Consider the following 55,193-nt stretch of genomic DNA (forward strand, 5'->3'; position numbering starts at 1 on the left):
TTAATATTAATTATTGTTTGTGTTGGTTAAAAATGTACATGTCAAAAATTCGTGATTTTCTTAGCAAATACCACCAACAACTATATACTCATCGATATCTTGTAATAAATAATATCTCCTTCATATTTTTTTCATATATTAAATATGACTCTTTAAATCATGCATGTCACGTAAGAATAACTATTATATATGATTGAAATATGAAGTGATTCTATTGTAAATTTTAACCCTCGATATTTTATTTTTATAAAACTCTTATTACATTTATGTATCTATTATTTATTAAATAACTTATTATATTTAGAGTGTGCATAAAATGTTGTATTATTCTATTATCAAAATATATTTATTTATATTTTTGGTTTACAATGAGCTCGGGATCGAACCCATGACCTATAACATACTACCCAAATTTCTCACCACTGGACCAAACCTAGTGGCTTAAAATATATTTACTTATATGTTTCGTCTTCACTTGTTTTCATCTATTATTTTGTATTTTTTTTCAATGTCTTATTTTCACACATGTATAAAAATAAGATATATTATTAGAAACACTCGAGTACTAAACATTGTTATTTTTCTAACTATTAATGTAAGCACTATTGAGTCATTCCTTTGCTCCAAAAAAAAATGTAAAGAATCGTTCTCTTAAATGAAAAAAAAAAGTCTTGTTGTCTGCGCGTATTGGGACTTCTTCCTCCCACACAGTTCTTAAGAAACACATATTTCATTCTAAGAGTAGACACATTAAGTAATTCGGTTTGTTGGTAATTTCAATTTTTCATCCAAATTTTTTTTCATATATCTTTCTTTTTGCATGTTAACACATGAGACATGACTGCTCTTCAAATCAAATTATATGAATTACACTCAGCTACATGTTATTTGATTTTACATAATAACATTGGCTTAACATGTTATTTTATATAATTCAGAAATTAGCTCAACCTAAATTTGAAGAACATTGGCTTAAAAATAGGTGTTATTTGTTATTTGTTGTTTCTATTAATTTTGTGAGCGCTGTTTTGTTTTCGGTGTGAACTAAAATGAATAATCATGCTGTGTTTATTTTAATTTGAAATTGGTACAAATAATTAATACAATGAAAGAGAATAATAATTAATGCCATATATCGGATTTCATTTTAACGTGGATCGAGATTTTATTTAAACCGACAATACTCTAGAATTAATTGAACATTTAAACACAGGAAAAATATTTGCAACCTAATCTTCTATGAATTGAAACCACAACATACATATCACCACAAGATAGTCCATGATAACGCCTCTTTCCATAGTCCAGGCATGAATTAAGTCCGATTGCACATTCAAACTAAGGAAAAACTAAAGTATTTTGGCTAAGCAGGATGAATATAACAAACCAAACATTCAAAATTACCGGCGGAGTTGCAGGGGAGCAGGAGGAGGTTTGGCTTTGAAGTGTGAAACAAAGCTAGCCTCCAAAGGCTTAGGTGGCATATGAACAAGGTGCTTAGGTGGCATCAAAAACTTATATAAGTTAAGATTTTATTTCAATAAACACATGTAAATCCAAGATTATAAATTGTTAGAAATTTTTCTTAACATAAAATTCAATTTCCAAAATGAACATAAAAAATTAAGATGAACGGGTAAGTTTTCATAATCTTCATTAAGTTCTACGCATATTTAGGTTTAATTGAAAATGAACAAATTTACAGAAGTTTAATTTAACAGAAAACAACACAAGAAACACGATTAAATTTTCATAATCTTCATTAAGTTCTACGCACATTTTCGTTTTAATCCTTGAAGTTTATTTTCACATTTTTTAGTCCCTAAAGTTTCATCACTCAATGTTTTTAGCCCATGCCGTCTATATGGGTTTAACGGAGGATGAAGTGACATTGACATGGCACTGCCACATGTATATATATATATATATATATATATATATATATATATATATATATATATATATATATATATATATATATATATATATATATATATATATATATATATATATATATATATATATATATATATATATATATATAGAGTCAGGATCCGTTGACACCAACTAGTTTGACACCAAATGTTACACCTCTCAATAACGTTTTAACCGATATAAATTTTATAAAATCCACCGTTGGATTGAAAGTTTACATCATATAGATCATTTGTGTAAAATTTCAGACAAATCCAAAATCATTTGATATGCTATTGAGACACATAAAGATTAACGGCATTTAAAAAAATACAAAAACCGTTAATTTTGATGTATCTCAATAACATATCAAATGATTTTGGATTTATTTGAAATTTTACACAAATGATCTATATGATGTAAACTTTCAATCCAACGGTGGATTTTATAAAATTTATATCGGTTAAAACGTTATTGAGAGGTGTAACATTTGGTGTCAAACTAGTTGGTGTCAACGGATCCTGACTCATATATATATATATATATTTACTTGCCACGTCACCAAAAAAAATCAGTTTTTTTTTTCAGATTTTTTTTGTCTTAGTTTTGACTATAACTCAAAACAAATCTTTTTTCAATTTAATTATTAACATTAACAAACTAAAAAAAACAAATCTTTAACAAACTATTTTTTTTTAAATTGGGATTGAGGTTGACAAAAAAAATTGAATTTTTTATTTTTTTTTTATAGCAAGGGTAAAGTCAAAATATCCTGATCTACTTTATATTGGTCTTGAAAAGGCAATGAATTCCACTCCTAGGTTTCTACTTTCACTAATATCCTAAACGAGACTGAATCAATCGAGAGTGTGACTGAGTTTGTTAAGAAGCGTCGAACTGCGACATCTTAGGATATGTACGCAATGTCATTGCTAGAATAAGTTTTGACAGAAGGCAGTTCAATGTTGTTAAAAATGTTTGAATTATGCTCCCTACTAATATCTAAATCAAACTCTCATTTTGATTTTAAGGGTATTAGAGCTCTCACCATTGACAAGGGCAATGCTCCAAAGGTAACTCTCTCACTCATTTTTTATGAATCTATCCTCTTTTGAATATTCATGCATGCTTCTTTATATTTTTATGTATCAGGATGAAAACATGTTTGATTAGTAATATGCATGAAAGATACATACACGGCAACGAAAAAAAGATAGGTGCCTATCAGAAGTATACAAACAGCTTCTTATCTATGCCATTCTGCAGCAAGTTACACTGCTCCAACAGCTTGCTTAACTTGTCAGCTTCTTTGTTTGGTTGCCTACTCATTAAAGCTTCACTTTTAGCATTGGTTGCCTACTCATGTGCTAGCTGCGGTCATGCTAGGCAGCTCATCAAGTCGAAGATTTCTTTCAGCATCCCTCGAGTTAGTAGTTTCATCATCAAAATTCATCTGTGGAAGACGTTGAAGAGCTTCGGGCCTAGGCCGCCCATCATTAGCAAGAAGAGGAAACTCGAAGAGGAAGACTGATCATTTCATCTAAAGATGTATCCGGATAATAAGACGGGGATAAACATGCTTCAGTGCCTACATTTTGAAGAGGAACGTTGTGATGACATTCTGAGATGTAAGCAGAGGAAACTTCACTACTAGATAAACCAATTAATCGCCAGTTAAAAATTCGACGAAAAATCATACCCCAATGTGGAACTACACGGTAGCTTGTGCCACACAACTCAAGTCTAGCACATCTTTGTGTTATGACATGCACCTCTTTTGCTGCCAATGAAACTCCCATCATATTACTAGTATGAGTCAGGTACTGGATCAAGAAACTCTCAAGCTGTGTCCTCGGTGATTCACCTGCCAGCCATTGCAGCCCTTCTCTTAACCGGGTATCACCGTAAAATCTATCCATGTGTTTTCTCTGCTCGTTTTCCCTGAGAAAAACAAGAAGCTACTAACACGCAATTTGTCGATGTCTTGAAGGCCCAGTTCATTGATTATAACAGAAGAGGAATCGTATGAGTCACAAAGGATCAGTAGAGGCAAACAAGCACCGGAGGGAATTGACATCAAAAGATTATGGAGATGAACTCTCTGATGGTTCCAAGAGATGCTCTCAGACACTAGAAACAAAATTTCACTTGCCCCTGATAATACCTCATCTCGACTACTGACTCCTATATCTCTAATTACAGAGAGGCAGCAGGTAGGATCAATGTCAGATTGACTAGGAATCCATTTCCTCCATATTACCAAGCCAGGAGATGAAATCATCACATCATCATCGCAAGAAGGAATTAACTTCGATGTTAACCACAAGCCTGCGGTCCCCATTTCACGTGCACTGCTCATCTGAGTGCATAAAATAATTTTCCAGCAAAAGCATTTAGCATCTGGATTTCTTCTGCCTAGTGTGTCAACAACTATATTAGAAACATTAAGTCTTGACCGTGAGTTTTCCTGTTTTCCATATCTTTCCCTCATCGTTGTATCAATATCAAACTTGTCAAAGTAACCAGTATTCTGCATCAAAAAAGGAAAACATAAAATAAATCAAGTCAACAATAGCTCGTCATAAAAACTTCCTAATACAGCAAATGAAAATTGCTAAATGATAAGTTATGTTAATAGCCGTGGAAGGATCATTGTATCCCACATGGGTACCAATCCAATGGTAAAGGAAGAGCAATTTCATTATTCCCCTCATATTATTTTTAAAAAGGAAGCTCCATTAGAAGCAATAATCTTTATTTCATCCAATCCGGCAATCCCCAATGCCTCTCAGTCTCACCTAGTAAAGAGCACTTTAAAATTCACAAAACTCTACCAAACGTACTTCTATACAATGACGAATTGGGGGGCCAATGGTAATGAGTTAAGTGCAGCATTTGATGCTAATTGCCTCTCTTCCCTTAACATCTTTAGTTTTGACACCCGTCTCCTCCATAACCTGACAGAGCAGACAAGGAAGAATAAAGTGGATTATTAAGTATATTAGCTTTAAAATAGCAATAAATAAAGATTATTACATGAGTAATTCATATGCCAAAGCCCTAAAATTGTGTAATGGAACAAGGCATGAAAACCTTAAGAACAACTTCAGCTTGGCCTAAGCAACTTATTCATCGTGACAATTTTCTCTAACTTCATGAATTTCATCTTCATATTCAGGGTGAACAAACACAGTGTTAAGTTCAAGAATTTCATCTTCATGTTTTTGGTGAATAAACTGAGAATCATCCTCGGATACAGTCTGGACACCAGGAGGTGGCAAAGAAAAACTATTAGCTAATGAACTTTCTGGTGGAATAGTTTTTGGTATATCCTCCAATGGCCTGACATCCACATTAGCACGTGAGTTTCTCCTTGGGGAAGCTTCAAAGGCCTTAAAATAATTTGTACTATTCAAACCGCCAATTCTTGTATGTTGCAGTTCAGGCATAATGTTATCAAAGGGGAAGCTCAATGGTGACGGAGTGCTGGCCATATCATAATTTCACTGTCATGAATATCAGGCATAATTTCACCTATGTTGTCAATCCCAGATCACAGAGCAGAGAGGCCAACTCCAAAACTGGGATTACGCTGCCCTAGACCGCTATTGACAACATGGTCCATGGATAAGTGAACTCCATAAATTTATTGCAACTGTTGCATAGCAGATTGAACATAAAATAAAATTAGTTTTACTCAGTCACCCTTCTAAAAGTTACGCACTTTTTTTTGACATTTTAAAGACAATTAGGCAAGAAAACTCAGGTCTTTAAGCATGAAAATAGTCATATATCATATATTGTGTAATTAGTTTGCCTCTGATCAACTTAAGCAATTTCCTAAACTTTCCTCGACTGGTTGAGTAAATGCATGCTCAGCCTATACATGGCAGGTCTAAGCTGCTTGTGGAAAAGTACAATCATAGGGTCTTTATTGAGCACAAAATAAAATTAAAACAATATCCCAAATTCCCAATACCTTTGCAAAGTGAGCATGCATTAGACATGCTTGAAGATAAGTTGCTTTCTTTGCAAGCCGAAAGAAGGCAATAAAATTACCCGTTCTGCGAGCTCTGCAAAATAAAATAAAAAAACAAAAAAAAGGTTAGACTGCAACCACAATAACAAAGTAACAATTAACAACTTCGACGGGAATCAAAACCTTGCTACATTGCGGGCAAATAGAACTTCTGGTGTGTGCCTTAATCTCTGGAGTCATCTTAGCAAGATCAAGGGAGAGCATAACTTACTCATTTCCTTAGAATGTGTATAACAATTAAAACACTAAAAGGTCAAAGCACTACAAAGGCTACTTACTTTATAACCAGGGTGCTTATCCAATTTAAGAAGAGCATAATAGCCTCGAAACTCGTTTTCTGTGGGAATATCCACTCCTTTCTTTCTGTGGTCGTCACGCATTTGGAACAATTTAACTGAAGCTTTGTTCATCTGTTCAATATTGAGGTGAGCATCAAAGCCCTCGAAAAATCCCTCTCCTTTAGTATATTCACATAATTTGTGCATTGCAATGATGTGTAATTTTACTAGGATAAAGCCCGTGCTTCGCACAGGTGGTCAATCGTAGGGCAACCATTATTCTAACAAAGTGATTTTTTTTTTTTGACACAAACAAACTTAACTTTTATCATTAATCAATTGGGTCTCAATACAAGGAGGAATCAAATAAAAATACAACACCTAGTCCAAGAATTGGCCGCCTTCGCTAACAAATGAGCAACCGAATTCGCTTGGCGTTTAACAAAATTCACCTCGAAGTTGGAATAAAAAGCTAAAATATTCTTAATACAAGAAATAATCAAATAAAATTCTGAACTTCCACTATTTCGCATGTGTACAGCATCCACTACTCTTTGTGCATCACTTTCAAATATAACACGTACCATGTTCATACTTGTAGCAGCCTGCATTGATTCTAACAAGGCTAGTGCTTCAGCTTCAATGATAGAATGAGTTCCATGATTCCATGTTGTACCTGCACGCACAAACATCCCGGCTTCATCTCTGATGCACCAGCGGCCACAGGTTGTTGTTGCGCTCTGATTGTGAAACCCGGTGTCCATGTTGCATTTTAACCACCCATTTCGCGGTGGCTGCCATTTGTGTTGCTGCTGAATTTGTTCCTCCGCCCTTAACAAAGTGATTTAAAACTCCAAATTTGTCACAATTGTCATTTATTTTTTGTGCAGTCATTAATCAGGAAGTGGTTCAAATCTCCAAAAACAAATCTCACTCATAGTGGTATAAAACTTTTTCATGAAAAATATACAAACGACAAAGTAATGTCTTTTATCATGGCATGAAACTTGGTTATCAATTCTTAATCACAAAAAAATTAATGCCAATAGAGAAGTTAAAACACTCATAACATAAACTCTTATCATATAAGTGCTTATATATAAACTATTCCTATAACAAAAAATAAAATAAAGTTTAACTGTTTTTATACAAGCTATAAGTTGTTACTTATTCAATCTCATTTGACATACAAGTACTATACAATACATATAACTATATCTTGCTTCTAATCTGAAGCCTCTTGAAAACAAAGCAAAAATATGCAGCCCATACAGATACACCATATGTCACACTACTAATTTTCAGAACAAAACAGAAAGTTAAAATTTACTCACTGCAGTTAAAATTTACTCACTGCTGCTGCTATCGCCCGTGAGCAAAAAAACAGGGTGCAGGAACATTAACCAGAAACCCAAAACCAGCTGGACAACATTGTTCGTGAATAAACAATGGCATATATCCTGACTAAACAGAAGGAAGTTGTTTTTCAAGTCTCACACGACATAAGTTTAAGTAAGCAAACTGATAATATTGACAATGAAATGCTATATAGTGATGAATTGTGCTATTCGTTTAAAGTGATGAATACCTCAATGATAAATAGTTATGAATACATTTTGACCACTTGAGGGTAGACAAAATATCTTAGTCCTACTACATAAGATATAATGTGATCCTAAAACCAAACAAATGAATAAAACATTTATAGTTCCATGAGTTATTATACACAACAACCATCGCAATACTTTTTGTGCATTGGTCCTATAGGAAGGTGGGGAATTTATCCTAGAATTCTATAGGAACAAATAAGATGCAATCAAAAAAATTGAAGTGGTACTCCTTTGATTACAAGCTATTGAACTTCCCTTTGTAATTATTTTACAAACAATAGGAATGTGTGGAAGTACATAATCCTTACAAAAACAGTTTGAGGGCACTTCTACTGGTGGCATGTCAGTGTCTCTAAAGCTTGGTGATTCAGGCCAAATTCCTGTGTAAATAGTGATTAGTGTTATCATTAAAACCCACTAATCTCCCCATTTATTAGCAAAATCTAAGTAAAAACATGTATTGCCTCAACTATTTTTTCCAGTGTGATATTTTCAAGCTTTTAAATTAGATCAATTGGAGAGTAAATGTAGTTTGTATCAGAAGAAAAACAGGGGATGAATAAAACATATTTATGTTCAAATTCAGTTTTACTCTTTATGCAGAAGATTTATTTAACCAAATGAGTTCTTTTAAAGTTTTAAGCAAAAATTTGATTACCATAATGATGTGATATAAAACATCATACTTTCCTTTAATTGCCATTCATAAAAGTAAGTAGATAAAGATACAGTTTCTACTACTAAATAAACAAATGAACTCCACACCAAGTTTGAACTAAAATGTTGATTTAAGTATGTGTCAGTGTCAGACCTTTGCACACAAACCTTATTATCCATATATGTTTATGAAACTTGTATATTGCCTTACTTATATCAGTAACCAAAAAACATAATATGACTCCTAATCACTCTAAATTATCCTATTTTCAAGCCACATATTTCATAACTAACTGACAAACCTAAACCTTTGCCAAATCCTAACTAATAGAATAAGTGAAAGTTTGCCAATTCCTAACTAATCACTCTATTGCTTGAAAGGCTGTGATTGGGAAAAAAATTAACATAAATCTCACCATGCAAAGACATAAAATAGGAACATCAGTACAGAAAATAAGAAAACCAAGCTGAAATAGGTCCAATATTTGTTTAACATAATTTTATTTGATCATGTTTATTAGTCAACTTTGCTGCAAGGCCTATAAAACCATGTATGTAGCTATAAACACATTGACTCATGTACTCCTAAATAAGGCAAACAACTGCACATAAATAAATATAGACAAAGTAACTGACATCACACCTCTATTCCAGCCTACAATTCATTTCCAGAAGCACCTGAAGACAATTTTTATTTAGCCTGAATTCAGTCCTTTATTGGTAATGGTACATTGATGATTATCATATGTCGTGTTATGTGATATTAGATGGTGGCATAGTATTTAATAAGGACTATAACAAACTAAAGTAACTTACATTAAGGGTTCTTGACAAAGCAATTTTTGATTGGCCATAGAAGTAGCGGATGCCACCCAATAAGTTTCCAACAGCAGCCTTACCAACAGAAATGGATTCTGAATCCACCTGAAAATCCACTAATATGATAAAGAATTTACTTCTACCAAGCATTGACTCAATCAATCATATGAAATTTGAGAGATTCATAATACATTAAAAGACTAAACAAGCATAATAATCATTGAATTAGAAAAACTGAAATAAAAGAATAAATAAGTTAAAGGATGAACTCAGTACCTTCTCAGCCAAATTGAAAATTTTCTCAATCTTTTCATCAAATATGATATATAAACTTACATATTGTAACGGATAAATAGATTCTAGGGACGAAACCGATAGAATCAAGTCTCAAAGTAGGAATTCTAATGAATTGAATAGAATTCGGTACAAGTGAGATTATGCAAAGATAAATTGAGAGTTGTTTTTAAGAGAAGAAGATAATGTTTCATTCATTCATTGATTTCTTTCAAACGAGGCACAAGACCTTTAAATACAACTCTCAGGGATAAAAATGTAAAATAACATAAAGTAAATTATTTAAAATAAACTACTTAATTCCTAATACTTATTTCCTGTTACAATACCCTCCCCTTCAAACATCCTTGTCCTCAAGGATGATAATTTCCAAGTACCATGCTTAGGAGGTAAAAACTTCCATTTGAGTAGAACTAAAGAAACATGAACACTTCCCCTTTGAATCATTTTCCTATGTAGAATAGCCACAACAAGATCAAAATTAGCAACAAACTTCTGACATCCATGCTTTGGAAGTCAATCCTTCAACTTGGATAAAACTTTAGGAGCACGAAAATTACCCTTGCAGATCATCTTCCTATGTAAAACAATTACCAACATTGTGTGTTGAAATATTAGCAAAAAATCCTTAGTTAAATTGTAGAAAGAAGCATAAAGTGGTGCTACACATAATTTCCAAGCAAGAGAATTGTAGACATGAGTCAACATGTTTTTCTCATTATCCAACTTATCCTCTTTCCAAAAGTTTGCTACTGCATAACTTTGCACCATCATATTAACAATCAGAGCAACATCTTCAACTAAATTTGCATGTCTGTAATCTGAAATGGTTGCAATATAGACAGCTTGGACTAGTGCACCAAATTTTGGCCATCTCACAGTGTTTAAAAAGGCTAGATGTGACACAGAAACAATTTCTCCAAAACCCCTAAAGGACTTATATTCTCCAAGTGCTTTTACCCAAGCTTCTTTCAACATATTTTCAAGTACAGTACCCTTCAAATTGTGTAACTCAAAGTGATTATTCAACAGAAAATGGTATGACAAAGTGACATCTTCATAGGCTTTTGACCAACCATCAATTGTTATAGCATAGTCCTTCATCATGCTATATATTTGAGTACTAAGAATATCCCCAGCAGGGTATTGTGTGATGCAACAAAGTTTTACTAGTGTGCTGCTTAGGAACCAAACATTCCTTATTGGGGGAATAAAGAAACTGCCATTGAGTGTTCCAAATTTTTGCAATAATAATAGAAAGAGTAAGACAATTGCATGGGGTTCCTCTACTAGCTCTGTTAAGGTGATGTTTCCATCACATGAAAAATATGAACAAATTTCTCTAAAGGATTTTCTCATTCCCCAAACAAAGAACAGTTTAGGCCAAAAACAAGAGAATGAAGTGATCTTAATGAACAACCAATCCTCCTCCAATAAATTGTTTTGTAATTCTCTTTCAGCCCACCTACCATTCATCAATAAGGATATAGTCATCGGAAACTTTACCACAAAAGGAGTTTGCCTTCCAAAATTTAAAAACTCCAAAGAACACAAAAGCAACATGTTGCATAAGGTGTAACAATCAGGCGCCATCCATATCAAATGTAGGCCTTTGGAAAAATCAAGAGAAACACCTTCAGACTGATAATTTGTGCACATGCTAAAGACGGCATTCCCAACACATATGTGACACTCTAGCATTTCATCCAACATTTGGAAGGAACCATCAATTTCATCAACTGAATTATGATAAACACAATTTAAAAACAAATTTGTTCCCCAACAATTAAGTAGATTAATCCACATTGTCCTGAAAAGCCTCTTTACGATTTCATCATAATACCCCCAAACAAAATTAGAAGCATAACCTTCAATAAGGAAATAGTAGTGAAAAACCTTGACTATGGCTTTTGTCCTCTGAAAATCTTGATCTGGTGTCATTGGCGGCGGTAATGTCAGAGTCTCCGTGGCATTAGAATTGTCGTTCGGTGGTGTGTGAAACAGCAACCTTTCAAATATGGCATGTTTAAGCTTTTCCCAGTCCAATATTGGGTCTGCAATTCTCAACTCCTTTACCCAAAACCATGGCAGTTTCATCGTACATGTTGGTGCGAGGCTTGCCGAAGACTGCAATGGACTTTCACACGTCGTCGAATCTCGGTGGCTTGTCTTTGGTAGTTCCGGCGGTGGAAGACTAGATAGCCATTGTGAATATTCAGAGTTGTGCCACTGTGGCTTTTCATCAAACAGTTGGCAGGAATTTTGAAACAATGAAAATGAATACACACATGCAGGTGCGATTGATACAAAATGCTTTGTGGTGGTAACCGGCAAAAACAAATTGAGTGATAGCATTGGAATGACAACCCTATCGGGTGGTTCCGGTGGCGGAATTATTGCCGGAATCGAAATAGGGAGAACACAGTGGGTGTCATGACGATTGCCTAGGATAGAAGAGTTGGTGTCGAGATGCTCCATCTTCGTGTTGGTTTCCAATCCAGCATCTGCGACCATTTTTGCTTGACCCTGCGATTTCTCTGCATTGTCATCGAATGGAGAATATGAGAGAAAAAGAACAGAATCGGCGAGGGGTTGAGATTTTTGCGAAACTGTGGTTAAGGCTAGGGTGCCACTATTAAGTTGCATAGCTTCCTCTTCATGTGGCCCTGTGTAAACCCTTGACCCATCAATTCTACTTAAATTCTGCGTGACAACTTCACTTTCTGGTTTCACTTCCTCGTGTTGTTCTTTGTGTGGTTCTTCGGTGTTGTTTGCTACAAGGCCATCCACCTGCTTCCAGAGAGCTTCATATTCCGATTCAGATTCTTCTTCTTCATCTTTCATTACTACCTGAATATTTTTATGATGCCACAATTGATGTTCAAAGTTAAGAGGTTTATCACATATGAAGCATAAACCCATTTCCATCTTGTCTTCCGCATCAAGTGCATTCAAAATTTTCACCAATTTGTATTTTGGACCCATAATGTCTGATGAATCGAAGGCTCAAGATACCAATTGTAACGGATAAATAGATTCTAGGGACGAAACCGATAGAATCAAGTCTCAAAGTAGGAATTCTAATGAATTGAATAGAATTCGGTACAAGTGAGATTATGCAAAGATAAATTGAGAGTTGTTTTTAAGAGAAGAAGATAATGTTTCATTCATTCATTGATTTCTTTCAAACGAGGCACAAGACCTTTAAATACAACTCTCAGGGATAAAAATGTAAAATAACATAAAGTAAATTATTTAAAATAAACTACTTAATTCCTAATACTTATTTCCTGTTACACATATATGTTTTATGATGATTTGGAATTGAATTATGTTGATGTTCAAATATGATATATAAACTTACATATATGTTTATGCAAATATTTGATCACATGTTTGACTTACCATTGGAGAAATATTTCAAAGGGAACTTTCCCCGTTCCTCTTCATCTACAAGTCAACCCCCGGCAGCATAATAAATTTTCCTACATGTTAATAATTGGTGTTTCTTCTTTTTTCATTCATTTATGATTTGTATTGGAAGCGAACATGGCTAACCGATATTCAAAATGAATGATTAAGACATTTAACACTCCATTATAATAGCAGAATCTGCTTATATATAAGATGTCAGTAAGAAAAGTTATTCACACCTGAAGAAATATCCTAGCAGAATGAGGGACATGGTTCTAAGTTCTAACTCTTCAAAAGCCTACTGTTAAAGTATTGAATTTGCGATATATTGAAAACAGAAAAGAAGGAAATCATTTTATTTCACTTAATGAACGAAATGGATACAAGTTTCTATTTATAGATGATGTAGAAACACCATAACTACTCTACTCCTACATACACAGTAACCTAACCACTTAGTTACTTACAATTGCTAAGTAGTAAGTAATTAGACTTATATCTAAGCTAATGTGAATGTAAATGAGAACTTTAACACCCTCTCTTTAACACCAAGAATACATGCATTTAAGGAAGGATTAGATTTACCTTGATGGTTAAACTGATGTATGACCATTAACCATAGAAGAGCCAACCTGATTAGTGCTTGCAGAACCAGAAGCTTGGTTAAGAGATGAATTATGCAAAAGAGACATCAGTTTATCGAACTGAGCTTGAGAAATTGAAGGATTAGGATTAGAGGTTGAAGCTGCAATTGTAACATCATCTCCTCCTTCAATTGCAGCATTAGCACGAGAAGATTTTCTCAGATGATGGGGAAGTCCATGTTTCTCATAACACTGATCAACAATGTGGTTACTCATGCCACAGTAGGTGCAAACACGAGAAGATTTCTGACTGGAAACACCTTTACCGAACCTGGCAGCATTGATGAGAGCTGAAGAGTCATCTAGATTAGAGAAATTCCCTTGGCATTCGTGCTGAATCACCATTGAAAAAACCTCTCTCATCGGTGGAAGTGGATCCATGAGTAAGATCTGAGACTTCACCATTGAAAATTGATCATTCTAACCGGTAAGAAAATGGGTATTCATTTATACTGCTACTAGCTGTCCTTCAATTGTTTGAAGAAATGCCAAAGTGCCACATAGCTGTTTGCAATGTTATTATCAGTAGGAGGTATATGGATAATAAACTTGAAGATGGTGTTTTTGATGTGTCTAAAGGGCTAAATTTGATATGTTTGGCACCAGATCACTACACTTTATTCAACATGTTGCTTTTGTGTTCCATAGAGTTTTTTAATTTTGAAAGGCATGCTGATTTTGTTGTGGTGGTGAAAAATTATGGATTTTGGTCAAGTGCGAATACCCTTCGGTCTAAAAATGGGGTTATAAGAGGCGTTTGTTTGAAATATCCCAAAAAATGTTGGTTGCATATTCACAGGTAATAGAACTGGTAATTACAATATTTCCAACTTGTTGACTTTTTACTCTATGGAACATTTGGATTATGGGAATTGGTTGTCTCAGGTTCTTTGAAAATCAAGAGGATGATCCAATCTCTCACATGCAAAACTAGGCCTAAGAGAATTGAAGTCTTGAATGCAGTGCTTTCAATTGTTACAGACGTTATGTCCCTTACATGCTCATCTACTGAACTAAGACTTGGCATCACAAAATTCATAGAAAATGGAAGAATTAGTTTAGCTGGAGTATCAACTTCTAATGTTGCAGACAAGTCATGGTTAATCTTCAAAGTAATTGGTGATATTGCCTCAGTTTCCTACGCACACACTGTCATCCTCCTTAAGATACATGACCCTGAGTCTTCTCCACTCTCTATTACCATAAAAAGACTCGTGATTGCTATCTTCGTTACCACATTCTTCTACTTCTGTTGTGCATGCTGTAGTTATGTAGCTTTTGCAAATATGTTGGTTGAATCTTGGTCAAAAGCACTTGGATAATATAAGGCAGTTTTTGTTGAAAGGAGGAAACTGGTTTTTGCTATTACTATCAGTGAGAAAGTGATGACATTTTCTGTTGGGATCAATGATGTAAAGCTCTCTAAGGATCTTGGCAGAATTGTGGATTGTGTGTCATTAACATTATATGTGTCCTTGTTGATCAACAAAGTTACATTCTCTGTTAATGTTGCAATGAATTTTGTGCAAGTCTTGTATGCATCTAAGAAAAATGCTAAAGATTTCCTCTCTGTGGTTATACCTGAATTTGAAAAATGCTTTGTGGAGAACATACTTTGCCTGAAAATGCTAAGTAATTCAATTCACATAAATGTTTTCAAATCAGCCTCTGCGGTTTACTTTGCAGCTTTCAAGGGTTATGTGCGAATGACAGGTAGTTTCAAAGTTGATTATGAAGAGGCACGGGAGTTGGTTTCATCTGCACTTGATTTAATGGTAAACCAAAGATTAAGTTCACACCCTCTTGCCTTGAAGCTAGTCACAACACTTCTTTATGCCATCTTACACTCTTATACTAAAGGATATCTAATCTTTCAACATGTGAGATGTGTGATTATTTTTCACAGGAGGATGATTCACGGGGGAAATATTCGAGATGCTAAAGTTTTAATCAAATTGAAAGATTTGCCTCTTAAACATGGAACTTGTGCTTGTCCATCCTTGAGGACAAGGATGTTTGAAGAGGAGGGTATTGTTACAGGATTTAAGTAGTATTAGCTTATTAGTTGATTTTAAATAAGGAAAATGCTAAACAGTGCCCTCGGGGCACTAGTTAAGGATACAAATATAGAAGTTTTATCTCGTAAATTGTGCATTCAATGTTTTAATGATGTGAAAAGTTATTCTCTCTCGTCATTAACTTTATCATTTGTTTCATTTTTTAGTATGCTTAACTAGTGCCCCAGGGGCACTGTTTAGCATGACCCTTTAAATAATTGTTTTACTTTGTCATTTTACTTATACTTATACATAACCTTGGTGTTGTGAATCAGATTTCAAGTATAGAAAAGAGAGGAAAAGAAAAAACCAAGAGCTAGGAATTAATTATAAATTGCATACGAATTACGATATATTGCTGATGCATTAGCTAAAGAAGAATCGAGTATGGAAGGCGGAAGAGTTGATGCGAGATTAATTGCCGAGAGAGTGAATTTTGATGTAGTTGGTTCTGGTGTGGAAATGATGGAGAGGATATGCAGAAAAGGGAGAAACTATTTGCATATGGATGATGAGAATTGATAATTCAAAGAGGTGTCTGACTTATGCAGTGTACCACAACATTGACCGAAAGTGTATAGCTTTCTTGATATGTTTTGTTCCTTGATCTCTTACCGTCCTATGTAACTTCTCAAGGTGATGTTTGATTGATCAGATTTCACGTACCGGTGAAGTTCATATATTAGATTGCTAGAGTGTTATAACCATTTATATTAACAAAACAAAAAAAGTTAATATAAAAGTTGCGAAAAAGTTAAGGAGGATAAAGGGTTGATAACCATTGGGGAAATATTTCAAAGGGAACTCAACTTTAAGCGGATTCAGGTTAAACTCAACTTTATAAGACTTGCTCAATTTTCACTCAAATACTTGGCTGTTTTGCAAGTGCAATATATTGCTGTTATGGAGTGCTATACTCACTACTATGAGAAATGATCGCGTCCCCATGCAGGAGTATACATAAAACATAACTAGAATTAGATATATTTGATCAAATAGTCACAGCTTTTACAAAAATTGCAGGAACTTTCAGAAGGTCGGACAATGTAAATAATGCATACCTCCGTATCTTTAACAGTTGCATCGTATGCGGTGATTGATGATTCATCCTGTTCTGTCATATCTAGAGTCACCAGTAGACAATTTAGCCACCTGAAATACATACAAATATAGTTGAAGGTTCATTCAGTTTTGCTTGATTAATAAAATAATTAATGAAATGATATTGGGCACTGTCATGAATAAAAAGGCACGTGAGAAAGGTGTGCACAAGAATGATGAGTCACATGGAACTGTAACCATGCATAAACAACCCCTGGATTTTGAGGGATTAGGACGTAGTATGAGAGAGAGAAAAGAGCCATCTGGAAGTTAAGGGAATGAATGGAATATAAGGGAATGTAGTGAATTGTATTAGGCATGATATATATATATATATATATATATATATATATATATATATATATATATATATATATATATATATATATATATATATATATATATATATATATATATATAGGCTTAATTAGTAAAATGGTCCCTTAAAGACATTTTTGGTTTCAGATTGGTCCCTTAAAGAAAAAAAGGTCCAAATAAGTCCCTTAAAGAAAAAAAAGTCCGAATAGGTCCCTTAAAGACATCTCCGTTAATCAGTTTGGTCCCTAAAAAGAGGTCTAAATAGGACCAAACTGATTAACGAAAATGTCTTTTAAGGGACCTATCCGGGCTTTTTTTTCTTTAAGGGACCTATTTGGACCTTTTTTTCTTTAAGGGACCAATCTGAAACCAAAAATATCTTTAAGGAACCATTTTATTAATTAAGCCTATATATATATATATATATGTGTGTGTGTGTGTCTGAACTTTTATCTTCTCCCTCTGACTACTTTCTCTCATTCTGAACCTTCTATTTTCTGCAAATTCTCTGTACTTGTCCTCTTATTTACACTGAAATTAAGAGTTGATACTTAATACTATAGTTACTTGCTTTTCCCCTCCATTTACTGTTTCATTCATTAAAATTGGTGCTTTCATCACATCATGGCAGACAACACACGCATGAAGGAAATTTGCACGAACAGATCGCATGGTTGGAAGCTTCTGGAAATGCTCAAATGACGCGAATGGAAGAGATCCAGAGGGCAAATGAGACTCGGTTCACTCAGCTCAACACTACCATGACTCAATTGCTGCAACACTTCAATTCCATCGTCTTCCCATGATGCAGTGAACTCAACTAAGGATCATCAGAAGCCTTCTTTTCAGGTGAGATCAGTGAAATTGGATTTTCCTCGGTTTGATGGTAAAAATGTTATGGATTGGATTTTTAAAGCTGAACAATTCTTTGATTATTATGCTACTTTGGATAGTGATCGTTTGATTATAGCTTCAGTACACTTAGATCATGATGTTGTACCTTGGTATCAAATGATTCAGAAAACTAACCCATTCCTGTCTTGGACAGCTCTTACTAGAGCTCTTGAACTTTATTTTGGCCTTTCAGCTTATGATTGCCCTCGTGCTACCTTGTTTAAATTACAACAATCTGCTTCTGTTAATGACTATTATATGCAATTCACTTCACTGGTAAATAGAGTAGATGGATTGAGCATTGATGCTATCCTAGATTGCTTTATCCGTGGTTTGCAAGAGGAAATTGGTAGAGATGTGCAAGCCATGGAGCCTAGAAACTTGAGTAAGGCAGTTGCTTTCGCTAAACTATTTGAATAAAAGTATGCAGCTACATCCGAAAACAAACCCTCCACTTTATGGAAGAGTTCAGGAGCCATTTGGGGCTGTTCGGTTTGTGCATAGCCAGAAATCATGGTACTCCATGAAAATACATCTCTTTCAGGCATCACATCAAAGGTTTTCCTTGCCTGATCAATCATTCCATTTTTTATGAATCCAGCGACAAGAGCATTCCATGATTCTAAGTGATCCTTTACACCGACTTCAAATTGCAAACACGCACGGTCCATCGTTCCACAAGCTGCATAAAAATAGATGATTGTAGTCTGTATAATCAAGCTATTTTGAATGAAAGTGTTCGAGTGTAGTCCAAGTTTCAAACAGAGCGTATGAATTTGGCGACCTTGAGAGATGAAGGAGAGAGAGGAACATGATTTGAGTGCGGAAACTAATGCAAGTTCGCATTCGGAATGGTTTTGGTGGTGTCTTGCATTGGTGAAAATGCGAATGAAGTGTTGTGGAGGGGTTGTTGTTTTGGTTGAAGTGGAAGATGAAATCCATCTTAGAGGAAAGGGAAGAAATTGATTATCACATTATCAAGGGAAAAAGTTATAAGAAAATTGATATCGAGTTTGTGAACTCTAGTGATTAGCTTGCAATATTCTCAGGAAATCTCCAATTTAGTAGACTGTGTTGATTATTGAGGATTCCATAATTACTTATTACTTATCAATTGTAAGCAACTAAGTGGTTAGGTTACTGTATATGTAGGAGTAGAGTAGTTATGGTGTTTCTGCATCATCTATAAATAGAACCTTGTATCGATATCGTTCATTAAGTGAAATAAAATGATTTCCTTCTTTTCTGTTTTCAATATCTCTCAACTTCAATACTATATTATATGCACTTTTACATTATAGAACCTGAAATTCTTTGTTAATGATAACTTTGATTAAATTTTCCGAGACACTCTTGTAAGTTTAATATTCTAGTACCTTCATGATGGGTCTTTCTATTATCGCCACAATGTCTAAATTCAAACTTACTTTATTCACATGCTTAGCAGATGAAAGTTACTCCCCTTTCTTAAAATTCAAACTAGTTGTTCGTGAATACTGTCTGTCATTTGAAGTTGAGAGGAAGCTAAAAACTTTGTATGATAAACCACAGTGGAATTTTTCGGTTTGCAGTGGTTCTACTGTAGTTCTTTGTATGATATACATTTATTTGTTGGTAGAATAATTCATGGTATCTTTATCAAGAACATGCATCTATTTGTACAAAGCTGTATCATATGATTATAAAGGCTAACAAAGATGTTGAATTCCTTGGTTTCAGATCAATACAACTTACAATAGCATCTATTTGAATCACTGTAGAAACGCTTGAAATTCGTCGTTTCACTTGTTTCTTTTTTTCCTAAGCTTGTTTGTGTTTGTTGCTTTCTCAGATGGCTGCTAGGTTCCATTTTCTGTCCGCCGTCGTTCCCGGAAGGACTTCTCTGATGGTGCTTGTTGATGCTAAGGTTTGTTGTTTATTTTACCAGTTACCATATGTTTTTGATCTGCTGGTAACAGTGAACAGATGCTGGTTGTGGATATAATTTTTATTATTTATTTGTTTTTTGGTTTGAATATGACCAGAAATCCCTGGAGTTGTTTTTGTTCCCTAATTCTAAGAGAAAGATAGAAGCAAGATAAAATGCACCGTAGGTGTTTGATAAAATGTTCATGAGAAAAATTTAGTTCCTATTTCATTATAATTTTGTAACCACTTTTTGGATATAATGAATTGAGGTTGCACTTTTAATAATTTGAAGTTCTATGAAAAGTAGTATAATGAATTGAACAATTGAGCATGCACAAATATTTAATTTACTTATAACCTGCAAATTTTAAAGAGAACTGGGCTATTCTCTACTAATATTTAGTTATCATTAATATTCTAAGCTGTGTGTAATTGTTTGTTCTTCTGTTCAATGTTAGGAGCCTCATTGTTCATTGAACTGAAATATAAAGAACAAGCTTTTGATGAAAAGATTGAGAAAATTTTCAATTTGGCTGAGAAGGTACTGAGTTCATCCGTTAACTTATTTATTCTTTTATTTCAGTTTTTCTAATTCAATGATTATTATGCTTGTTTAGTCTTTTAATGTATTATGAATCTCTCAAATTTCATATGATTGATTGAGTCAATGCTTGGTAGAAGTAAATTCTTTATCATATTAGTGGATTTTCAGGTGGATTCAGAATCCATTTCTGTTGGTAAGGCTGCTGTTGGAAACTTATTGGGTGGCATCCGCTACTTCTATGGCCAATCAAAAATTGCTTTGTCAAGAACCCTTAATGTAAGTTACTTTAGTTTGTTATAGTCCTTATTGAATACTATGCCACCATCTAATATCACATAACACGACATATGATAATCATCAATGTACCATTACCAATAAAGGACTGAATTCAAGCTAAATAAAAATTGTCTTCAGGTGCTTCTGGAAATGAATTGTAGGCTGGAATAGAGATGTGATGTCAGTAACTTTGTCTATATTTATTTATGTGCAGTTGTTTGCCTTATTAGATTAATATTCCTGATGCACTAATTTAGGAGTACATGAGTCAATGTGTTTATAGCTACAGACATGGTTTTATAGGCCTTGCAGCAAAGTTGACTAATAAACATGATCAAATAAAATTATGATAAACAAATATTGGACCTATTTCAGCTTGGTTTTCTTATTTTCTGTAATGATGTTCCTATTTTATGTCTTTGCATGGTGAGATTTATGTTAATTTTTTTTCCCAATCACAGCCTTTCAAGCAATAGAGTGATTAGTAAGGAATTGGCAAACTTTCACTTATTCTATTAGTTAGGATTTGGCAAAGGTTTAGGTTTGTCAGTTAGTTATGAAATATGGGGCTTGAAAATAGGATAATTTAGAGTGATTATTTAGGAGTCATATTATGTTTTTTGGTTACTGATATAAGTAAGGCAATATACAAGTTTCATAAACATATATGGATAATAAGGTTTGTGTGCAAAGGTCTGACACTGACACATACTTAAATCAACATTTTAGTTCAAACTTGGTGTGGAGTTCATTTGTTTATTTAGTAGTAGAAACTGTATCTTTATCTACTTACTTTTATGAATGGCAATTAAAGGAAAGTATGATGTTTTATATCACATCATTATGGTAATCAAATTTTTGCTTAAAACTTTAAAAGACCACATTTGGTTAAATAAATCTTCTGCATAAAGAATAAAACTGAATTTGAACATAAATATGTTTTATTCATCCCCTGTTTTGCTTGTGATACAAACTACATTTACTCTCCAATTGATCTAATTTAAAAGCTTGAAAATATCACACTGGAAAAAATAGTTGAGGCAATACATGTTTTTACTTAGATTTTGCTAATAAATGGGGAGATTAGTGGGTTTTAATGAAAACACTAATCACTATTTACACAGGAATTTGGCCTGAATCACCAAGCTTTAGAGACACTGACATGCCACCAGTAGAAGTGCCCTCAAACTGTTTTTGTGAGGATTATGTACTTCCACACATTCCTATTGTTTGTAAAATAATTACAAAGGGAAGTTCAATAGCTTGTAATCAAAGGAGTACCACTTCAATTTTTTTGAATGCATCTTATTTGTTCCTATAGAATTCTAGGATAAATTCGCCACCTTCCTATAGGACCAATGCACAAAAACTATTGCGATGGTTGTTGTGTATAATAACTCATGGAACTAGAAATGTTTTATTCATTTGTTTGGTTTTAGGATCACATTATATCTTATGTAGTAGGACTAAGATATTTTGTCTACCCTCAAATGGTCAAAATATATTCATCACTATTTATCATTGAGTTATTCATCACTTTAAACGAATAGCACAATTCATCACTATATAGCATTTCATTGTCAATATTATCAGTTTGCTTACTTAAACTTATGTCGTGTGAGACTTGAAAATCAACTTCCTTCTGTTTGGTCAGGATATATGCCATTGTTTATTCACGAACAATGTTGTCCAGCAGGTTTTGGGTTTCTGGTTAATGTTCCTGCGCCGTGTTTTTTTGCTCACGGGCGATAGCAGCAGCAGTGAGTAAATTTTAACTGCAGTGAGTAAATTTTAACTTTCTGTTTTGTTCTGAAAATTAGTAGTGTGACATATGGTGTATCTGTATGGGCTGCATATTTTTGCTTTGTTTTCAAGAGGCTTCAGATTAGAAGCAAGATATAGTTATATGTATAGTACTTGTATGTCAAACGAGATTGAATAAGTAACAACTTATAGCTTGTATAAAAACAGTTAAACTTTATTTTATTTTTTGTTATAGGAATAGTTTATATATAAGCACTTATATGATAAGAGTTTATGTTATGAGTGTTTAATTAAGTTATTTATCCAAACAAAGCCTTATTTCATATATATCTTATGCATATATTACATGCTTCTGATATCAAGGTTCTTGTTATGCAGGTTTTGATACCAATAGAGAAGTTAAAAGAGGTGAATGAAAGCATTGTTAAAAGAGGTGAATGAAAGCATGAATGTGAACAAGTTAGAACAGAAGTCTATAGAAGTAGTGACTAAGGATGACTCCGAATTTTGGTTCATGGGATTTTCAAGGTTTGAGAAAGCTATTAGGAATCTCAATTTAGCCATTTCCATGGCTAATAAATCCTAAAAGGGAAAATTGAACACCAGTGTTAAGTCTCCATTTTGTAGATTTTTTTGCAAGCTAAGATTATAGGTGAAGTTTTGTAAGGTGAATACTGAATAGGATGTTAAGCAATCTTAGTCTTTTAACTTAATGGTTGTTGCATATACTTTGTCCATTATTTTTGTTTGATTAAAAACCGATAACTATGGTTGTTGCATATACTTCATTCCTATTTTTTTGTGATTAAGAATTGATAACCAAGTTTCATGCCATGATAAAAGACATCACTTTGTCGTTTGTATATTTTTCATGAAAAAGTTTTATACCACTATGAGTGAGATTTGTTTTTGGAGATTTGAACCACTTCCTGATTAATGACTGCACAAAAAATAAATGAAAATTGTGACAAATTTGGAGTTTTAAATCACTTTGTTAAGGGTGGAGGAACAAATTCAGCAGCACCACAAATGGCAGCCACCGCGAAATGTTAAAATGAAACATGGACACCAGGTTTCACAATCAGAGCGCAACAACAACCTGTGGCTGGTGCATCAGAGATGAAGCCGGGATGTTTGAGCGTGCAGGTACAGCATGGAATCATGGAACTTGATGAAATACAAATGTAAGTATTTTCGTTATATCGTATCCACAGGGACTAGTGTGATATCAATTGTACATACACAAATTCCATGATTCTAAGTGCGGGTTTGTTTTGATTTGGTTTCGTAACATAAAATTGCGATAAAAGTGCGTGATAAACTTTTAAGATAAAAACTTGTTGGAATTGGCTTTCATCAAATCATTCACATGTATCAGTTAACTATTGATATATATATATTTCATTTACCAATCAATATCGTCACGTATTACTCGTTGATCATATCCGTGTCCGGAATATGTCTTGAAATCTATTGTATCTATTAACTTTCCGATGTCTCGAATCATTAATCGATAAAATAGCATTAAGCTCTAATACTTTACGTGACTATTAAATCTCAAAATCTATGTCTAAACTTTGAACTTTAACAAGTGATTATCCTATCTTTGATTCAAATAACATATGTCTATATCATTTAAATCTTTTAATAACAGCATGAAAACAAGGACATCACTAATAATGATTGATAAATAAAACACATATAGCAAGGTTAAACTAAATTCATGATCATAATTTAATTACATCCAATCCCAACAAAAGAGATTTAGCTATGAATAGCCATGATAAACTTACAAAAGAGTGAAGATGAGAAGGATTGAAAAACCATTGGGCTTGATTTCTCAAGTTGTGTGGAATCCACCTTCAAAGCCTCACTAACAGGATATATCTATGAAAATAGTGTTTTTCTATCTGATATTATCTAACTTGATATTTTACAAAATGATCTGAAATGCTATTTATAGACTTCTGGAAAAGACCTATTCGCTACGCGAATCCTTGTTCGCTACGCGAAGAAGTTGCTTAGTTGAAGAGGTTTGCTGACACGTGTATTTAGCTGTGACTCATCCTATGCTCGCTAGGTGTTCGCTGCAGCGAGCTTATTCGCTGCATGCTCGCTGGGTGTTCGCCAAGTACCTTGGACTCCCTGCCTTCGTTCGCTTTGTGTTCGCTGTGGCTTCGCTGTAGCGAGTTTGTTCGCTGCAGGTTCGCTGGGTGTTCGCCAAGTACTATGAACTCTCTGCCTTCGTTCGCTGCATGCTCGCTGCAGCGAATGCTTCAAAATTTTGTTTCTTTTCTTTAATATCAGCATGAACCTAACAAAATGGTTGGATTTGATAATTCTTGCACAATTTCTTAGTACACACTATATTTACATCAAAAGTGATTTATATTCCAAGGATTTGTATTCAATAAGTGCCTTTTAAACATGCATTTTAACCAATATTTAGCACTTATCAAATCTCCCCAACTTAGGACTTTGTTTGTCCTCAAACAAAAGGTATTTTAACAAGCTCAATATTCATTCAAAAGAGTGGGTTTGTAATCAATCAAAGTTTTCAAAATCTCAGAGCACAAGTAAAGCAATGTCATCTCAAAGACTAGTTCTCAAAACATTCAAAGAAAATAAAGCATGATCATGAAATGATTCCTATGCCTAAGCAAAATTCTCAACATTCTTATCAAACAATCAAGACTCAAGTGTTATCTCAAATTTCTCACAATTATTTCTCTCAAGGGTAAGTGTTTAACTCAATCCAAGCAATGTGCATGCAACAATTCAATTCAAACATTTATCCAAGCAAAATCACAAAACATGCTATCAGTTGTGGATCACTAAGGACTTCATCAAGCTTGTAATGGGGCTGGGCTACAAAAATTCATTGTTTTTCTATGGATTCAAAAAGCCTCAAGGATAAGAGAGCACAAAATCTGCAAAATTCATCTCATGATTCATTCACTCCCTTTCTTTTTCCCCCTATTTCCATTTGTGGTGATTCTTTTGTTTTGACACTTTTCACAAAATTCTGTTTTCTTTTCTCATTTCCTTTTGACTTTCAATTGTGTCAAGCAACTCTTTTATTTTTTTACATATATACATTTTTTTTTTTTTTCCATCACCATAACACTACCTTTTTTCAACCAATTTATTTATCTATTTTTCAACCTACTTCTCCCCAACTTTATCATATAACCCTTATAAAAATACACTTGCTCTCCTATCCTAAGACAAGGGTAGAGTAGTTGTTTTTCTTTTCTTCTGGTTTCAGGGTTTATAAAACAAACAATTTTCAAAATTTAAGGCTCAAATGGGGACACAAAAGATCACTATCTCACAGGGTAGGTTAAATTTGGCTAAGTGGTTATCACTCAAAAAGAAACAAGGCCTTGATCATATCCACAACATCAAACACATTAGTGACAGCAAGATTAAGCTAAAATCAAATGAGCATACACAATTGCCGGCACTCTCATATTTATGTAAACAATGGAAAGTTCACACATTCTCACCTGGCTAGATTGGATAACACAAGTTTCAATCATGTTCAACAAAAATAGTGAGAATCATCTTAGGACAAGTAACACATTTCAAAAACATGTTAAGTTTCTAAGCCTATTTTGAACACTAATCAAAGAAGATTGACAAATATCTCTACAAATTGACTATCATGCTCAACACATTGATTTATCACAAACCTATCTTTCGATTTCAAACATATGTGAGCTTGTTCTTCAAAATGCTATTCACAATATTTCACATTACTAGACTATCATACTACTATATTAAATTACTAATTATCATGCATTAAACTTCAAACATTCATCATATGTTCACAACAAAACACAAAACAAGTGACACACATTCATGCTTCCACATGTTCCACATAGTCAATACAAAAGATAAACTACTAAAACTTAAACATTAAATGACTGAAAGCTTTTAAAGTTCACTCATTTTGGCGTGCTTTTCAGCCATCTCCTTGCTTTCTTCACTCGGATTCAGAACCGGCCTCCGAACCAGATTCGGAGCCAGCATCACTTTCATCTCCTTCTTGCATAGATGCATCAGAACCAGCTTCTCCTTCACTTGCATTGTCTCCTTCATTAGCAGCTTCAGCATCTGCTGCATTACCCCCTCCGAGAAAAGTAGGCCTGACCTCAGGCCATGCAACATAGGCTTCGAAATCTTGTGGTGTCATCACCGACTGCCCGGTGTGCTGATTATAGAAAGATTGCTGCATTGCACTCATGGCTCTATACCCTGCATCATTCTGATCATACAAATAAGTAAAATGGTTATAAAAATTCTGATCATGAACAGCAGAGGTGGAGGCCTGGGGTGGTGGTGGTTGTTGTGCAGCTCTTCTCCTCTTCGGTTTGCAGTACCGATCCACATAATCATCATCAATCTTCCCAATCTCCTCACGTCCAATTTCAGGAATGTGTATCCTATTAGCTGCACACAATCCCATAATTAAGCACGGGAAACCCAAAGGACTGTCGGATCTCACAGCAGTGGACTTAAGGTTTTTGTCAGGGTGGCCACACAAGGTAATCTCTTTCATCCAACCAGAGATGATACCGGCCAAATCCACTTCAAGGCCTTCATTTATGTAATGAATGAGGCCAAGTATATTCATGACAGCATCAGAAGTGTGAGAATTAGGTTGGATGTTATATAAAACAAGTAGGAAAAGGAGTAGGGTGAAGGTGCGCATATCATCTCTAAGGGCCCTCAAAGGTCTGTTGGTTGTGCCATATACGAAGTCATGGTTAGGCCTAAGAAGTTTTCTTCGCATGGTGTCAATGTCCCAAGTCTTGCGGGCTCTTTGCTTCTGAAAATCACACAAGGTTTCATGGGCGGGTAGGGTGAAAGGGTTACCAAGATACTCATTGATGGCATTGCGGTCAAAACGGATGGTTTTTCCGCGTACCATAGTGGTAAAAGAGAATGGCTCACCCTCAGATGGGTAAGCATTTGCATAAAATTCTCTCACATAGGTAGTATTGAAATATTTTGGTGGGTCAATAATTCTACCCCAACGCCTATCATTGATGATTGTTGCAAACCTCTCATAGCTGCCATGCTCAAAAATCTCGAATTTCCTTTCATTCCAAATCTTTTTCTTTTCAAGTATTTGGTACCGCTCAAATTGCTCCGGTCCACGAAACCTGCTGGGGTCAAAGGCTGTGTGCGATGAACTTGCCCCAGTCTTTTGCTTCTTTCCGGTGCTAGCTGCGGGTCTTTTTGGTGCCATTCCTGAAATTACTTCGAAAAACCACATAAGTCTTTTGCTCAGATAATTAGATAATTTATATTACAGAGCATGAATGTCAACTTTTGAAAGTTCCTGTCGCAAATTGTTAGCGAAAATTTCCGGTTATGAAGTAACAATTAACACAAGGGTTTTGCAAGATGCACTTTAGCAGACAACAACTATACACACAGAGAGTTTAAATTTAGGGTTTAAAATTTCAATTTCTTGAAACAAATTTGTAGCATGTGTGAACAAATTTACACAAAAGAAATTCAAAAGCAACTTATTTATTCACAATTGTTCACAATTTTGTCAAGAAGAATTTCAACATGAAGAGATTTAAATTTGTGTACCCTAATTCATTGAAGAACATACATGGCTACCCACAATTTCATCAAAATTTTTAAACTATCTATACAATTATGCATCTTTCTACCCATAATATCATGCATCTTTCACTATGAACAAAAATGATAAAAATTGAAAATTGAAGTTAAAATTCTGCATACCTGAGTGATGGAGATGCACAAACTGAAAGTAGAAATGAATGGGGTAGTGGGTGTTGTCTTAGATTTGAGATGGTGAAGGATGGAGATGGTGGTTTTGAGAATTTTGTGAGAAGAGGGAGTTAGAAAAGTGGAATTAGGGTTGAAAAGGGGGAGATTCGTACTCCCCTCTGATTTTTGTGGGAGTGGGATGTGAGTTGGCATGTGAGGTGGCCAAAAATGGCCAGCTGTCACTTAATTATAAAACTGCAGAATTCGCACTGTTCGCTTAGCGAATGGATTATTCGCTTAGCGAACACATACCAGAAAAATTTTTCTGCATAATTGGCCTGCTGTGTCTGGCCAACTTGCTTCCTTCATAATAAAAGTGTTTAATGCATGCTAAAACTCATAAATACTTACAAAATTGGGTTGCCTCCCAACAAGCGCTTGTTTAACGTCATTAGCTCGACGTTCATTTTGGAGCTTCAAGGATCGGAAAGTGGGATTTTGGTAGTGCCACGATCAAATTCACCACCAAAATAGAGCTTCAATCTTTGACCATTCACAGTCCATGTGTCATTGGTAGCTGGATCTTCCAACACAACTGCACCATATGGTTTCACTTCACAGATTTTGAAAGGACCGGACCATTTGGATTTAAGCTTTCCCGGAAATAACTTCAATCTTGAGTTGAAAAGCAAAACCATTTGGCCTGGCCTGAATTCTTTGTTGACAAGCCGTTTATCATGATAGTTTTTGACCTTCTCTTTGTACAGCTTAGAAGATTCATAAGCTTGGCATCTCAATTCATCCAACTGTTGAAGCTGAACTTTTCTTTGCTCTCCGGCATATACCATCTGAAAAGGCGTAAGGCCTATTGGTGCTTTGAAAGCAGTTCGATATGCCCATAATGCCTCGTCTAACTTCAATGACCAATCTTTTCTTGATGCGGATACAGTTTTTTCCAGAATTTTCTTTATTTCACGATTCGAAACTTCTGCTTGTCCGTTGGTCTGAGGATGGTATGGTGATGCTACTTTGTGCTTGACTCCATAATGCTCAAGTGCTTTGGCTAGAGGAGAATTGCAAAAATGTGATCCTCCATCACTAATAAGCACACGAGGAGTTCCAAAACAAGTGAAAATGTTTCTTTTTAGAAATTTTATCACCGTTTTGCCATCGGCTTTTGGTGACGCAATTGCTTCCACCCACTTAGACACATAATCTACTGCTACAAGAATGTATTCATTTGAAAATGATGATGGAAAAGGGCCAACGAAATCAATACCCCAGCAATCAAATACTTCAACAACATGCATGTTTTGAAGTGGCATTTCATTGCGCCTTGAAATTCCACCAATTCTTTGACAGTTATCACATCTCCGAGCATGTTCATAAGTGTCTTTGAACAAACTCGGCCAAAAGAATCCTGACTGCAAAATTTTTGCTGCTGTTCTCTCTCCATTATAGTGACCTCCATATGGTGAGTTATGACAATGCCACATGATGCTTGTGGCTTCCTCTTTGGTAACACATCTCCTCAACAGGTTATCTGCTCCAATCTTAAACAAATAAGGATCATCCCAAACATATTGATTTGCTTCACGGAGGAACTTTTTCTTTTGGTGCCAACTGAAATCATCCGGTATTAATCCGGATGCTTTGAAATTAGCCATATCAGCAAACCATGGCCTTTCTTGCACCATAAGCAGTTTTTCATCGGGGAATTCTTCAAGAACCTCACGTTCATGTTTGGTCACCTCATTGTTTACAAGTCTTGATAAGTGATCAGCTACCAAGTTTTCTGTTCCCTTTTTATCTTTTATCTCAAGATCAAACTCTTGTAGTAAGAGCATCCACCGAATGAGTCTCGGCTTAGAATCAGCTTTTGTAATCAAATACTTGATAGCTGCATGGTCAGTGTACACAACAATCTTTGAACCAATTAAATAAGAACGAAATTTCTCAAGTGCATACACTATAGCAAGCAATTCTTTCTCGGTTGTTGCATAGTTAACTTGTGCATCATTTAATACTTTGCTTGCATAGTGTATAGCATGAAAAATTTTGTTCTTTCTTTGTCCAAGGACTGCACCAACTGCATAATCACTAGCATCACACATCAATTCAAATTCGAGTTTCCAATCGGGTGCTATGATTATGGGTGCAGTCACCAATCTTTCTTTTAATTCATCAAAAGCAATTAAACATTCATCATCAAATTTAAAAGACGTACCTTTGTTAAGTAAATTGCTTAATGGTTTGGCAATTTTGGAGAAATCCTTGATGAATCTTCGGTAGAAACCGGCATGACCTAGAAAACTTCTGATTCCTTTGACATTTACCGGAGGAGGGAGCTTTTCAATGACCTCCACCTTTGCTTTATCCACTTCAATACCCTTGGAAGAGATTTTGTGACCAAGAACAATACCTTCGGTCACCATGAAATGACACTTCTCCCAATTAAGAACCAGATTCGTTTCAACACACCGCTTCAGTACGGTGTCCAAATTCTTCAAGCAATGTTGGAATGACGGACCGAACACGGAGAAATCATCCATGAACACTTCGATGCATTTCTCGATCAAGTCAGAAAAAATTGCTTGCATACACCGTTGAAATGTTGCTGGTGCATTGCACAATCCGAAAGGCATTCTTCTATAAGCAAAAACACCGAAAGGACATGTGAAAGCTGTTTTTTCATGATCCTCGGGGTTGACTGAAATCTGATTGTACCCCGAATAACCATCCAAAAAGCAATAGAATTCTTGACCTGACAATCTTTCTAACATTTGATCCATGAATGGTAATGGAAAATGATCTTTTCTGGTTGCTTTGTTGAGTCTCCGGTAGTCTATACACATCCGCCAACCTGTGACTGTTCTTGATGGTATCAACTCATTCTTGTCATTTGTGATTACCGTCATCCCACCTTTCTTTGGGACCACCTGGACCGGACTAACCCAAGCACTGTCGGAAATCGGATAAATCATACCAGCTTCAAGTAATTTCACCACTTCTTTTCTTACAACCTCCTTCATTGTTGGATTCAAACGACGTTGGGGCTGTGCAACTGGTTTATAATCATCCTCCATCATGATACTATGCATACAATAAGATGGACTAATACCTTTTAAGTCGGATAATGCCCATCCTATTGCTTCTTTGTTGTTTTTCAGCACTTGAATCAGACTTTCTTCTTCACCTTTTGATAGAGAACTGCTGATTATTACAGGTTTTTGATTGTCATCCCCAAGGAAAACATACTTGAGGTGTGATGGTAATGTTTTCAGCTCAAGTTTTACTTCTACCGGCTTTCCATCCTCCTTCAACTCGTCAATCTCTACTTCAAGTTGAGGTAATTCTTCAAAAGCATCAAGTTGCTTCAAGAAGTCCTCAATCTCTTCTTCTTTCTCGGGGTCAAGTGCTTCGAAAGCATCTGTCAAGGCCTGTTCAAGAGATGAAGGTCTATGTGCTTGCTTTCTTACATCTAATATGGCTTCTTCAGTTGCATCAAGTTTGAAGCACATATTTTTCTCATGTGGATGCTTCATAGCTTCCCACAAATTAAAACTAACCTCCTCATCTTGAACTCGAACTTTCATCACCCCGTCATCAATATCAATCATCATACGAGCTGTTTTCATGAATGGCCTTCCAAGAATTAATGGAACATCATCATCTTCTTCAATGTCCATCACCACAAAGTCTATAGGGAACATAAACTTATCAACTTTTACAAGAACATCTTCAGCCATTCCCGATGGACGAGTGATGGATTTATCAGCAAGTTGCAACGTCATTCTTGTACGGGTGATGTCAAGACCACCAACCCGTTGAATCACCGATAAAGGAATAAGATTGATGCTTGACCCTAGATCAATAAGGGCTTTTCCAACATTCACATTACCAATGGTGACTGGCAACGTGACTCTCCCCGGATCTTTTTCTTTTGTCGGAAGGGTTCGTTGAATAATGGCACTACAGCTTGCATCAAGTTGAATGACTTCATCATCATTGTACTTCCTCTTTTTGGTAAGGATTTCTTTCATAAATTTTGCATATGTTGGCATCTGCTCTAAGGCTTCGGAAAATGGAATGTTGATTTGCAATCTTTTAAAGATATCCATAAACCTTGCATACTGCCTTTCTTTATCCTTCTTTGATGGAGCATGTGGATAAGGCAGATGTTGAGGTAGACTACTCTTTTCTTTTCTCAATTCAACCTCCTTCTCTCCCTTCTCTGCAATTTTTTCATTTTTTTCTGTTTTTTCATTTTTTTCTTTTTCAACTAATTCTTCCTTTTTATTCTTTTCTGCTTCATTCTCACTTTCTCCTTCCTCCTCTTCATCTGCTCGTCTCATAACCTCCTCTTCCTTCCTCAAATTATCACCTATTCCCTTGCCAACTTCCTTACCGCTTCTTGTTGTAATTGACTTGCATTGTTCTTTTGGATTCGGTTCGGTGTTGGCTGCAAATGATCCTCCTTGATTTTTGTTATTGGCCATTTCTTTTGCTATTTGACCAATCTGAGTCTCAAGATTTCTTAACACCGCATCATTGCCTCTTTGGTAGACTTGAGTTTCTTGCACAAACTGATTTTGTTGTTGATTCATCAAATTTTGTTGTTGATTTTGTTTGGTCTGCGTCTCTATGAATGATCTCAAAGCTTCTTCCAAACTTGCATTTTGAGTTTGTACTGGTGGTTGACTGTAGCTTTCATATTGTCTTTGCCTATTTGATGAGCCAACATCTTGTCTCCAACCTTGACCATAGTTTGAGCTGTTTCCCCTTTGATAGCCAGCATTATTCGGATACTGACTCTGTCTTTGTTGATTTGCCATGAAGTTCACCTCTTCATGAGATGGAGGACAATGACCAGTTGGATGATCTCCGGTGCATAATTCACAAGATGCTACTTGCTTTGCTTTCCCCGATCCTTCTTGAAGAGTCATCAACTTTGACATTTGTTTGGATAACTCCTCCACCGTGTTGGTAAGAAGCTTATTTTGAGCCAATACAGCATCTGATGGATCAAGTTCAAGAATTTCAGGCTTCCTTTGAGTTTTGCTGCGTTCACTTTGTCGATCACTAAGTGACATTTTTTCAATGATAGTCGTAGCATCTGCAGCACTTAATGATAAAAGAGAACCACCTGCTGTTGCATCTAAAAGAAGCTTTGAATCCTGCAGAAGACCATTTCTAAAAATATGAATTTGGGTTAGTTCATCAAATCCATGATTAGGGCATTTACGCAGCATTGCTTTGTATCGATCCCATGCTTCACATAGAGTTTCATTGGAGCCTTGAGAAAACACCGCGATTGATGTCTTTGACTCCATGAACTTGTGATGCGGAAAGAATCGATCAAGAAACTTTTCCTCCAATGTATTCCAATTGGTCATAACTTGAGCCGGTAAATCAAGGTACCAATCTTTGGCTTTTCCTATCAATGAATGTGGAAACATTCTCATGAACACCGCTTCCTCCTCCGCTTCAGGAGCACCAAGTGAACCGGCAATTTCATAGAATTTGACCAAATGATTGTATGGATCTTCATGTGATAAACCTGTAAAAGGGTTAGCATATAACAGTTGCAAGAGACCGGTTTTCATCTCCGTCTGTCTTGCACCTCTGGGAGGTCTTGCAAGATGAGCAAGCCTTCGTGGACTGTTGTGACATGGCCTCATACCGGCACCTTCGTTACGTGGCGGATCTTCAGCCATCTCTTCGGCTATTGAGGATGTTGAAGAAATAGAAGAAGAATTTTCTTCTTGCAGCCTCTTTTGTTTGGCTAATTGTTTCCTTTTCTTTCTTTGACTGTTATTCCTTCGAGCTGTTCTTTCGATTTCTGGATCAAACAGTAAATTCTCTGCAGAAATCTTTCCTCGCATAAACAGGACAACAACCTAACCAGACAAGTTAGCGTGCACAAAAGATAACGAATAGTAACTGAAATTAAAAAAAGTACAAAATTGCTTAAAACGATAGAAATTGCGATTAAACAACTAATATCAAACGCCAGTCCCCGGCAACGGCGCCATTTGATGAAATACAAATGTAAGTATTTTCGTTATATCGTATCCACAGGGACTAGTGTGATATCAATTGTACATACACAAATTCCATGATTCTAAGTGCGGGTTTGTTTTGATTTGGTTTCGTAACATAAAATTGCGATAAAAGTGCGTGATAAACTTTTAAGATAAAAACTTGTTGGAATTGGCTTTCATCAAATCATTCACATGTATCAGTTAACTATTGATATATATATTTCATTTACCAATCAATATCGTCACGTATTACTCGTTGATCATATCCGTGTCCGGAATATGTCTTGAAATCTATTGTATCTATTAACTTTCCGATGTCTCGAATCATTAATCGATAAAATAGCATTAAGCTCTAATACTTTACGTGACTATTAAATCTCAAAATCTATGTCTAAACTTTGAACTTTAACAAGTGATTATCCTATCTTTGATTCAAATAACATATGTCTATATCATTTAAATCTTTTAATAACAGCATGAAAACAAGGACATCACTAATAATGATTGATAAATAAAACACATATAGCAAGGTTAAACTAAATTCATGATCATAATTTAATTACATCCAATCCCAACAAAAGAGATTTAGCTATGAATAGCCATGATAAACTTACAAAAGAGTGAAGATGAGAAGGATTGAAAAACCATTGGGCTTGATTTCTCAAGTTGTGTGGAATCCACCTTCAAAGCCTCACTAACAGGATATATCTATGAAAATAGTGTTTTTCTATCTGATATTATCTAACTTGATATTTTACAAAATGATCTGAAATGCTATTTATAGACTTCTGGAAAAGACCTATTCGCTACGCGAATCCTTGTTTGCTACGCGAAGAAGTTGCTTAGTTGAAGAGGTTTGCTGACACGTGTATTTAGCTGTGACTCATCCTATGCTCGCTAGGTGTTCGCTGCAGCGAGCTTATTCGCTGCATGCTCGCTGGGTGTTCGCCAAGTACCTTGGACTCCCTGCCTTCGTTCGCTTTGTGTTCGCTGTGGCTTCGCTGTAGCGAGTTTGTTCGCTGCAGGTTCGCTGGGTGTTCGCCAAGTACTATGAACTCTCTGCCTTCGTTCGCTGCATGCTCGCTGCAGCGAATGCTTCAAAATTTTGTTTCTTTTCTTTAATATCAGCATGAACCTAACAAAATGGTTGGATTTGATAATTCTTGCACAATTTCTTAGTACACACTATATTTACATCAAAAGTGATTTATATTCCAAGGATTTGTATTCAATAAGTGCCTTTTAAACATGCATTTTAACCAATATTTAGCACTTATCAGAACTCATTCTATCATTGAAGCTGAAGCACTAGCCTTGTTAGAATCAATGCAGGCTGCTACAAGTATGAACATGGTACGTGTTATATTTGAAAGTCATGCACAGAGAGTAGTGGATGCTGTACACATGCGAAATGGTGGAAGTTCGGAATTTTATTTGACTATTTCTTGTATTAAGAATATGTTAGCTTTATATTCCAACTTCGAGGTGAATTTTGTTAAACGCCAAGCGAATTCGGTTGCTCATTTGTTAGCGAAGGCGGCCAATTCTTGGACTAGGTATTGTATTTTTATTTGATTCCTCCTTGTATTGAGACCCAATTGATTAATGATAAAAGTTAAGTTTGTTTGTGTCAAACAAAAAAAAAATCACTTTGTTAGAATAATGGTTGCCCTACGATTGACCACCCGTGCGAAGCACGGGCTTTATCCTAGTAAAATTACACATCATTGCAATGCACGAATTATGTGAATATACTAAAGGAGAGGGACTTTCCGAGGGCTTTGATGCTCACCTCAATATTGAACAGATGAACAAAGCTTCAGTTAAATTGTTCCAAATGCATGACGACCACAGAAAGAAAGGAGTGGATATTCCCACAGAAAACGAGTTTTGAGGCTATTATGCTCTTCTTAAATTGGATAAGCACCCTGGTTATAAAGTAAGTAGCCTTTGTAGTGCTTTGACCTTTTAGTGTTTTATTTGCTATACACATTCTAAGGAAATGAGTAAGTTATGCTAGGTTGAACCTGCAAAGCTCTCCCTTGATCTTGCTAAGATGACTCCAGAGATTAAGGCACACACCAGAAGTTCTATTTGCCCGCAATGTAGCAAGGTTTTGATTCCCGTAGAAGTTGTTGCTTGTTACTTTGTTATTGTGGTTGCAGTCTAACCTTTTTTTGTTTTTTTTATTTTGCAGAGCTCGCAGAACGGTTAATTTTATTGCCTTCTTTCGGCTTGCAAAGAAAGCAACTTATCTTCAAGCATGTCTAATGCATGCTCACTTTGCAAAGGTATTGGGAATTTGGGATATTGTTTTAATTTTATTTTGTGCTCAATAAAGACCCTATGATTGTAGTTTTCCACAAGCAGCTTAGACCTGCCATGTATAGGCTGAGCATGCATTTACTCAACCAGTCGAGGAAAGTTTAGGAAATTGCTTAAGTTGATCAGAGGCAAACTAATTACACAATATATGATATATGACTATTTTCATGCTTAAAGACTGGAGTTTTCTTGCCTAATTGTCTTTAAAATGTCAAAAAAAAAGTGCGTAACTTTTAGAAGGGTGACTGAGTAAAACTAATTTTATTTTATGTTCAATCTGCTATGCAACAGTTGAAATAAATTTATGGAGTTCACTTAGCCATGGACCATGTTGTCAATAGCGGTCTAGGGCAGCGTAATCCCAGTTTTGGAGTTGGCCTCTCTGCTCTGTGATCTGGGATTGACAACATAGGTGATGGTTTGATAATATGTGAATTAAGCTACAATGCTACGTCTAATTTGAAATTCCAACGTTTATGTTTTTTGCCACTTTAATCAGTTGCATACCCAAGCACTTTGAGTGTTGCATCTTTTCCCATTTTTATACGTGTTTTAGCATGTTTTTTCAACTTTTTCTTAACTGACCTTTGTCATTGTAATTAGGATGAGGACATGGACGGTCTTTTGGAGTATCATGGGTTCTTGGTAAAAGCATTTGGAGAACCATACATACATGGTGAAAGAAGGCCTGTTTCTCAACGCTGATACTGAATACCCCAAAAAGTGTTCCAAACTTGTGCACAAGAAAAGGTCTGAGAGGATAGTTGAGGATGTTTCACCCTCAATTCATGCTGAATTACTACCTCGTGAGACTATGAAAGAGATTCAGATGATTAAAGCATACAAGCATGAGCCCCAGACAGATTCAGCTTCTGAAAACAATAATTATGTCCAGAAGCTTGATGAGGAAATTCAAGAATCTAAAGCCATTTACTCTCCAAAGGATAATAAATCAGGAAAGGCATTTAAGGAAATGCAAGATATTCATGACAGTGAAATTATGATATGGCCAGCACTCCGTCACCATTGAGCTTCCCCTTTGATAACATTATGCCTGAACCGCAACATACAAGAATTGGCAGTTTGAAGAGTACAAATTATTTTAAGGCTTTTGAAGCTTCCCCAAGGAGAAACTCACGTGCTAATGTGGATGTCAGGCCATTGGAGGTTATACCAAAAATATTCCACCAGAAAGTTCATTAGCTAATAGTTTTTCTTTGCCACCTCCTGGTGTCCAGACTGTATCCGAGGATGATTCTCTGTTTACTCACCAAGAACATTAAGATGAAATTCTTGAACTTAACACTGTGTTTATTCACCCTGAATATGAAGATGAAATTCATGAAGTTAGAGAAAATTGTCACGATGAATAAGTTGCTTAGCCCAAGCTGAAGTTGTTCTTAAGGTTTTCATGCCTTGTTCCAATACACAATTTTAGGGCTTTGGCATATGAATTACTCATGTAATAATCTTTATTTATTGCTATTTTAAAGCTAATATACTTAATAATCCACTTTATTCTTCCTTCCTTGTCTGCTCTGTCAGGATATGGAGGAGACGGGTGTCAAAACTAAAGATATTAAGGGAAGAGAGGCAATTAGCATCAAATGCTGCACTTAACTCATTACCATTGGCCCCCTAATTCGACATTGTATAGAAGTACGTTTGGTAGAGTTTTGTGAATTTTAAAGTGCTCTTTACTAGGTGAGACTGAGAGGCATTGGGGATTGCCGGATTGGATGAAATAAAGATTATTGCTTCTAATGGAGCTTCCTTTTTAAAAATAATATGAGGGGAATAATGAAATTGCTCTTCCTTTACCATTGGATTGGTACCCATGTGGGATACAATGATCCTTCCACGGCTATTAACATAACTTATCATTTAGCAATTTTCATTTGCTGTATTAGGAAGTTTTTACGACGGGCTATTGTTGACTTGATTTATTTTATGTTTTCCTTTTTTGATGCAGAATACTGGTTACTTTGACAAGTTTGATATTGATACAACGATGAGGGAAAGATATGGAAAACAGGAAAACTCACGGTCAAGACTTAATGTTTCTAATATAGTTGTTGACACACTAGGCAGAAGAAATCCAGATACTAAATGCTTGTGCTGGATGTTGGATATGCCTTGAAATCTCAGTCACAAGAAGTCAGAAAAATTTTTGTTGAATCTTTTTGCATTTTTGGTGTTTTGAAGATTTTTTGGAAAAAAAAATATATTTTCTTGGAAGATACTTTGACTTGGATTTGTTTTATTTTAAAACAGATTTGTTACTAATTTTTTTGGGCATATTATTTTTCTATAAATAGGGAGTGCTTTATTCATAGAAAAATTGAGAAAGGGAGCAACAATGTAGGGTTTTCAATTAGGATTTGCCGCCGACACAAGGCTAGGGTTTTAGAGAGAAACAAGAGGGGTTGTCTCTTGGTATAACTCTAGGGTTGGGCAAAGGGGATTGATTACACCTTGGGAAACACTTATCAAATTGAGTCTCTTGGCCACGGGAAGAGATTCGGGTTTTGGGTAGAATTAGGATTAATTCTTGTAACCCAATTGGGAATTTCTTTGTAGCGTTACTCTTTGATATAGTGGAACGGAGGGGCTGCTCTCTCCCCCAGACTAGGTCATTATTGGACCGAACTGGGTAAACAAATTATTGTGTTCTTTCTTCTCCTTTATCTTGTTTATCTATTATTATTATTGCTTATTCCGCTTAATCATTGGTTGCCGTTCTATTGCTCCACACATCAAGTTCTTTTCATTGGTGTGATTTTAAGATGAATTCACAACAATTGGCGCCCACCGTGGGGCAATCGGAACAATTTGAAGTGAGCACCATGGGTTTTAAGTCGGATATCGAGGGACTTTCCAAAAGCAATTTGGAATTGTGGAAAGTGAAGATGGAAGCAATTTTAATGTTCGGGATGATGGATAAAACATGGAGTGTTGTTATCCGGTGCCTCGAAGATAAAAGGTTAATGGAGATGGCGAAGAAGGTCGGCCTGGAGAGGCGGTGGTAATAATACTCAACATCAGCCTGGAGAGGCGGTGCTAAGAATACTCGGGTTACTTCTGAAACAACAACTTTATTATTATGTAGAGGTGCTAGTGGAAGTTGGGAACTGGTGGAGTATTTGGGTCATGGACTTTTGATGCTCCAATCACATGTGGTCAAAGAATGAATACTTTGAGACTCTAGAGCTAGTTGAAGGTGGAGCCGTTCATCTTGAAGATGGAAAGCTTGAAGGTTCAAGGTATGGGTTCAGTTTGTCTTATGAAGTTTGGCAATCATTAGTTTCTTTACACGATGTGAGGTATGTTCCTAAACTTAGATGCAAAGATAGTTGGTCATGCATCTATAACTAGCGGTGATTCTCATAATGTGGTTGAGTTGTGGGACTTCGGGTGGACCTGTTAGTGACATGTGTTTAGTTGGACTAGTGAACAAGGTTTACTAGGTGTTGAACTGAACTAAAATTGTTGGAGACTAACAATAGCTTGAAGTATGTTTCAGAGGAGTTGGAGAGGTCTTGCGTATTACAAGGTGGAGATCATGGTGGGTATACTTTGGTGGAAACTCAATTTGAGGTGGAGTCTTCCAATAGTGGTAGACAATCAACATTAGCTCTTGGCTATATAATCGGAGATAGGGAGGAGAGTGGTATTGTTGAACCAAAGGGGATGACCATGGAGACCTTGTGGATTATGTTTCAATTGTGGCTGAAGAAGTGCAAGACCTTGAGAGGATCTTCAGGGAGGCAATTGAAAGCAACAGGTGATCAGACTTGGTAACTTGTGAGACTGCTGGAGGTAGTTGGATACAAGGAGAGTTTGATGTTGCAGCTTGTGGAACCGCCTAAAATTCCAAGGTTGGTTTGGAGCCAAGCAAAACTTCGAGAGTACGGAAGGCATTCCGGGGTCGAAGAGTGGTGAAGGCTTGTAGGGCTATCGCAAAAATCCATGGATAGTCAGAGGCAAGCGATTCTTCAGGAGGACGGAAAAGGCACAATCCGGGGGCTGAAGAGGGATGGTGGAGCTTGTTGAGCTATCTAAAATTCCGATGATAGTTGGGAGCAAGCGTGTCTTCAGGGAGGTACGAAGTTGACCACTTCGGAGTCTGAAGAGGGTGCGGTGAATCTTGTGGGGCTACCTAAAATCCTATGGTAGTGGGATGCAAGATCTTCATGAGAGCGGAAGGCATTCCGAGGATGAAGAAGGAGGTACAATCCGGTGATCTTGAATAGAAGATTCAAGATGGAGAGAGCAGCACGGTGGTTGATGGGATCACCATCGATTTAAAGGCAAGGTGGAGAATTGTTGGATATGCCTTGAAATCTCAGTCACAAGAAGTCAGAAAAATCTTTGTTGAATCTTTTTGCATCTTTGGTGTTTTGAAGATTTTTTGGAAAAAAAAATATATTTTCTTGGAAGATACTTTGACTTGGATTTGTTTTATTTTAAAACAGATTTGTTACTAATTTTTTTGGGCATATTATTTTTCTATAAATAGGAAGTGCTTTATTCATAGAAAAATTGAGAAAGGGAGCAACAATGTAGGGTTTTCAATTAGGATTTGCCGCCGACACAAGGCTAGGGTTTTAGAGAGAAACAAGAGGGGTTGTCTCTTGGTATAACTCTAGGGTTGGGCAAAGGGGATTGATTACACCTTGGGAAACACTTATCAAATTGAGTCTCTTGGCCACGGGAAGAGATTCGGGTTTTGGGTAGAATTAGGATTAATTCTTGTAACCCAATTGGGAATTTCTTTGTAGCGTTACTCTTTGATATAGTGGAACGGAGGGGCTGCTCTCTCCCCCAGACTAGGTCATTATTGGACCGAACTGGGTAAACAAATTATTGTGTTCTTTCTTCTCCTTTATCTTGTTTATCTATTATTATTATTGCTTATTCCGCTTAATCATTGGTTGCCGTTCTATTGCTCCACACATCAAGTTCTTTTCATTGGTGTGATTTTAAGATGAATTCACAACACTGGAAAATTATTTTATGCACTCAGATGAGCAGTGCACCTGAAATGGGGACCGCAGGCTTGTGGTTAACATCAAAGTTAATGCCTTCTAGCGATGATGATGTGATGATTTCATCTCATGGCTTGGTAATATGGAGGAAATGGATTCCTAGTCAATCTGACATTGATCCTACCTGCTGCCTCTCTGTAATATGGAGGAAATTTTGTTTCTAGTGTCTGAGAGCATCTCTTGGAACCATCAGAGAGTTCATCTCCATAATCTTTTGATGTCAATTCCCTCCGGTGCTTGTTTGCCTCTACTGATCCTTTGTGACTCATACGATTCCTCTTCTGTTATAATCAATGAACTGGGCCTTCAAGACATCAACAAATTGCGTGTTAGTAGCTTCTTGTTTTTCTCAGGGAAAACGAGCAGAGAAAACACATGGATGGATTTTACAGTGATACCCGGTTAGGAGAAGGGCTGCAATGGCTGGCAGGTGAATCACCAAGGACACAGCTTGAGAGTTTCTTGATCCAGTACCTGACTCATACTAGTAATATGATGGAGTTTCATTGGCAGCAAAAGAGGTGCATGTCATAACACAAAGATGTGCTAGACTTGAGTTGTGTGGCACAAGCTACCGTGTAGTTCCACATTGGGGTATGATTTTTCGTCGAATTTTTAACTGGCGATTAATTGGTTTATCTAGTAGTGAAGTTTCCTCTGCTTACATCTCAGAATGTCATCACAACGTTGCTCTTCAAAATGTAGGCACTGAAGCATGTTTATCCCCGTCTTATTATCCGGATACATCTTTAGATGAAATGATCAGTCTTCCTCTTCTTGCTAATGATGGGCGGCCTAGGCCCGAAGCTCTTCAACGTCTTCCACAGATGAATTTTGATGATGAAACTACTAACTCGAGGGATGCTGAAAGAAATCTTCGACTTGATGAGCTGCCTAGCATGACCGCAGCTAGCACATGAGTAGGCAACCAATGCTAAAAGTGAAGCTTTAATGAGTAGGCAACCAAACAAAGAAGCTGACAAGTTAAGCAAGCTGTTGGAGCAGTGTAACTTGCTGCATAATGGCATAGATAAGAAGCAGTTTGTATACTTCTGATAGGCACCTATCTTTTTTTCGTTGCCGTGTATGTATCTTTCATGCATGTTACTAATCAAACATGTTTTCATCCTGATACATAAAAATATAAAGAAGCATGCATGAATATTCAAAAGAGGAGAGATTCATAAAAAATGAGTGAGAGAGGTACCTTTGGAGCATTGCCCTTGTCAATGGTGAGAGCTCTAATACCCTTAAAATCAAAATGAGAGTTTGATTTAGATATTAGTAGGGAACATAATTCAAACATTTTTAACAACATTGAACTTCCTTCTGTCACAACTTACTCTAGCAATGACATTGCGACATTTACCTTGTACATATCCTAAGATGTCGTAGTTCGACGCTTCTTAACAAACTCAGTCACACTCTCGATTGATTCAGTCTCGTTTAGGATATTAGTGAAAGTAGAAACCTAGGAGTGGAATTCATTGCCTTTTCAATACCAATATAAAGTAGATCAGGATATTTTGACTTTACCCTTGCTATAAAAAATACAAAAAAATAAAAAAAAATAAAAAAGTTCAATTTTTTTTGTCAACCTCAATCCCAATTTAAAAAAAAATAGTTTGTTAAAGATTTGTTTTTTTTAGTTTGTTAATGTTAATAATTAAATTGAAAAAAGATTTGTTTTGACTTATAGTCAAAACTAAGACAAAAAAAAATCTGGAAAAAAAACTGAATTTTTAAAATAAAAAAAAAAAAAAATTGATTGGTGACGTGGCAAGTCAAAAAATAAAATTTAAAAAAAAATACATGTGGCAGTGCCATGTCAATGTCACTTCATCCTCCGTTAAACTCATACGGCATGGACTAGAAACATTGAGTGATGAAACTTCAAGGATTAAAAAGTGTGAAAATAAACTTCAAGGACTAAAACGAAAATTCTATGAAACTATAGGAACCAAAAATATATTTAACCCTAAAATAAAACATGAGATTATATTTATATCCCTCAGTGGAAAATCTCTAAGTACGATAGTTATTAGGAAAGAATATGATAAATTACTTAAAAGTAGAAAGTATCAATTGTGTCACTTAACTAGAATCCTCAAAATAATATAACCTATTTCATTTTTAACTTAATTAATATGAACTTAATAATTTTATTTTTAATCTAGAAATTTAAGTGTTGTGGATATTAATTAAATAAAAATAATAATAATTAATACAATATTAATTTTCAATATTAGATAATGCACACTCAATTAATTTTCTCTCATTTTCATGAATTAAATATGACTATAGTCATGCATTTCAATCACAAATATTATTGGTTTTGTTTGAAAATATTCATGTTTAAAAGTCATGTAAAAATAAACATTATATATGATTGAAATATAAATCGACTATATTGTAAATTTTAAACCCAATTATTTTATTTTTATGAAACTCATTACATTTATGTATCTATTATTTATTAAATAACTTATTATATTTGAATACTCTCCCCTACCTTAATTATATGTAAATTATCACTTTTTAAATTCATTGGATAACTAATGTATCTGGCCTTAATTATAGACCAAATACATTTAGTTATCAAGTGAATTTAAAAAGTTGACATTTGCTTATAATTAAGGCCGGATGAAGTAATTGCATAAAATATTGTTTTTTTTTACAATACATAAAATATTGTTATATTATATTATTTTATCAGAATCTTTTTACTTATATATTTCGTCTCTGATACGTTTTCATCTATTCTTTTGTATATTTTCCTTTTTCCTTCCTTATTTTCGCACACGTGCATAAAATAAGAAACATTGTTCCCTGCTGACTGCTATAAGCAAAAATTCACTTTTAGAATAATTGATATACTTGATCTATAATATAAACCGAATATTAAACCTTATTAAAATACTCACAAAAATTCTTATTGTAACGTGATATAACCAAAAATGAAAAATAAAATCCCCAAAGTCTTTTTTGTTTTAAGAGTCCCTCTCTGAGGCCTCAACCACCGCCACCAAAACGACGTTCCTTGTATGCTAAATGGAGGAGATTTGATATTGACAAACAATGAAACAGAAGGAGGAGATCATATAAGAATTTCAGAAGGAGACATGTCTGCGACCGACCAACATTCGCGGGTTGCTATGCCTTCCTGCCAGATACTTAACATTGAAACCCAATGTGACCAATGTGTTGATCAATGGCGAATAAGAAGCCAAACCCTGCTAAGGAGATGATTGCTGTTTTGTACGATAGTCAAAAGCTTGGTTTTTTTTTTATAATCAACATAGCCATCAAGATGTAACTAATCAGTAAAACAACTTTGTAGACCTTTTTGCTTATTTGACTTTGACTTGGAGAGTATATGTTTCTGTTTAGGTATGAATTGTAGTTTTCTATGTGGAAAAACTGGTAAGAAGTGAATTTTCTGTTTGATTGGTTCACCTATAACTAATTTCTCCAAACGTATTAATACTAGTTCAGAAAAACTAGTTTAGAAAGCACAAGTGTGTGGTTTTAGAAAATAACCATATCTACTCCAATTACAAAGGTATTCTAAACTCAAGTGTTTTGCATAGTCAAAATTCGAATTCGGCATAGTTATGGCCTTTTAAATATTTACTGTATGTGTATAGCTCATATAGATAGTTTTTCTCAATCAATAAATTATACTATTTATTACACATATCTCAACAAGATGAAAACATACTTGCTTGCAAATAACGATGACAATCTCTTTATTGTTGCTCGGATCTTGTGAAAACATTGCATCAAGGATTTGCAATTCTTTTTCATCTACAAATATTGAATTAGCATACATATACAAGTAAATTGATAGCCTCAGCTAAAAAACTGTTTGAGAGTTGGTGCTTTTACCTTTTTCCCGTTCCAAGCGCCTGTAGTAGTATCTGCTGAAAGGCAATAACGCTACCGGTTACAACAATGGTTATTATCAGAATCAATGACCTTGTTTCACCCTTTTCTTCGGCTGCATTAACAAGACATGACAAGGTGATGTTTTTGTGTTAAGTTGTTGGGTAAAATTGAAACACTGATTAATATTGTGCCGTATAAAACTAGTTTGTTATTGTATTTGCTTTTGATTTCGACTTAGCTTAAGGACATTCAAATATACTAAAACAAATTTATAATAGTCTTATTTGATGAATTAAGTAAATCCGTCAATATCCCTAGAGCATACAACTTTCTAGATTGTTATAAAGTTGTAAGCTGTTATAAATTAAAGTTGTGTGATCTGAGCTTGACACATAAGTTAAGTGCTTCAGAAAACTCGGAGGCCATACGACAATTTTGATGTTAAGTCGTTGTTCCCAGAAATACAGTTTAGGTATAGGTATCATTCAATTGAAATGTTTGTGTCTTGAATGTGTAATTGATTAGCACTAGCCTACGAAGCTTAATAGTCTCGGAAAATTAATGATCCAGGGAACTGTACGGTCTACGAATATTTGCCACTTTACTTAATAATTCTAACAGATACATTACTAGGACATTGCAGTAAAATTGTTACAAATTCTTAAACATCAATGCAAGATTTAGGGTTATAAATATTCAATCTTTGCATCTTATAGAACTTAAAAAGATGAACTGGTACCTTTTTGAGATCCTGGCGCGTCATCCGGTATACCTTTCAAAAGGAATGGCTGAGTTTCATACATAATAACACAACTTGGCGAAAATACACGCCACACTCGCTTCTGCATACAACAATTTTCAACATCGTCGAGCATATTACTCCAACAAGTTCTACATTCCTCTCGAGTAATATCTCTGTTGCATTGCACCCAACCATACCTTCTTTGAGTACCATTTCTGTTAAACATATGTGTACCAAACATTAAAGGTGTTTGTGATCCCATTTGTATCAAACCATTCATCAAAATCCTTGCATCACTATCAAATTCACCAACACTAGTAAAATTCTGCGTTGCATCAAACATAGGAATCCTCGGTCTTACAGCTAATTTGCCAAAGAAATTCTTGTTTGAGTATCTCAGAAGACAAAAGGGCATAACAAGTTCAAAATTGAACAGTTCAGATTCATTTTTACGTCGGTGCGGTGAATGCACAAATCCAATTCCTAACTTTAACTTGACCACCCAAGACTCATGTTTCAAGACACCTTTTCCTTCTATTACTCCACATATTGTTTCTTCGTTATTGTTTGGTAAAAAAAACATAAAAGATTAGAAAAGTAAATGTCTTCTCTTCCCTTGTTTAATTGCATACAAAATAAAAATTGAAAATGATGAAATGAATATGGAAAATGCTAACTAGTGCCCCCGGGGCACTAGTTAAGGATACTAATTATAGTAAAATTACATTGAAACTTGTGTAGTCAATGTTTGTAAAATATAAAAAGTGTCATTTCCAATACAAAAATTGCTTTTTTTATATCCTTAACTAGTGCCCCGGGGGCACTAGTTAGCATGACCCAATGAATATATATCAAAATGATGCAAAAATAAATAGTTGGTCAAAACACAAAAGAAATTCAAGATATAATATTTGACCAAAAAGAAATTTAAATATAAAATTAATACTTAAAATAGATTATATGCAAACAAAATGATTAAAAATTTTACCTTTTTTTTATTAGAGACTCTTTCAATAAAAGAAATATTTTAGTTCAAGACATTAATTTGAATTACAACATTAGTGAAAAACACTTTAATTTTAGAATATTTTAGTCGGTGATGAATTATTATTGTGGTAAGAGTTTGACCATATAATCTTAGAAAATGTCCATTAATGTCCCTTTATTCAATAAATTAGCTCTCTCTTTTCATGTTTTTTGGGTATACTTTTGTGTATTTTTTTCCATTAAAATACATTCACATGAGTGATGCATTATTTGGTGCTAGTTTTCAAAAATCATAAATAAGAAGTTTCTTAGTTTTGGCCCGATACAAGTAATTGAGCTAATGCTTTTGATGTCATCTTTACAGAAAATGAGGCTTTGCTCTGTTTTTTTCCCCCAACTTATTAGGAGAAAAGTGGCAAAAACATTTTGGTGTGGATCCAACCTTTCAAAGGCGTTTTTCTGAGGAACCAAATGAGAAGAAAAAAAATGTTGTTTTTTTTTTCCTTGCTTTTCTCTTTGTTTTCACTTTTCAGTGCAACCAAACATTGTGTAGGGAAGGAGTTTATAACACAATTAAATGTAATTTGAATAATTTTCACTGTTTTGACATTAATATAAAAAATTATCAATTTTGATGCACAATTAATGTAAGACTTTTTTATTTATATTATAAATCATCATCATCATTTATATAATTTTTAAGTAGATAAAATTAAAGTTAAATCTTTTTAAGGATCCAATTGTTCAAATCCATTGATAGTGTAAAAAAAAAACTGCAGTATGATGTTATTGTATAATTAATAATTAAATTCTGTTAAAACAATTCAGTATTTGAATAGATTTGATTAAATAAATATTAGATCATGATGTAAAACCAATCAAATTATTATAACTCTTGTATTTATATATACCTTTGAATTGTATTATCTTCTCAATGAGAGTAATTATTTTTCAAGTCTTATTTTGTATCCCTCATATAGAAACTCACTTCCTTGTATCTAGTCTATCTATTAGTGGCAACACTTTGCCTAATTAAGCTAGTGTCTGAGAGCATCTCTTGGAACCATCAGAGAGTTCATCTCCATAATCTTTTGATGTCAATTCCCTCCGGTGCTTGTTTGCCTCTACTGATCCTTTGTGACTCATACGATTCCTCTTCTGTTATAATCAATGAACTGGGCCTTCAAGACATCGACAAATTGCGTGTTAGTAGCTTCTTGATTTTCTCAGGGAAAACGAGCAGAGAAAACACATGGATGGATTTTACAGTGATACCCGGTTAAGAGAAGGGCTGCAATGGCTGGCAGGTGAATCATCGAGGACACAGCTTGAGAGTTTCTTGATCCAGTACCTGACTCATACTAGTAATATGATGGGAGTTTCATTGGCAGCAAAAGAGGTGCATGCCATAACACAAAGATGTGCTAGACTTGAGTTGTGTGGCACAAGCTACCGTGTAGATCCACATTGGGGTATGATTTTTCGTCGAATTTTTAACCAGCGATTAATTGGTTTATCTAGTAGTGAAGTTTCCTCTGCTTACATCTCAGAATGTCATCACAACGTTGCTCTTCAAAATGTAGGCACTGAAGCATGTTTATCCCCGTCTAGACTCCGAATGCATAGACAGATTGTAATAACAGTCACATCGGAAACCTAGTTTCTATGAAATGACCTTGAAGTTCGAATGAAACTAACGACATTCACTAAAGATTTTGAATTTTATCAATCCGGCCGTTCAATATCACCTAATAGGATTGAAGAATGATTGAGAATAAGAATTTTGATGATCGAACTCCGAATTTATAAACAGATTGTAATGACAGTCTAATCGAAAACCTAGTTTTAATGAATGGTGGTGCAGAGTGGGAATGGGGAGTGTAAAGATCAAAATGGGACAAGGCCTGACCAACATGGCCTAGCCAACAAGGCCCATTTGTGTAAAAATAAAATATAAAAAAAATGAAAAGGAACTATCAGGGCCGTTTGATGGATCAAACTTCCTTGATTTGATTATAGAGGGACACTCTCAGGTCGTTTGATTGATCAAAAGGCTGCGATGGAGAGGATCACGGTGCACGCGCACGCACTCGATCCTTTTAGAAAAAATTGATTCTATGGTTAATCCTGTCAATCTGGATGATGTGTTCTCTCTCCTTCTTCTCTTTTTTATTTATTTTTTATTTATTTTTGTTTTGTTAATAATAATAATAATAATCTATACTTACTAATAATAAAGGGAATACTCAAATTTTGGTGTAGCCTTTTTTTGTAATTCTCATAATACCCATAACAGTTTTTTTTTTTTAATTTCTTCTTTAACTTCCACATTTTTTTAACTTCTATTTTAGTAACTTCTTCTCTCAAACAAAAAGTAACTTCTATACTTTTTTATTTTCATCAAATCATTTACATTTTTTAACACATTCTATTTTCATAAAATTTGGCCACACAGACGGACACGGAACGTACCCGTCTGGCCACTAGTAATAATAATAATAATAAAAAGGAAAATGGGGAGGGGGCGGCGCTGCAAAGCAGCAGTTTTATATATACTAGCGGCCAGACAGGCGCGTTCCGCGCCTGCCTGTGTCTAACTTATGTCAAAAAAAAAAAATGTTTATGTTATGGTGAGTTTGTTGATAAAAGATTTTTGCTACTAAAAAAAAGATGTACCTTATGATATGGTGAATTTGTTAATAAAAAAAATAAGGGTATTGTTGGTATTATGAAAAGTCGACACCAAAAATATTTGTATTTTCTTTATATATACTATAGATATAGATATAGATTATGTATAGATATGATGTGACTTTATAGTGTTGCCAATTAGCCAAGGGTATTCTTGGTATTTTAAAAAGTCCACACCAAACTTATGTATCCTCTTTATATTATGTATAGATATAGATGTATAGATTTTGTTAAATGACAATAATAATATAATAATAAATAATTAATAATGATAAAACAATGATAGTGATGACAATAAAGAATGGAAAATAAAAAAGGGAAGAAAAAATAAAGGAAAGAAATAGATGATATCAATATTAATGCTCATGATAAATATTTGACTTTATTGGATTTACTAAAAAAACAGATTGACATGGAAAAGAATAGATGTTGTTGATGTAACAAAAAAAAAATAGATGTTGATGATGGTGAAGAAACTAGAGTTTTTTTTTTAATTGAATAAAATTAATTATAATAATAACGACAGGGAAAAGAAAGTAAAAGAAATTTGTTAGGGGTGTACATGGGTTGGACAAACCCACATGACCCGGTCAAACCCACCCAACCCAACTCAAAAAAGTGGATTGGGTCGGGTAATTGGGTGGATATATGGATCCCGAAACTAGAAAACCCACTAAAAAATATCGGGTTATGGGCAAACCCGGACCCGGACTCAAAAACCCACTTGACCCGGTTTTGATTTATTTTTTAAATGGAAACCCCAAAAGTTTTCCTACTTTTTAGCTTTTGTGCCGTTTTTTTTCATTATTACTGATTCAAAGAAAGAGAAACCCAAATTAATGTATTCCAACTTCCGAAATAAGAAGAGTATATCGATGATGGCAATCAAAAAGGCAAAATCCCTAAGTTATTTCTCTTTCTCTGATTATATAATAATCTCTTTCTCTGGTTATATAATACTCCCTCCGGTCCTTATTATAAGGAACACTTTGAAAAAATCACACAGACCAATGAAGCACATTTAACATTGTTATTTTTATTTAATACTCTTATAAATTTTAATTTATTCCATGTATACCCTTATTTAATTACTCTTTATTCAACTAACTTACTTATTTTTAAATTCTCTCTCATAATAAATAAGGGCATAAGTGAAATTGAACATTTAAAACATTTGAAAATTGGTCAAAGTTTCTTATAAAAAGGACCAAATTTTTTGCCCTAAGTGTTTCTTATAAAAAGGACCGGAGGGAGTAACAATACTCAGTCTCAGATTCTCACTCTCTCTAATTTCTAAAAACTTCAACGGATCACTCTCTCTATTTTGATTTGCTTAGTGCAATTTTAGTCTCTTGAACATTTGGTATGATTATTTTATGATGAACATCTGCAATTCTGCAAATTGCAAGTAATTTATTACTTTGATACTATCATTTTATATTAAAAAAAAATAGAAAAATCATTTGGGTAACCCACTACCCAACCCAATCCAACCCGAAAATTAGTGGGTTTACCCAACCCGGCCCAATGTTATAACGGGTGGTTATTTTCTTGGACCCAATCCGGAGTACCCTATGTGGTTCGGGTTTTGGTTTTGGTCAAACTCAACCCAATATCCGGCCCAATGGCCCACGTACACCCCTAATTTGTAACAGAAATTAAAATATGATTTTGTCAAAAAAAAAATTTATCATAAAATCAAAATAATACGGTGGTTCCCTTTAACCCCACCCCCCAAAAAAAAATAAAAATAGAGTGCACCATAACATATTTGATCAAATGGTCAAAAAGCTTTTTTCAGATGGAGGACCTATCATCCTCATCCAACCTAGAAACCGTCCTCAATGAAACAACTCATTTTGTACTCTGTCTTGTTGCCAAAAGATTCACATTGGAGTATTATTGTCTTGTAAAGTTGTTACCAAAAGAAGAGGTCTTCTCACGTGTATACATAGTGGATTACTCCCTCCGGACACAAATATAAGGAAAAAAAATTCAAATTTTAGACACAATAATAAGCAAAAGTCAACTACTTTTAAAGTAATTAATACTATTATTCATAATATATCCTTATTTAATCATTTCACTTTTCAAAAGTTTGTGATTTCCAAAGCATAAATCACTTTTCAAAGGGTAATATAGTAAACTTAACTCATGTTTTGTATTAAATCAAGAAAATTAACTACAGTTAACTATATTTCTTAAACACCGCGTAAACAATTATTTTTTTCTTATATTTATGTCCGAAGGGAGTATGTAATATGGATGGATGGGTTCAAGATTGCATCAGCAACATACTCCCTCCGTCCCAAAAAGAATGACCCAGTTGACCGAAACACGCATGCCAATGCATAACTTTGGCGACTAATATCTTTAATTGTATAATAGTAAAAATTATAAAAAATTGATATTTTGAAAATACTCATCGAGACGAATCTAACAACATCTTATATGTTAATATTTATTTTTATTTATTAGTAGAAAAATATGGTCAAAACAATATATATGAATAGTGCATATATTCAAAATGGGTCATTCTTTTTGGGACGGAGGGAGTACATTATTTTTCAGTATCTAATGGTTGATTTGGTCTAGAAATGACGACAAGATTTAGAAAAAGAACTAAGACCCCGGTGATTTTTTTTAACATAATTTAAAGTAAAATTAACGTGTGTAATTTTTTTGGGTTAAATAGTTTAATAGTCAGAAATAATACGACGTCTATATTAACTGAATTAAGTTTACAAGACTTTTAGTGTATAATTTTAATTAGTTTAATTATGAATATATTCAAACTAATTCTGTCATGGCGTCTCTGAGTTTCCATATACTCACCACTGGTTTACATTCATCTCGGTTTCGTGGTCTTGAAAGCATTTTCAAAAGCTCAAGAACTGCATTCACCATCATTTGAATTTCGGTACTCTTCGTTATTTGAAAAGATCGTAACAGACGAATTTTTCAAACTAAATTCAACACTCTAATTCAAGTTCATATATCAATTTCCGAAATTTTCTTTCTTTCTATTTTTTCCCTTCAAACCAAACAAAACCTTACTATTAAAGCTAAAGAAAGTGGAAGTGATAGACTCACATTGGAAAACCGAAATTGTATGGGACTTTAATTTTATTCTAAATTGAAAAACTCAATATTGAGAAAGGTATATTTTTGTTGGAACACGTAAAAACTTGCTTTTATTGGGAACATGTAAAAGCTTCTGCCAGACACATGTTTTGAAAAACTTAACAACACTAATACTAGTATTAATTATTATATTATGTATTGTCAAAAAAATATTATTTATACTAGTACTGTATTATCTAAATTCTAAAGAACTAACAGTTGAATATTCTACATTAATTAGAAAACGTTGTTTTCCTTATAATTTTTTGAGACGGTTTCATCTGCAAAATGTGAGTACAGAACAAAACAATTAAAGACAGAATAACACAGTACAAACGTTTGAGATATTGAACAAATTTTGTATTGTGCAATGTTTGGTGGACAAAATATTATTTTGGTATTTTATATAACTTGTGCAGAGGACAACAATTACGGGCTTTCAATTACGGGCTTTCAGTTACGGGCTTTTGAATAAGGCCCACATTATGTAAGGTAGAGAGGACTATCGTTTGATTCTTGTAACTATAATTAGAAGGGAGCTGAAACTACTTTACGTCATAATTGATCGCAGAACCAAATTAGACAATCTAGTAAACCAGAGATTACTAATGATTTTTTTTTTATAATTTTTATGGTGTTATTTATACCTATATATAAAGAGAATACAAAAACTTTTGGCGTGAACTTTTCATAATACCAACAATACCGTTAACTCTTTTTTTTAGCATCAATTTTTTTTATTAACAAACTCACCATAATATTAGGAATTTTTTTTCTTTTTGAAAGATTTTTTTTATTAATAAACTAATCATAACATAAGTAGGCATGACAATAAAACTCATATCCGCGGGTACCCGCGCAAATCATACCCGCTTTGACGGGGAAAACTCGAGTTGACTGAGTTTGAGTTTGAGTTTTGGTTTTCACCGATTTCAGAAAATGGTGTTTGGGCGGCTGATGGGTACATTGATAGATACCCACCCCGAACCCACGTCGCTTATACTAAAAATTAGATTTCACATCTTTTAAAATAGAAACGCTTAAACAATCTCTTAAATTACATTCATAAATTTATTTTTTATTTTTTATTTTTAATTTGAGTATTAAACAAACCATTTTCTCTATTTTTTTTCTTTATTTAAAAAAATATTGTTGAGAAAAAATAATTTTGGACATTTAAGTTTTGTTAATAAAAAAATACAATATAAATTCATGTGAAAAAGACGTAACGGGATACCCGAAATCCGTTGGAGATACTCGATCTTCGTTTGATATGAGCTTGGAGTTATCATTTTTATCTCCACCCGAATTTGAGATGGGTTTGGGAAAAATCCGAACTTTATGAATTTTGGTTTGGGATGGCAAAATTCGTATCTGCCCCGCCTCATTGTCATGCCTAAACATAAGACATATTTTTTTACATAAGTTTTGTATAATTGACACCGACTGATGCTGGTACATGCACTCCACAGTCCACACGTGGATACTAACTTAACACAAGTTGGACCATATATGCTCCACGCGTGGTGATTAAGCCCGTAAGACCCATTAACTTCAATCCTATGAGCCCAATCCTATTAAAATCTATAAATACACATCACCTTAACTCCAATCCTATAAGCCTTCATTCTCTTCACAACCTCCGCCTCTCATCCAACACAACTCTAAACTGTTTTTTTTTTCTTTTTTCCTTTCTCTTTTTTCGCTCATGCCTTCTTCCACTCAACTTTTTTCACACTTTTACATAGTTTTTATAATCTTCATATGTTATACTACTATGTTTACTAGATCTTGTGTTTTTATTTTATTCAGATCTCTTATTTTATTTTTTGTTAATGAGATTGATTGACAACATCTGTGTTTTTATTCAAGTTTTATTGTTTTGTTTGTCTGTGAATGATAAAAAATGGACTTTATTTTAATTAATTATTTTATAAGCATGTTTCTTACTCTATGTAAAAAAAAAATAGTAAATCAACGGAATGCGATTCAAAAAAATTTCCCGCCAATTCTTATATCTCTGTAAATATATTTGGTTAGTCCTCATTTCTCATAAGCTT

At 34.7% G+C, this 55,193-nt stretch overlaps 3 long non-coding RNA genes, 1 other non-coding gene and 1 pseudogene across 14 annotated transcripts; 4 read left to right on the forward strand and 1 right to left on the reverse strand.

The window, feature by feature from the left end:
• Positions 1-3,528: 3,528 nt before the first annotated feature.
• On the reverse strand, positions 3,529-9,133 carry LOC123895647. The gene is made up of 8 exons (XR_006804462.1): positions 7,820-9,133; positions 7,566-7,691; positions 6,816-7,062; positions 6,232-6,363; positions 5,894-5,987; positions 5,008-5,569; positions 4,758-4,871; positions 3,529-4,444 (listed from the first exon to the last, which is right to left on the reverse strand). It is a non-coding gene; the product is annotated as an uncharacterized LOC123895647 (long non-coding RNA).
• An 8,455-nt stretch (positions 9,134-17,588) lies between these two features.
• On the forward strand, positions 17,589-23,310 carry LOC123895645. 8 transcript variants are annotated; one of them, XR_006804452.1, is made up of 6 exons: positions 17,589-17,994; positions 19,871-19,945; positions 20,406-20,488; positions 20,660-20,767; positions 22,422-22,547; positions 22,910-23,310. It is a non-coding gene; the product is annotated as an uncharacterized LOC123895645 (long non-coding RNA). The 8 variants fall into 8 exon arrangements; XR_006804454.1 differs by lacking the exon at positions 17,589-17,994 and adding an exon at positions 18,025-19,170; XR_006804456.1 differs by lacking the exon at positions 17,589-17,994 and adding an exon at positions 20,906-20,947 and having other exon boundaries at positions 19,264-19,945.
• A 10,198-nt stretch (positions 23,311-33,508) lies between these two features.
• LOC123900187 lies at positions 33,509-33,614 on the forward strand. Its single transcript, XR_006805838.1, has one exon. It is a non-coding gene; the product is annotated as a small nucleolar RNA R71 (small nucleolar RNA).
• A 2,586-nt stretch (positions 33,615-36,200) lies between these two features.
• Positions 36,201-38,771, forward strand: LOC123895646. Of its 4 annotated transcripts, none has more exons than XR_006804460.1 (5): positions 36,201-36,268; positions 36,341-36,620; positions 37,258-38,059; positions 38,200-38,313; positions 38,627-38,771. It is a non-coding gene; the product is annotated as an uncharacterized LOC123895646 (long non-coding RNA). The 4 variants fall into 4 exon arrangements; XR_006804461.1 differs by having other exon boundaries at positions 36,230-36,442; positions 36,527-36,620; XR_006804459.1 differs by having other exon boundaries at positions 36,229-36,620; positions 37,258-38,116.
• A 1,057-nt stretch (positions 38,772-39,828) lies between these two features.
• On the forward strand, positions 39,829-42,992 carry LOC123896317 (annotated as a pseudogene).
• The last annotated feature ends 12,201 nt before the right edge of the window (positions 42,993-55,193 follow it).

Source organism: Trifolium pratense, linkage group LG7 (genome assembly GCF_020283565.1).
Source record: "Trifolium pratense cultivar HEN17-A07 linkage group LG7, ARS_RC_1.1, whole genome shotgun sequence".
Classification (NCBI taxonomy): domain Eukaryota; kingdom Viridiplantae; phylum Streptophyta; class Magnoliopsida; order Fabales; family Fabaceae; genus Trifolium; species Trifolium pratense.